Source organism: Castanea sativa, chromosome 3 (genome assembly GCF_040712315.1).
Source record: "Castanea sativa cultivar Marrone di Chiusa Pesio chromosome 3, ASM4071231v1".
NCBI lineage: Eukaryota > Viridiplantae > Streptophyta > Magnoliopsida > Fagales > Fagaceae > Castanea > Castanea sativa.
This window is the reverse complement of record NC_134015.1, coordinates 38,691,013-38,763,101: the sequence shown is the minus strand read 5'-3', so window position 1 is coordinate 38,763,101 and position 72,089 is coordinate 38,691,013. Positions and strand designations below refer to the sequence as shown.

The window sequence follows — 72,089 nt, the reverse complement described above, 5'->3', positions numbered from 1 at the left end:
ACCAAAACCAAACAGTTGGACTTGATAAACTTGATATTGATACTTGAAAGTCCACCTGGGAGGCATTCCAAATGTAGGAACATTTTATTAAGGGTTTGTTTGGTTTGGAGGATGGAAAAGTAGGAGGATAGAAAATAGAGAGAGGATGGGAAAATGGGAGGATATAAAAGATTTTAGGTTCCTTCATTTGTGTTTAGTTGGGAGGGAGGAAAAGTGGAGGGATGGAAAACTTTTTTATTTGGTTGAAAATAAATTTTGTATAAATTTACCATCATGTCTCTATTAAATAAAACAAAAAGTAACACATTATACTTAAAAAAAAATTGTATATAGATAGACTCTTCATTAAAGTTTTTTTTAAAAAAATAGCATAAGAAATTAACCGAGAACTTTTTTGTTTAAAAAAATAAATAAAAACAAAAACCAACCAAAATTAATGAGAAAATAAACATATGAGCACCAAAAAAAGAAAGAAAGCTACAAGTCCAGGAAAAAATCAAAGAAAAAAAAAAACCAACACATTAGTTAGTAACAGAGAAAGAAAAAATCAAAGGAAAAAAAGAAAAAAGAAAAAGAAAAAAAGGAAGCCAACACGTTAGTTAGTAACAGTGAAAGAAAAAATGAAAAGGAAAAAAAAATAGAAAGAAGAAGGAAGCCAACAAGTAACAGAGAAAGAAAAAATCAAAGGAAAAAAGAAAAGAAAAAAGAAGCCAACATGTTAGAGACTTGGAGACTTATGGAGAAAACTTTTTGGTGGGATTGGGGAGAAAATATTTGATCTCACCATTTATTTTCCTTCCTCCTCGTCAAACCAAACACACATCGAAAAAGTTTATCTTCCTATTTTCTTTTCAAAAATTTTCATCTACCCTATTTCACCTCCAAACAAGCACACTCTAAGTTAGAAGATTGCAATCCCACAATCTAGTAACATTTTATTAATTTAGAAGACTATGATCCCAACAATAAGGCATCCGGTATTGTAAGAGCACCAGCAGTGAATGGGCTAAACCCATTGTCTATGCCAAATTATAGAATAGCATAGCATTGAGGCCCAAAAGACAAGTCCATTGAATGTTGGGTTTTGTAAGAATTGCAAAAAAAAATACCATGGAGCTACAGTGCAATTCTAAACATAGAATTGCACTGTAGCTCAATGGTATACTTTATATTAATATTCTATTGTAAAATATCAGTCATTTCTCTCTTCGTGGTGTCTGATCTCTGTCTCTCTGTGGAATAGTGCTGAAATTTGAAAAAAATGAATGTTGGAAAGAAATAATAAAGAAAGATTAAAAAAATAATATTTTAATAGAATGGTAAAATAATAGAATATTTTGATGTTGGAGAATTGTAAAATGGTATGGTATAATTGATAAAGTAACTTTTTAAATGGTAAAATAGGATAGAATTGAAAAAAATGAATGGTGGTGCTCTAAGAAGCATGTGATATATATCCCGTACGTATAACCCTAATAACTAGCTATGCATGCATCATTTTATCAATGATTGTCTTTCTTGTTTTGATCATAATAATGATATTCATGGAAACTTAACAATTTTGATAGTGAAGTTAGAGCCTTTATTTGTGGAGTTGAGATATATCTTTTGCTTGTTAGCCTAAAAGTTTTCCAAGGAATTTTATGTTGTTATGTCACTATCAATGCATTTCCATCAAAGCTTTTAAAAATTTTAGCATCTCAAAAAATTATTTTATCAATTTTAATAAGTTATTTTATAAAACACCCAACATCAAAGGTTCAATTTTTTTACTATTTCGTTTAAAATAATATAAACTACTCATTAAAATAATAAAAAACAACTACACAAACCACTTTTTCCACTACAAGCATTAAAATAATAATTTTTTTTTAAGATTAGAACTACACTGAGCTTTCAAAGATGTTAAAATTAATGTTAAAATTTTGGTGCTTTTTACAAACTTGAAGTTAAAATTTAATATTTATAGCATTTAACATTCTTAGTAAGTCTATACTCGGTACAATAAATTGTTGCAAAAATCATCTTACCAGTTTTCGAGGTTTTGATAGGCAATAGGTATAAAATGATTTTTAAGCTTCTATAATTGTGCATATGCCCTCGGAATAAGAGTCAAATTTTGGGATTCACCCAAAAATTTTGATTTTTGTTCTTTGGAGTGAAAATAAACTTTTCACCATCGGGGAATTACGATTTTAGCCAATTTTTATAAAATCCAAGGCATATTTTCTTTATTTACATATCACATCTTAATTAAATGGAGATAAAAATAAATTTAAAAAGGACACTTATTTAAAAGGAGATTAATAAGGGTGTTGATGCATGAAATTTTTATAAGTAGAGCCTTACCGTAATTGCCTAATTGGGCAGAACTTGAAGACTTTTTTGCAAATAAAATTTTTAGGCCTCCACAACATGGCACATCATCTTTCCGTCGTGCGCGTGCCATCACCTACTTTGCTACCTTCTACTTTCATTTCTCTTCGTGCATCCCATGGTGCCGCCGCCTACTTTCCATTGCATACAAATATTTTTTCCTGATCAAAACATTAGAATTTTGATTCCATTCGGTAATACATTTGCTTGAGAGGGACGAAGTAATTGAGGAAACTAAAATCTTGGCAAAACTATGCAGCAAGTGTTCTATACAGAACAGAATCTGCCCTCAGCTTAAACAGTTTATGGTTTTAGTTTGAGTAAATATTGATTTCAGGTATGATTTTTCCCAGATCGGTCCAAGATAGTGTGAGACCTAAAGAAAAAATTTTAAAAGGGTTTTTTTATATCTAAATATCACTTAAATTATATTTATTTTATTTTTTATTTCAAATTTATTATTAATTCTTACTAATTAATAAGATTAATTCATCCAAAGTGAGCTAGTGATACTTAATATATAGGTTTTACAAACTGACAAGTTATCAATAAATAAAATTTATTCAAAACATTAATTTATTATATTGTTTGATTAGTTTGTAAGTTTTTTGTTATAAAATTTGTATTAGTTTTAGCATTTTTAGTTCACTTAATGGGGAATTGGTAATTGTGTTATATTTTTATTAATTTATAATTTTTTTTGTGTGTGAAGAAGATGCTAAAATACTACAAATTTTACTATAAAAAAATTACGATGTGACATTTCAATAAAAAATAAATGAAAATTGAATTATTTATTGTGATTGGACATATCAATTTATAAGACTTATTAGATAAAAAAAAAAAAGGTGCAAGTTACATACTCTTTTTTTAATTAAAAAAAATACTTACTGGCCCCATTTTAATTTGGGCCTTTCATGTTAGGAGTCCTTAGGCCATGGCCTAGGCCTAAGGCTAGCCCTAATTTTTCCTTGGCTATATCTAGGCCTGTACATGGTGTGGTGCGGCCAGTTATTGAAGGGGTTTTCGCACCACACCTATAGGATGCGATTTTCTTACATGTTGGACCGCACCTCACCTATGAAGAGTATGGCACCGGTCTACACAAGGTGCAATGCACCATATCGGTTTAGTGCGGTTAGTTCGGTTAATTTCTCTATTTTTTTTAGGAATCAAACATATCACAGTTAACAACCCAAACCCCATCATAATCATTCAAAATCCCAATTGTTCCGTAAAATGAAAAAGAAACAAAAGAAGACACACAAATACAAAAAAATTCACAATCTTGTGTCAAAAATATCTCATTTCAAATCACACAAAAAAAAACATTTTAAAAAAAAAAACTAAACTGAATCCATAAAAGATAAAACAAAACCATTGAAAAAAAAATACATAAACATACCTCAAAGAAAGCATTATAAAGAGGAGCATCAAAATTCAAAATCTTCAAAACTTCTTGAGAATAGAAAAAAGGAGAGAGGAAAGAGTGAAACTCTAAGAATTGTGGCATCAAATGGCAGAATATGGTGGAAGCAAACAGCAAGCAGTGGAGGCAAAGAAGTGAGGAGAGAGAAAGAGGCGAGGAGGAGACGTTTATGGGAGAGGGAGAGTGGGCAGCTGATGAGAGAATGAGTGAGGTTGATATCCAAATCTAGGTCTTAAAATTTAACGCTGTTGTTTTGATTTTTTTTTTTTTTTTAAGTTGATACGAAAATGACGTCATTTTGGAACTAATTTTAAACTTAATATCGGGTTCAAAACGGCGTCGTTTTGGTATTAGATTGTATAAAATAAAATTTTACAACCCTAACGTTCTTAACATAAACAACTCTAGACCTCAAGTTTCTCAAACGCCGCATCTTCTTCTTCCTTGCGTCTCTCAAACATCAAACCCACTCTCTTGAGTCTTGCCTTCTCTCCACTGAAACATATAATTTTATATATACAATATATCATACATGTGTTTAAATTATAGCATATATATATACCCTCGGTGCAGTGCGGTTTCTCGTCGGAGTGTAAAATAGCAGCCAATCACTGCACCGCCCGACGTCGGTATGCCTAACTCTCCTCTGACCACCGCGCTGGGCACCTACGGTGGAGCTTTGTAGCGGTCGGAACGGTTCGGTGTCGGCCGGTTGCATCGGTGCCGGTCGGATCCTGAACAGCCCTAGCTATATTTGGCCTTAGTCATGTTCTACAAAATATTCAATGGCTCATTATTATTACTCTTTTTCATTGAATTACGTGGCTGCAAATTCAATTTCTAGAGCATGCAATTGAGTATATTTTGATTGACATAAGCTTCAAGCAAGAACATGATTTATATTTTTTTTTGTTTTTGTTGTTTATATTGATTTAAAAAAAAAAAATCAAATCAACCACCCTTTACCCCTGAACATGTTTTACAATTGAGTTCTAAATTCTGTTTGATCTTTTGGGACGGAATTCAATTCATATTCTTTCATTTCCCGTCATCTTATTTGAATTGTCCAGTTATTTCAAGAATTCTTTAAATGATTACAATTCAATCTCAGGATTTTTTCAATCTAGTTTCCTTGATTGTGCATGAAAATGATTGCTTGTGTTCATGGTGGAATTTATAAGGTTATGCTAAGGTCGAATTGATTGTAATAAGCTTATTATTATTATTATTATTATTATTATTATTATTATTATTATTATTATTATTATTATTATTATTATTATTATTATTATTTTTAGGTGTTGTGAGTGCCCATGTTGTTAGGACATATGTGATTCATGTTAGGAACATATGTTATCATGTATTGGTTAATCCTTTGACAAAACGCACTTTACTTGTATTTGGGTAGATCTAGGATGTGCTTAATACTTCAAGGAACAAGATTTCAAGTTCAAGTATTAAAGCCATGTAAGTCTGTCCAAGAATCAAGTGATGAAGGCTGGTTTTTAAAACTCGATAACTAGTATCTATCGAGGTTTAAAAAAGCTGCTGAAGCACGAAACTCGACAGATAGGGTATCTATCAAGAATTATGAAAAACAGTCTGTTGGGATCCGCGCATCTATTGGTTAGTCACGTACTGGGAGCCGTGCATTAAAAGGAGAGATTGTCACTACAAAACAAGTCCAATTGGGTATTGGGGTAAGGGTTCAACTGTAGGTTGGTATATGGTACTGAGATTCTTTTACTTGTAACCGCTTGTTGTGATAATAGTGAATTCTCAGGAGTGGTGACCTTAAAATCACCCGGTAGGGTTTTTGCCTCGGAGGTTTTCCCATTCGTAAACAAATCACCGTGTCAACTTTATTTTTCGCTGCATTTTATTTTTAGTTGGTTATTTATTTGTGCTGCCATGTACATCGCATGTTAATTTGATTAATTAATAAACTTGAGTAATTAATCAATTAATTCATCACAAGGGGTCAATACATTTTTGGTCTATCAATTGGTATCACAACGGCCACACTCTGATTAGAGTTTAATATTTGCTGTACGATCCATTGACCCCTGTTGTCATGGCTACTGTTGGCAAGAAAAGATTTTTGTTTCAAATAAATCCTGTTTTTCTAATCTCTATTTAATTGAGTGTCTCAGAAAATGCAAGTCTAAAAGTTACTTGAAAGCTATCATGATGATGATTGAAAAAAATCCTGACATGACAAAGAAGAAACTAGACTACCTCAGAATGAATATGTGCAAAGGAGTTCATCTGAGAAAAGTGAAGGTTAAAGGCTTTGTCTGCAAATGGCAGATGAAAGAGAACACCATTCCTACAGATCTGTCATCAAAGCATGAGGTGTGCTTTATGATAAAATCTGCATTCAAGGTAATGGATACATGTTTATGGTACCTTGACAGTGGATGTTCACGACACATGACTAGAGACTGCTCTCTATTTAAAGTCTTAGAGTCTAAGAAAGGTGGTAATGTTACTTTCGATGATAGGAGCAAATCACAGATTAAAGAAAAGGGAACCATCTCTCTACCTAGACTGTCAGACATTGCAAATGTGTTATATGTAGAAACTCTGAGAGTGAACCTGTTGAGCATAAGTCAGATATGTGATCAAGACTTTATGGTGCTGTTTTTTAAAGGAAAGTGCCTTGTGCTAGACGAATCTGAGAAGAAACTCATAAGTGGTGTTCGCACACTAAACAATTGTTATGGTCTGGTCCCTAATGCTGATATTGTGTGCAATAGTATTCGTTTGCCAAATGAAGATCTATGGCACCGAATAATGGGACTTGCTAGTTACAAACATCTTTCAATTGTATCTAAGCATGAATCAGTGTTGGGGATACCAAAGCTCAATAGAGTGAAAAATGTTGTGTGTGGACCGTGCTAGCTGGGGAAACAGACGAAAACTAAACATCCAAGCACTCAGACATCCACTACGTCTAGACCAATGGAGCTACTACATCTAGATCTCATGGGTCCAACTCAAACCGAGTCTCTTGGTGGGAAGAGATACATCATGGTTATGGTAGATGACTTCACTAGGTACTCTTGGGTCATTCTTCTAAGATCCAAGTCAGATGCTCCTGAACACATTGAAGCCTTGTGCACAAAATTGCAAAATGAAAAGAGTTTAAAGATTGATCGAATTTGAAGTGATTATGGTAAAGAATTCGAAAACTCATACATAGAGTCCTTTTGCACTAGATCAGATATATCTCAAGAATTCTCTACTCCTATTACTCCTTAGCAGAATGGTGTGGTAGAAAAAAAGAACAAGGTTATTCAAGAGATGGCTAGAGCGATGTTGCACAACAAGGATGTGGCTAGAAACTTGTGGTGAGAAGCTGTCAACACTGCATGTCATACGGTTAATAGGGTGTATTTCAGACCCGGTACTAAAAAGACTCCCTATGAGCTATGGAAGGGAAGGAAGCTGAATGTTAAGTATTTCAGAATCTTTGGAATCACTTGTTTCATTCTCAAGGATAGAGAGAATATGGGAACATTTGACTCCCGAAGCAATGAAGGAATATTTTTAGGATACTCTCTACAAGCAAGGCTTATTGGGTATATAACAAGAGAACCAAGAAGGTGATGGAAACTGTAAATGTTGTTATCGATGAAGCTTCGGGGTCCGGTTCTGAGAATATCAGTGAGGAAATCCCTAAAGAAATTCTTCCCGAGCCCAAGGATATCCAAGAACCTGTTGATCAAGAGCCTGCATCTCCAAGTACTCGCAGTACTCCAAGTGTTGCAGAAGTTTCAATAAACATATCTTCCTCCCCTGATTCTGAATCTCATAAAGAGAAAGGACCTTCCTCCTGAATTTAGTTGAATCATCCTCTTGAAATTATTGTGGGAAATATGAATGAACTTACACTGAGGAAACGCGCAGTTGATAAATGTGTTGCTAACTTTGTGTCTTATTCTTGCTATTTGTCGCAGGTTGAACCTACCAAGGTTAAGGAAGCTCTTTAGGATGAAAGTTTGGTGGAGGCTATGCATGATGAACTGCTTCAGTTTCAAAGGAATGATGTCTGAACTCTAGTACCTAGACCGGAGGGTGAGCACATCATTGGCACATAGTGGATTTTCTGCAATAAGACTGATGAGGAAGGCAATTTGATCCATAACAAGGCTCATCTTGTGACTCAAGGATACTTACAAATGGAAGGAGTGGACTATGGTGAAACATTTATTCTAGTAGCCCGTATGGAGTCCATCAGGATTCTCCTAGCCCTAGCATGCCATTTGAAGTTCAAGTTTTACCAAATGGATGTCAAGACTGCTTTCTTAAATGAATTCCTAAAAGAAGATGTCTATGTGGTTCAACCAAAAGGATTCATTTATCCCTCCTTTCCGGATCATGTGTTGTACCTCAAGAAGGCACTCTATGGTTTAAAGCAAGCCCCTAGAGCTTGGTATGATCGGCTCACACAATACTTAGTGTCACATGGGTTCACTAGAGGAAAGGCTGATCAAACTTTCTTCATTAAAAGGGAAGACGGCGAGTTGATAGTTGCTCAAGTCTACGCTGATGATATCATCTTTGGGTCAACAAAGGATGAACTTGCTCATGGTTTCTCCAAACTCATGTAGGCTAAGTTCGAGATAAGTATGATTGGAGAGTTAAATCACTTCCTTGGATTGCAGATTCGTCAACAAAAGACAGGTATATTCATATCTCAATCTAAATATGCTAGAAATCTTGTGAAAAAGTTTGGTTTGGAATCTGCTAGTTCTATTAAAACCCTTATGAATCCAAATGTTAAACTCATAGTTGATGTCTTGGGAAAAAGAGTTGATCCGTCTCTCAATAGAAGCATGATAGATAGTTTTCTTTACCTTACTACTAGTAAACCTGACATTAGTTACAGTGTGGGAGTGTGTGCTAGATATCAAGCTAATCCTAAAGAGTCTCATATGACTGCTTTGAAAAGAATCATAAAGTATGTCAAAACCATTGCCGACTTTGGTGTGTGGTACAGCAAGGACACAAATGATGTCTTAGCCGGGTATTCAGATGTTGATTGGGCTAGGAATGCTGATGATAGAAAGAGTACTTCAGGGGTTTTTTTATGTGGGTAATAATCTTGTCTCTTGGATGAGCAAAAAGCAGAATTTCATCCCTTTATCCACTGTAGAGGCTGAATACATCGCTGCTGGTAGCTGTTGCACCCAACTTCTATGGATGCAAAAACTCCTCTTTGACTATGGTATTCGTCAAGAACACCTCACTATCTATTGTGACAATACCAGTGCCATCAATATCTCTAAGAATCTGGTTCAACATTCCCGAACTAAACACATAGAGATTCGACATCACTTCATTCGTGAGCTTGTTGAAGATAGTACCCTTACTCTTGAGTTCATTCACACTAATGATCAGAAGGCTAATTTGTTCACCAAACCTTTTGATAGCAAACGATTTGAATTCCTTTGTCAAAACATCGGTGTTATCTCCATGGAATGATCTTCTTTTCTCCTCCTCCTTCCTTATGCATTTGCATCTAGTTTTTTTATGTATTGTCTTGCTTAACATGGTTTCGTTTGTTTGTTTTATTTTATTTTCCTCTATAAAAATAATAATAAAAATTGAAAAATCAGAAAAATACAAAAACAGTGTGTGTTTGTGTACATTGGTACTTGTGTACCTTGAATGGCCAATGAAACAAAGTTTTCCAAACTTTGTATCTCTTGTAACTTAGACGGGCATCTCTATGTACAACTAAGTAAGTGAGTTTTGTGGCTCTTTTTTGTGATGAGTAAGATTAGGTTATCTATCGAGAATGATGAAAATCATATTTTCGATTTTGATTTCATGCCAATCCGTAAGTATGTGTTTGGGCTTTCTTTTCTCACAACCCTAAACATATATAAGGATTATTTTAAGAGCTGTCACAAAGAGCACAGTTGCAGAATTGTGAAGCAAATAGTTGTTCATGTAAATTGTGACTGGAAACCTAGTTTGCCCGAGTTCATCTTGAAGAAGCTGTTGTGTTTGTACACCACAGGGTTTTGTGACCAAGCAACTTCGTGATCTTCATCGTGTGATGAACTGAAGAACTTTGCAGCCAACATCCTTCTCAAATTGATGATCAATTAGCGTACTGGAATTTGAGCATCTGTTGGTTAGTCACGTACTGGGAGCTGTGCATTAAAAGGAGAGATTGTCACTACAGAACAAGTCCAATTGGGTATTGGGGTAAGGGTTCAACTGTAGGTTGGTATAAGGTATTGGGATTCCTTTACTTGTAACCGCTTGTTGTGATAATAGTGAATTCTCAAGAGTGGTGACCTTAAAATCACCTGGTGGGGTTTTTGCCTCGGAGGTTTTCCCCATTCGTAAACAAATCACCGTGTCAATTTTATTTTCCGCTGCATTTTATTTTTAGTTGGTGATTTGTTTATGCTATCACATACATCGCATGTTAATTTGATTAATTAATAAACTTGGGTAATTAATCAATTAATTCCTCACATGGGGTCAATACATTTTTGGCCTATCACATGTCTAAACTCCTTTGGAATTAGGCTCTTGATTCCTCTACTTTTAGGTAAGAGATATAAGATATGAGCTGTGAATGCCAGATTTTTTTTTTTCCTTTTTTAATATCCTTCGGGGGAATCCACTCGCCTCCACAAATGCCTGCTAGGGAGTTTTTTTTTTTATAATTTTATTTTAAATATAAGTTGCGACCAGATATTGGTTTTTCTAGTTGTGATTGCTCACCTATTGTCTAATTAGTTAGCTAATTAGTTAATGCTATCCTAAGGATTCCTAAACTATTAGGGCAAGATAAAGTCTCAAACCAAAAACCTTGAACTCGAAAGTTTAATTACATGTGGGGAAGTTGTTAGACATCCTACAACGTCTATCCAAAGGATAGAACCTCATTTAATTTAATCTAAAAAAATTCACATTTTGGAAAATAACTAAGATACTTGACATTTGTTTTTCTACAAAAGGGTTTATGGACATATAGATAACATGTGGTATTAATTACATATGAATATATGTACAAGCAACATGTGAGGATACTTATAGATATTTTAGGAATATTATTTATCATGTTACATAGCTAACATGTGAAATTTCTATGTTGCATAAATGATATATACATAGTTAACATGTGAATATTTAATCCAAACAAAAAAAAATTAACATGCAAATATTATCCTACTATGTATTATATAGCACGTTAGAGGGCAAAAGAGGCTACCTTTCTCCTTTAAAAGCAATTTGTTTTTTTAGAAGATCCTTTAAAAGCAATTTAAAACAATATTTTATTTTCAATTTCATTCTCACATAAAAAAACAACATTAACCAGATTGGTAGTTTTTGGGTTCCATGGGGAGGATTTGTCGGCTTAATTGGCTGCCAAGGGTTCGATTTATGTGAACTCTGGACACGTCTCACTCTCATAAAATCATTTTTGAAAAAGAGTTGTTTAAAGATCATATTTTTTTTTAATTTAAAAACCCTTGAGTTTTAGAGCAGGAGTCCTTATTATTAATATTTTTTCAAAGGGAGATATTCCTAGAATTCTTTGAAAAATTAATATTCTTTGATAAATTGAAAAGATGAGTATTTTATTTTTGAAAATCTCATGAGTTTTGAAAGGAGTATTTAGTAAAAGGGACTTTCTCATGAGTTTTGAGAAAATGGATTTTTGATGAAAGAAATCACAAAAAGGTGGAAAATAATTTTAAGAAAAAAAAAAAAAAAAGGTTTTGTATAGAGAGCTATTTAGAAACTGATGTAGAAATTCACCACTAATTGGGTAGCTCGTCTTAGAGATGTCAATGGAAAGTCTTCTCAAAGGAGTGGCAATGGAAGGTTCAGCGAGCCTACAAAAAAGAGGGGGCTAATCGGAGGGGGTACAGTGTAGGTGTAGCACCAGCCTAAAGGTCTCTAACGCTTAAGTTAGGACCCACAAAGAGCCAAGAGAATAACTTAGAGAATCAAAGTAGTCTAATCTAAGTGTTTCATACCTTGGCAAATGAGGTGTGTGGTGCTTGTATAGGAGTTTAAGATACCCGTTTTGGGTCATTAATTTCCACCCTCTTAATTGGGTGTGATTATTGCTTTGACCGTAACATTTTCTAACTTAATGGTCATAGTAGTTGTTGTGTTATGGTTATTTATTACGTCATTAAATGTCCCAATTAGCTATGCTTTTTATTTATTGCTAAACAAGTAATATTAGGGACACATAATTTGGCACAATTTTGTGGCACAACTCATCTTGTGGCGAATTATGATTTATAAATGTGTGATGATAGGTCATGTGGGAACATATCTTTACCAGTCACAATGTGTTACATGGCGAATTGTAGCATAAAGTTGTGCCAAATTATGTGTTCATAGTATTGCTCATTGCTAGACTGCTTGATAGTAGAAGGTCGTCTTCTTGTATGGAAGGCCTTCTAGGTAAGAATGTCTTCTTATATGGAAGACCTTCATGGTCATCTACCTCAATGGAAGGCTTTCCAAATTTTTCATGTACCAACCGTTTTACTTTGTTTCTTGAAAAGAGTGACTGTTATTAGCTCAATCATTGTGGTTTCTTTTGTAAGCATTAGATATCTTGTATAAACCTAATCCTTGTTAAATTGTGAAGGTTCTCTACATTTAGATTCATAATTTCTTCCTGTTTGTATTTTTGCTGGGGTGAGGGAATCACAAATTTAATAGAGAATTTGTACATATATGTGGGTACTTAAGTGCATAAATAAATGCACTAATGATTTGGAAAAATTCATTTTTCTATAGTTACAATCTAATTAGGAAAATTATATTGTAGTTTCTATATGCATGTCTTCCAACATTAACATACAAGCTTTTGTAACCTTTGAGCATTAAACATATTTTTGGAACAATTGAAGAAAAAATAAAACAAAGCAATTACTACGGATTTTGATTTTGAGGGTTGTTAGAAGGGGATGGAGGGATATATGGTATCCAAGTTTTTGGGTCTCCAAGATTAAATGTTGGTGGTGGAGGAGGAGAAACTGAAGGGAAATTAGGTATCCAAGTTCTTGGGTCCCTTATATTAAATGCAGGTGGAGGAGGTGGGGAAAAAAGAGAGGGAGTTTGAGGAAATGGAGGGAGTCTTGGGAATGGGAAGGGCAAAGATGGAAAAGGTGGTAGTGGAGGAAAGGGTAGCGATGAAAAAGGTGGTAGAGGAGGAAAGGGTAATGGAGGGAGTGGTGGCAATGGAGGGAACGGAAATTGAGGCAAAGGAGGCAGAGGGAATCCATATGGAGGGAAGTAAGGAAGAAAGCACTTTGAGGCATTCAAAGATCTTGAAAATTCCTGCTGATTTCCACATAGAGTAGCATTCTTCTCCAATGGCCTATAACTTAGTGCATTCAGGTTGTATATACAGAGATTGTCTTGCTTAGACTTGACTGTAATCACATTTGACGTTGCCTTCAAAACTGGCACGTTGCAGGCTGCAGATGAGCTCCTTATTAGGCTTACTTGGCACAATGTTGTTACTGCTAATCCTTCTACACAGTTAACCCCATCAACAGTAGGTATTTCCAGGTTATATACACCATGCTTATTTGTTGTTCTGTTGACTGAGAATGTGATCTGTTCTGTGGTTTTGGGTGAGTTCGCTTTGAATTTGCATTGTATTTGAACATCCGCACCTGATCAGTAAAACACCACGCTTAATAACTTGGAAGAAGTGGTTTTATTTTCGTTGGGACATTTTCATGAAAAATAGTATTTTTAATGGAAAAGTCAAAATTTTGACAGTGAATTTTTACTCATTGATTGAGTTTTAATTGAGAATTACAATTAACCATGTTAAATTAGTCTCTGGGATTAATTTCTATCATGTTTATAAGAACAACAATTTTCAAGACTGTTTTGTAGATTGAATGAAACTACAGACTAGATATGGATTAGGGGTTAATTACCTGGCAAGAAGTAGCTGTGTCTTGAGAAAGTGTTGCTGGAACAGATATCACAATAAACAACACCCACTACAGTAATCCGAGAGATGAGATTTGTTGGTTGAGCTATTAGAGAAAGTGGATGAATGAAGAGAGATGCAAGAACAAGGAGAATTATTGGATCCATGAGGGCAAGTGTTAGAGAAGTGAGGGAACCTTTTAGGAGGGCATCAATAGTTATAGCTAGCACTCCATGAATGGCATGTGAAGCATTATTATAAAGCTGAGGAACTATATTCTCTCTGCATATTATGAGCCCGTGAGTAGTTGGTGTTAGGACCAACTGTAATCATAGAGTTAAATTGCTTTGTCTATTCACTACAAACAAAGACATGTGAAGAGCCCCTTTGGCAGATTGCGCAAGGAGACACAGTGGAAATTGGTATAGCCCTATAGCAGATTGACAAGTAGTGGGGTTTTGATTTGGACGCTTTTGTGATTCCCATGTAGAAGAACAGAATTACGGAAAGTCCAAGGCTTGAAGGGCCATGATGCAGTGAAATATGGAAAGGTTTTGATGTTTTGTGGGAAAGCTTGCTAGGTTTCTGACTCATTTCTGTTCTATACTCTGTTTGTGGTAACGTGTTCAAAAATTTATCAAAACTAAATGATTCGCCAATGCAATTATTTACCATGCACCACAACCCTGACCACTATATTTGTTTGGTGCAAAAGGGAAACCTGATGAGTGATGAGTCAAAATCCAAGCCGTGCAACTTGCTTCGCTACCACATATATATTGGTGTCAAAGTTATCTTTCTACTTCCAAAACGCATACACTTTTGGCTCTTATAATTGGGAATGAAACATACATAACATAAGAGACTGCAATCATCAGGTTGTACAGTGAAATAGTGAATCTTGTAGTTTGATGATTGGCTTTACCAAGATAGATTTATTTTTGAGTGGAAGAGTCACGGGATATGTTACAAAATTCACTGTTCGGAAGCAAATTCTGATGGGGCTCAGAGTAATAAGTAATATATTATTAGATATTGTATTAGAGTAATATTCATCTGGTTATACAGTTAGATTGTTTAAGATATTCAACAAAAATAAATCTCTATGAGCACACGGCATGTGGCAAACCCAAGAATATTGCAATTGCCACCACTTGATGAGGGCTTCCTGATCTCGTGTTTATTGCTAATAATATATTTGTATCTTTCTAAATAAAGATTCGAAGTACTATATGTAGCTTCGTCAAAAGAAACACACATAAGCTGTGCAAGTCATCATTTCACAATTATACCGAGCAAACCAATCTCATTGGCTGCATTAACAAATGGCAGAAGTTCAATGTACCATTGGCCAGAAAGCTTCATTGCATACAGTGCCACATGACTGCGTTTTTAATGTCGCTGGACTCATTGGGCCTCAGACCCAGAAAAGGGAGTAAAAGTTTCCCTCATTGGGCCTTACTGTGTGGATCCCCTCTCTCTCTGTCTCTCATACGCTAGCCCAAGGAAACTGGACTCATCTCCTTGTCTCAAGTGTCGGATTAATTTTGATTACAAGCTTATTCAACTATTAGGTACTTAGATATTTCAAGAATCACCAAAAAATTAAATCTATAACAGCACAAGACACAAGGAAAACCCAAGCAGATTGCAAATGTAGCACTTGAGAACTTCCTAATCTTTTGTGTTTCCAGCATTTCTTGTACTGCTAAAATTAATTTCAATGTATATTCCGTTGGTCAAAGTTCATATTTGAGCAAGCGAGAGGAAATGGTTCAAGTGGTTTGCTAAGTGCAAAGCTCCACTTAGCAAACCACTTGAACCATTCCCTCTCGCTCGCTCAAAGCTCCACCACCACTCCTCTTTGGTGCGGTGGTCACTCTACAAGTATAACTGCTTGTGGGGTGTGGGGGGTAAGGGTCGGGGTTCAAGTTTTTAGGAGAGAGCTTCACATACATATACACTTGGATTAGGCTAGAATAGAAATTCTATCTTGTATTAAAAAAAAAAAAAAAAAGTGCAGAGCTCCAAGTACTACAATAAATCACGCCTATAGTAACAAAACCTGTTGTCGCTAAATTTCCTACTTTCGTCACCCAAGACTTGGCAACAAAACACCATTCGTTTGCCAAATGTCATGGGGACAAAAAAGTTTGATTATTTAAAAATAATAATTACGTGGGCAATGAAATAATTTTGTTGCCTAATATTTTTCTCACTAAATGTTGTCTTTGGCGACGTTGCCAAATTTATTTTTTATTTAACCATATCAAGAGACGAAATGTTTTGCCGCTGATTGTATTTTTTACTCATTTCAATATTAGATTAGACGACGAATTTGTTCATCACCAATTTTTGTTTATTTTCATACTTCAACCTATTGGCAACAAACAATTTTGTCACCAATTTCTTTTTTTTTTATTTTTTATTTTTATCATTTAGCCTATTAGGAAATGTAACATTTCATTACCATTAAAAAAAAATTGTTGTAACATATTGGTGACAAAACTTTTGTCGCTAATTGTTATCTAAATTTAATTATTTTCTAATATTATTTATTTAGATTCATTAAATTAACTTGCCATCATATTTTATTAACATGTTTATTTATATCACATTAATAATCAAACCATCTATAAAATCCAAAAGTAAATAAGAATCAATTATAATACTCAAACTTGTTGTGAAAATTGCACCCCAAAACTCAAATCAATAACAGTAAATAAGTGGAAATTAAATAATAAGTATGCACAATAAAACACAAGAATTTACTTGGTTCGACATATTGCCTACCTCTATGGCGACGATGACGGATAAATTTCTCTATAAAAATAAGGAGATACAATAGTATACAAGAACAATCTCGAGAAACTCAAAACCCAATTACATCATAGCTCTCTCTCTCACACAAAACAAGAAAATTGCTATTCTTTCTTCTTATGCGGCTGCCACTCTCTCATACACAAAAGAATAGAGAACAACTATTCTATATTATATGTTGCGGCAACTAGGTTTGGAATTGGGATTTGGGTTTCTTGAGAGTGTTTTTGAGCACTATTGTATCTCTTTATTTTTATAGTGAAATTTCTTCGTTGGTGTCATTGTGGAGGTAGGCAATTTTTCGAACCACGTAAATTCGTGTGTTCATTGTGTGTGCTTGTTATTTAATTTATACTTATTTACTATTCTTGATTTGAATCCTGTGTGCTATTTGCACAATAAGTGGTATCAGAGCTCATAGTGGTGTGGGGCAAGGGTGGCAAGGTTATTGAAGGAAAATCTGGTTTTGTATCTCATACAAAACACATAGCGGAAGCAACAAATAAAGATCTATTTCATTCATGATTGACAACATGCACTATATAAATTTCAGAATTTAAGAACAAGATAGCGTACCTTGGTGTGTAGAAATTCAAAACAAAGATTAGAAGTACTTGGGAACACTTTTAATCTTCACTCCAATTCCACTTTATGCCCAAGATGTGTGGTCTCTCAATCAATTTTTCAAGGGAGAATGATAGAGTGTCTCACTCTCACATACACACCATTTCACAATGATGTCTCTCTCTAACTGATTATCTAATTGGGCTGGCCTATTTGGCATTTCCAATTGGGCTTTAATGTGTGGCTTGGAGTGGGACCAAAAGGGACCAATAAGACACTAGCTCCAATGGGCCTTGGGCTTTTCTGTCAACTATTAACAAGTCCAAAGTTACCATTAATTATATTTAATACCACTATATAGATATAATTGCACTCTAGGCCTTATTAATAAATTATATCTCAAGACTTTATTGTACATGCAACTCCTTCATAAAATATTCGTAGTAATACAAAGTCATGAATGTAGACTGCCACTTTGTAAATTACATCTTATCCTTGAGTACCCGGTTTAATCCTTTAAAATTATTCATCATATATTTATGAAATCCAATTCCATAAATATACACTTTAGTAATTTTTTACCAAAGTGGTTAGGCCTAACTTTCTGAATAACTTATCCCATTAAACTTAATTCAAGGGAATATTTTATATCTCAGTTAAGAGACTATGAATTCCATCTTAAGAATATATGTTCCATCAACACTATATGTGGTTGCCCAACATACTGAGATTTTGACCATTACTTTAGATCTCACTCCTGATATATCAAAGCAACCTACACTTCATGATCAGGTCCATTATCCTCTTAGGATTAAGAGTTCATGTAAATAGAAGCCGTGAGATTTATTATTCATTTGACAGTCGTTAGGAGAATAATAAATCTCACAACGGTCCAGTTCAATATGTTTTAACTCTTAAAACATATCAACATATCAACTAAAAGTCTCCACTTCCATGATCAAGACAAATCATCTTAGTTAATACGTTATAGTCTTTGCAGATGAAATGCCCAATTTCATCACCGACTATGAACTATAAATTCTGAGTTTACAAAGAACTTGTGATTGATATCTTCTATGACTTTTCACATAAATCACATACTATGCATCTCATGTACTATATGATAATGTCCCATATTCATGTTACCATTATTTTAGATAATAATAAAACATCTTTATTAATCACAATATTAAGTCATACACAATGTCATACATAATATCATATATAGGATCATACAATAGGATTTAAGGGTACTAATCCTAACATTTATCAAGGTTCCTATTGTAACTGGAGTAGGAACGAGGTGTGTGTACTTGAAGCCTTTTCACAAATGGAGTAGGGAGGGTCCTTTTTGTAGTTGGAGCGGGGACAGTATATTGTACCAAGCAAGCCCTTAAAATCCACAAAAACGATCTTGGAAAATGCCCAACAAAGAAGTATTGTTGCCAATGGTATTAGACAACGGTGAGGTGAGAGGTTCCCATGAAGGATCAAAGACATGCGGGGTTGACATGTAGAGGCTCATGGATGATGCACTAGTGAAGAGAAAGGCCCATTTGGCAAAAGGGAGCAAGTAGGACTACTTCATGACCCATGGAAAGATCATGAAACTCACAAAAAGGTAGAAACTTACAAGTGAGGGGGAGATTATTGGGTATACACCTGTAAATGAAGTCCCACATTGAATAGTGATGCGAAAAATGAGTGGTTAACATGGTATAATTGAGCATATACTCATTGGACTTAGGCCTCTTTTGGGAGCTTTAAATCTTTCGGGTTAAAGTGTGTCTCTATATATTATATTTATCCACTCAAGTAAGTTGTTCACAACAACAAAAGAAGAAAGTTGTCATATAACAATTCAAAAAAAAAAAAAAATTCAAGTAGTGCAAAAAAGAATATCTTCAAGTCACTAATCTCATATTTGCAAAAATATAAAGAAAATTATGTTAAGATCATAGATCAAACGCTAATTATGTTAATAATAGAATAATCATTTTTAACCACTTGTAAAAACTAATAACATCATTGCATTTAAGTAACTACATCTCCTAAAAGCTAAGTTGTAACGACCAAAGATATATTTTTAACTATTAAGTAATGCACAATTATGTCTAAATCTTTAACCATGAGTCCTACTAGTGTGCCATAATTTCTTCTGTATTGTAGCTCCTAAAAGCTAAGTTGTAGAAAGCAAATATATATTTTCAAATATTATGTAATACATGATTGTATCCAACTCTCTAACCATGAGTTCTATTGTGTTGGTCTATGGACAATTTTATGTCTTTTCCCTTTGGGAACTCATTTCTAAGATTAAGGGTCTGTTTGGTTTGGAAGATAGAAAATAGAAAGGATGAAAAATTGGTAGGCTTGAAGAGAATTTAGTTCTCTCGTTTGTGTTTGGTTGGAAGAGTAGAAAAGTGGAGGGATTTTTTTTCGTTTGATTGAGAAGAGAAATGAGAGAATAGAAAATAGAGTTTGTATAATTTTACTCATATATCATTATTATAAATAATGCCCAGTTTGAACAATAAAAGGCAAACCACCAACCAAAAAAAAAATCACCCAAATTTATTTAAAAAGAAAATTTATGCCTAGTAAAACATAAGAAATTAAAAAAAAAAAAAAAACATTCACAAAAAAAATGGCAATATATGGTGAACATGTATCACGCTAAAAAATAACATTTTTTAGTTAAACCCAATTGAAAAAATAAAGAAGAAAAAAAAAATAAAAAAAAAGATGTTGCAGCACATTTATGCCCAGTTTAGCCAAAAAAGTAAAAAATGAAATGTGGACAATTTTGTCCAAAAATTTTTGCTCACTTTTCTATCTTACTTTCTCTCTAATTTGAGGAAATTGTGTTTTGGTGGGGTAAGAGAGAAAACTTATGGCCCCACCAAAATCTCTCCTCTTTTCCAATCCTCAACCAAACAAACACAAACACCATTTTCCCCTACTTTTCTCACATTCGTTTTCCATCCTTCCTATGATCACTTCAGCCAAACGAAGCCTAAGTGTTATTATACAAATTCAATTTGGATATTTACTAATTGAAATTAAGATGATAGAAGCCTAAAATGAAATACTAACCAAGAAGTCTTTTAGCACATAGACAAGCTCCCCACACTCCCAAAAGTAGGTGAGATTAAAACGTGTTAGCGATTACTCATCCCGAACCATAAATTTAACATAAACAAACTACATTAGAAGATATTTATTCAAGGCTCAAACAATCCATTACATTTCGACCCTACCGTACCTGAAATTGTTGGGTCTTATTTAACATATCATGGGTAAATATAATTAGGCGAGGCAATACCAGAAACAAAAAATGATTAGAAATGGTTTGGGTATTACCCAAATCCAATCCAAAACACACACACACGCACGTGCGCGCACACACACACACACACAAACACACACATTACGCACAATTGGCCATTCAGCCTCCTCATTCCCTGACCTAATCCTAAATGTCTTTGCCTATGCACCTCATTTTCCCAAATATGATCTATTCCCAAATCTTTTTGTATTTCTCTACCTTTGGCTTCTCCGTTCTATTTTCAAATCTTGCCTAGCTCTTTGGTGGTAAGTTTTTTTCATTTTTTTTCATGGGTTTCTAGCATAGTTCATGTACTTAAGTTGAATATGTAAGTGAGTTTTGTTTCAATCTTCTGATTTTATGTTGCTTAGCTTATATAGTTATGGATCACATGCCAATGCTTGATTTTTTTTTTCATGGTGTTTGGGAATTTTTTTCAGGGTTTTCTTTCGTAGTTCATGTACTCACTTTTTATATTCTTTTGGAAGTTGCAAATGGGTGCTTAGAATTAATTGGCTAAATTTGAGACTACTTTCAACTTTGAAATTAATTGGTTAGTTGTTGAGATTTAATAAAGTAAGTTGATATATGTGTTGTGTGCATAGTGCCACAATGATTTGTAGTACGGGTGGCAACTCATGTTCACATGTCGGGTTGAGTTGTGAGAATTATGTTATATAGATCACCACGAATAAACTATTATCAATTCCCATATATCTGAAATTATAATACAACCATAAATCAAGTAATAAACACTCAGTTACAACTTACAACCATTAATCTAGTAATAATAACAAAAGCAAATAATCCTTTCATTCCTTCAAAATCAAATTACTAGTCCAAAAGGTTCCTACCTCCATACTATCAAATTCAATAATATTTCAAAGTTTCATAATTAAAAAAAAAAAAAAAAACCAAAATTATTACATAGCATCCAAGTGAAATATCAAAAACTAAAAGACATCACGAATTAAGAGAATAAAAAACCAAAATGATTACATGACATATCAAAATATCCATGATGGCAAAATCTAAGTCCAACCATCCAAGCGCCATATCAAAAACTAAAAGACATCTCGTATTAAGAGATTGGATTAGAAGAGATTGAGGGTTCCATTGAAGAGGCGTCTTCCTTGTGCTCATCCTTATTGGTATTCATGTTCATCATATCTTGAGTGAGCTCTTTCAATTGTGATTGTACAAATTCTACATCAAAAAATTTAATGAAACATTAAAAACTTATCAAAGCATTATAAATAAGAAATTTAGAAACTGTGGGTAATCAAGCAGATGAAGCAATTGAATTAATTAAATAAATAGTAATCATTGGCAACGTATAGTAGAATGAATTATCAATACAAAGTAGAGCTAATAGTAATGAAATTCCCCATGCATAATGATGCCCTCAATTTCCTTCAACCAATGATAAGAAAATCCAAAGCCTATTTTGATACTAATAGATATAAGCCAATGATATATTTTTTTCTACTAATAAACAATCACATTCCCACATATCTTCCATCAATTTTACTATCATGTTACCTAGTTTTGTATAGTAAGAATTATTTTTTAAACTACTGAGATTATTTGGGTAAGGATACAAGTGGGCCTTAAAATTTAAAACCACATTTTTAATTTATTACTGGTTATGAACTTGGAGTGTTTAATATGCTTGCCAAATAATAACATCTATAAAATATAAAACTTAGAACTCATACAGCCAACATGTTAATAAAAAATATATTACCCATATTTGTCTATAACCAATCTCTACTACAAATCAAAGCCTCAACATCAGGTTTAAGTGCACTCCTAAATTGATCAATGACTCATCTCCCAAAGCTAAAGATGGATTTTGAAGCAAAAGTAGAACAAGAATGCTCAAAACATCACAAGTCATAGTAACAAGTTCTGGATACTGAAATTCATTTCCTTTTTAAAAAGAAATTATGTCTAGTTTTGCATTTCTATCTACTTTTAGTTCATTCAAGTAGAGCTCCAACTGTGTTTTTTTGTGGTTGCCTACCATATCCATTCCGTGAAAAGAATCAAATTCTTACATATAAAAACAACATAATAGTTGTTAATCTAGGTTGAATATAAATAGCATGATATAAAAAAAATAATGATATATAAAAAATAACATACTTGCATCATAAGATGTTGAACTTGAGTAGTTTGACCAAGCCTTCCAGAAGATGTTGAAGTTGCAAGAACATTACTCACATATTCCCTAAACATATAAAATAATTTTTCACGAACTTTCAAATATTAGAGTGAACTAGCATACCCATAAAGCTTCCCATAGCACCAATTTATGAAAAGAAAGTTATACCTAGGGTCCAAGACCACTACTATAGCTAACACAACACTAAATTATATTCAATACTTCTCAAATTTCACAAGCATTTGCTTTACTAATTTTTCTCATGTACTTATCCTCACTATCACTTTCTTTCTTCGAAGTAAAATAAACAATGAAAATTTGTGAAAAATATAAGTTGACTATTTGACATTTTATGCCAAAAGAAAAACCAATGTAGAATCATAAAAAACTGGCCAAAATTTTTTTTTTTAAATATTTTTTCTGCCTTTTCCCATTCATCACCAGTAGGGCAATAATTAAAATTATAGTTAGTTAACTCTAGGTGTTGAAAAGCATGTCGATAAGAGAGAGCACTTTGAAGCATTAGAAGGGTAGAATTCCATCTAGTAGGCACATCTTAACTTAAACCTTTCTTACCATCCAAATTTATTTGTTTAACAGATTCATAAAAACTTTTTTCCTCCCTTGTGAGCCTGAAACATACTAAATGCTTTCAATAATTTTTGAGACAATAACATCAATTTCTTTCAAACCATCTTGTACAACCAAATTGATAATATGAGCATAACAATGAAGACGAAAAAAAATTCACCATTACAAATAAGTGCTTTCTTATTTATCAACTGAGTTCTTAGCATGTCAACAAAAACATCATTGGAAGAAGCATTGTCCAATTTAACATGAAACTGAAGGAAAAATTCTGGTTTTGTATCTCATACAAAACCCACAGCGGAAGCGACTAACTAGGATCTATTTCATTCATGATTGATAACGTGCACAATGTAAATTTCAGAATTTAAGAACAAGATAGCGTACCTTGGTGTGGAGAAATTCAAAACAAAGATTAGAAGCACTTGGGAACACTTTTAATCTTCACTCCAATTCCACTTTACGCCCAAGATGTGTGGTCTCTCAATCAGTTTTTCAAAGGGAGAATGAAAGTGTGTCTCACATTCTCTCACACACCGTTTCTTTTTCTTTTCTAATCTCTTCTAATAAAAATTCTGTATGTTTCTCCCTTTATAACTAACTGATTATCTAATTGGGCTGGCCTATTGGGCCTTTCCAATTGGGCTTTAATGTGTGGCTTGGAGTGAAACCAAAAGGGACTAATAAGACACTAGCTCCAATGGGCCTTGGGCTTTTCCGTCAACTCTTGACAAGTCCAAAGTTACCATTAATTATATTTAATACCACTATATAAATATAATTGCACTCTAGGCCTTATTAATAAATTATATCCCATGACTTTATTATACACGTAATCCCTTCATAAAATATTCGTAGTAACACAAAGTCATAAACGTAGACTGCCACTTTGTAAATTACTACATCTTATCCTTGAGTACCCGGTTTAATTCTTTAAAGTTATTCATTATATATTTATGAAATCCAATTTCATAAATATATATACTTTAGTAATTCCTTACTAAAGTGGTTAGACCTAACTCTCTGAATAACTGAAACCATTAAACTTATTTCAAGGGAATATCTTATATCTCTATCAAGAGACTATGAATTCCATATTGAGAATATATGTTCCATCAACACTAAATGTGGCTGCCCAACATACTGAGGCAACATACTGAGGTTTTGACCGTCACTTCAGGTCTCACTCCTGATATATCAAAGCAACCTACACTTCATGATCAGGTCCATTATTTTCTCAGGATTAAGAGTTCATGCAAATAGAAGTCGTGAGATTTATTATTCATTTGACAGTCGTTAGGAGAATAATAAATCTCACAACGGTCCAGTTCAATATGTTTTAACTCTTAAAACATATCAACATATCAACTAGAAGTTTCCACTTCCATGATCAAGACAAATCATCTTAGTTGACACGTTATAGTCTTCGCAGATGAAATGCCCAATTTCATCACCGACTACGAACTACAAATTCTGAGTTTACAAAAAACTTGTGATTTACATCTTCTGTGACTTTTCACATAAATCACATACAATGCATCTCATGGACTATATGATAATGTCCCATATTCATGTTACCATTATTTTAGATAATAATAAAATAATTTTATCAATCACAATATTAAGTCATACATCATGTCATACATAATGTCATACATAACATCATACAATAGGATTTAAGGACACTAATCCTAACAGAAACATCCTATTCTCAATGCCCCACATAGATAGCAATTTATAGACCTTTTCAAGCAAATATACACCATTATGTGGTGATGGCATATAGCAAAAGTTCAACACCCATTTTTGTAAGGCCTAATTAGCATCAATAAAATGCGCTGTAACACACATATAGCCATTAGTTGCTATAAAAGTCTACAAATCAAATATCAAACAAACTCTACCAAAAGTTGATGTCATTCATTCCTAGTAGTATTTCTAGAGATATTTGGGACATCAACACACAAGTAAGAAAATATTGCTTGTATACCAACATACTCAACAAACCGAAAAGGTAATTCATGCATTATAATTGCAGCACATAACAACTCCCTAAATTTTGTAACTAAATTTTGTAGGATCAAATTTAGGTGAACTTACAGACATTGCATTTTGGCCAAGTATAAGCGGGCGAACATCCCTTGTGTCTTTTCTAGGACATACCTCCAAATGATGATTCAAATTTCCAATACCATATGCTCTAGCAACAATATATTCCCTTCGACACTTCTTTCATTTACAAGTAGGCTTTTCTCCACCTTTTGTAGGAAGCATATGAAAGAAACACCAAACACTTGAAGTCCTCCTTTTGTTGTCTTTATTCTTTGTCTTTCTATTAGACTTAGACTTACCCTTCTTTGGCAAAGGAAGTTCACCCAGTTCATCTTCTACTTCATACTTAGTGTCAATAAGCTTTATCTCATCACTTTCCATCTAGACCAATTTGAAGAGAAATTATTGATCAGAAAAATTAGTAATTCTAAGATGACAAAAACAAATAAACTTGTAAAGAAATCATAAAGTACAATAAATAGTTTTAAGATCAACAAAAAAAAAAATCTACTATTAGTACTAAATAGTCAACATTATAGTGATTAGCACCAAAAACAAATCGTTCTTCAATTATTTTATTTTAGAATGACAAAAAAAAATCATAAAGAAAGACCCAATTAATTTAAAAAAAAAAAACAAATCTACTATTAATACTAAACAATTAACATGATAGTGATTAACACAATAAACAAACAAATATTCAATTATTTTATTTCTAGATGACAATAACAAATAAACTTGAAAAGAAATCATAGAGCAAGACCCAATTATTTTAAAATAAAAATAAAATAAACAAAAATATATATTGTTAGTACTAAACAATCAACAAGATAATGATTAACACAATAAACAAAATGAACAATTATTTTATTTTTCAGTGGTAAGAAAACAATAAATAAATAAACACAATAAATTTAATTGCTTGGATTTTGTTACTTTCTTCTACTCTTCTTTGCTACTGCTAAAACTACTAAATGATTGCATTGGTTACGTTTATGGTTAACACTACAACAAACATGGACTATAGTGATGAAATCTAGTGAGGAAAACTAATTTCGTCTCTAAATGATAACATTTAGTGAGGTAAAACAAATCGTCACTGAATTCAATAAAATATTTAGATATGGTGAAAAAATCAATATTTCGTCACTAAAGATATTCTTATTGGCGACGAAATAGGTTTTTTGTCATTATAGCTCATAAAAAGGGCGTGAGATGTACTGCCTGTCTATGGTAATGGAATGCTTTGTCTCCAAAAGTGAGATCTAATATAACGAAAGGTTTGCGTGACCAAAAACATACCCAAGGTGATAAAATATATTATACATGGATTAGAAAATAATCAGTTTTCCATATATCAAAAGCTGCAATTTACAATATGTTCTAAAAACATGAAAGCAGTTTCAAGGACTCAAAACAGTTCAAATACTCAAACATAATTCATATTCTTAATAATCTTTTATTACTGTGGTCACACTATGTCCCCTGTAATTGGGCATCAAATTCAAATGTATTAGGGTCATATTTTGTTGTAATTTGCTAATTCTTTGACAAAATTAACTTTACTTGTAATTGGGTAGATCTAAGATAGGTTTAGTACTTCAAGAAACATGTTGTTCAAGTCAAGTATTAAAGACATGAAGATTGGTCCAAGAAACAAGTAAAGAAAAACTGTTCATTAAGTCTCGACAGATAGCTTGACAGATGCCTGCTATCGAGACTTAATGTCAAGCTTGATAGCAACTCGATCTATCGAGAATTACGATTTCAAAATTTCCAGATCTGAAATTCAGCCTAGTCTTGTATATTTGTTTGAGTTTTCTTTTCTTATAACCCTAGACATATATAAGACTTATTTTAAAGACCACCACAAAAAAAAAAAAAAAAAAAAAAAAAAAGAAAAAAAAAGAGACATATATTCTCTGTGTGAAGCTACTGCATTTGTACGCCATAGGGTTTTGTAACTGAGTGCTTTTAGATCTTCATTATTGATGAAGTGAAAAACTTTGCAACCAACAACATCTGTTCAAATGCTGGAGTTAGTCACGTACTTGGGATCTGTGTAAAGAGTTAGTCACAAATTGGAGGTTTGTGCACAAGGGAAAGAAGGCTACTACAAGATCAAGTCCAATTGGGTATTGGAGCAAATGTTCAACTGTAGGTTGGTATTTCAGGATAGGCCAAGGGTAGTTGGTAAGATTTCTTATACTTGTAATCGCTTGATTATTGATTAGTGGATTCTTGGGAGTGGTAACCTTAAAATCATCTGGTGAGGTGTTTTTGCCTTGCAAGGTTTTCCCCATTTGTCAACGAATCACCGTGTCAAATTTATTATCAGCTGCATTTAATATTTTTGGTGATTTATTAATGCCTCCACAATTTACATGCAATTGAACCTAATTAATTAACTTGGGTAATTGAATTAATTAACCGAGGTCAAGCTATCTTAATCTAACAAGATGATACTAGTTACATGCTAATATATATCCTCCATTAGCTGGGTCCAGAAACACGATAGGCTCTTGATGCCTCAGATAGAACTAATTTTGGTACCAATGAATAACTTCCATTGGCCGGGTATCAGAATCTAAACTTAGTCAAATTTTCTAAAATCAGATTTATCAAATCATAGGACTAAAAAATTTATATCTCATTCAAATACATATATAAAATCAGATATTCAATTATCAAATATATTTATGACAACTCTTTATTTTAAACAAATGTAGCTAAAATAGTTGAAATAAAATTGTAACATTTGTAAATCAATATTTAGTAGCTAAATTACAGTGATATAAGCAAAATAAAACCAATTTGGAGAAAGGTTACTTACCTCCAAATGACATACCAAAAGGACACCAAAATTAGGAGTTCAACCTATTACAATCCAATACACAAATTAATTCATAGACTTAGACAAAACTACTTATAACAATTTAAGCCTATTTTTCCTAAACTTAATTTATTCCTCTCTAGAAACCTCAATTCAAGGAATACTCAAAATATATTCATAGAGTAACTGATTTCACTAAACAACCTAGAGTTCAACTAGTCCAAACCCTTATCCCTTCATTGTAGTAATTTTTATCCATTTATCCCAAGCTCTTTATTATCAATTAATTTACTTGAATCATTCCCAACCCTATACATGCTTGAACCCATAGGCTTCCCAATCCAACAAATTGGTCCAAAAATAACACAATATATCAAACCCTGTAAAAATATACATGTTATACTCCAAATTTGTCCCCTCAAACACATAAATAAAATTTGGTGTGTACAGTATTAATTAAGAAAGGCTTAGAATGGAAAAAGGCTAGGGTGATTACCTAAACTTGGGCAAGCCAAGACAGTTTATGCAACCTTTCTCAATTCTAAATAAGAAGCTAGAGCAAAGGGTCGGTAGGGGGGCAAGGCCTAGAGTTGAAACTCCTTAAAAAGCTAGTTTCTTGAGTTGTTGGAGACCCAATTTCGAGTTTGAGTTACCAAAGCAATCAAATGACAAAGAATTGTTGTGTTGAGAATGTAGTTGTGGCGGCATGGTCCAATTTTCTCTTTGGGTGTTTAGACTTTAGAGGTGTACCATAACAAAACACACACACACACACACACACACACACACACACACACACACACACACACACACACACACACACAGAGAGAGAGAGAGAGAGAGAACAAAGTAATGGCAAAACTAAAAGAAGGGAAGGGAGTTACGGCTATTTAGGGAAAAGGGGAATAGTGATTAGGGCTTGTTCCAAATCCAATTACCAAAATATCCCACCTTTTAAAGTCTTTGTTTTCTTTTTCTTTTTTCGATTATTACAATATTATTAACATAATTAATATTTTTTTTCTTAACAGTATTGATGTATTTTTCTTTATATTTACCCAAGTGTAAGATTGCTGGCAAGAAGACATTTTTTTGTGAGGCTACTTGAACTCATTTTTGTTTTTGTAATGTATGGAAGACAATTCATCAATATATATTGTTGTAATTGTTTTGTGAACAACTTACTTCAATTAGTTTAATTGCAATACGGTTTTTTATTTACTTTGTAGATTGTATAGATGATTTGTTTATGAATATGATTGGAAAAGATTGTATGAATGATTTATTTATGATTGCAAATGAACAGGTTAATGTGTAATGTAATGGAAATTTAATGGAAAGAATAGGATAATGTGATTGGTAACGAAATGTTTTGTCACTAACAGGTTGAAACTCTAAATATACACAAAAATTGGTGACGAAATAATTCGTCAGTGAATCCATTGAAAATTGAAAATTAAAAAAAAAATACAATTAATGACGAAATACTTCATCACCGAATTCATTGAAATTGGAAATTTTAAAAAACAAAAATACAATTAGTGATGAAATATTTTGCCACCAAATATGGTAAAAAAAATAGAAATAAAAAATAGTTAGTGATGAATTTATTTCATCTTTGAACATAATGTTTAGCGAGGAAAATATTAGGTGATGAAAAACTTTCGTCACCAATAATTCTTTTATAAAAAAAATTAAACAATTTAATGACGCAAATTTTCCATCACTAGGACTTTCTGTGATTGAGATCATGCAATGAATGATGTTTCAACACCATATGTCTTAGGTGACGAAATAAAGATATTTCATGATAAAAAATGTTTGTCACCATAGGTCTTGTTTGTTGTTGTGGTTATTGTTATTAGAGTTATTGTAAAATATATTTATCTTTTGAATAAATGTATAGGATCTATTAGTTTATCACACAATGACATTAGATACTAGAAAGAGTGAGTCTATCTATGCTTCATCATCTTAGCCACGTTGTTTTGATCAAATTGGATTGCCCTATGTATTTAGGAAAATTTTTATTGTACACGCTTGATCAGTTACTCACTTTGTTTTTTTTTTTTTTTTGAACTAAAATAATTCATGATTTTCAACTTGGAAAGTTACAATTTATGTGCAAAAGTGGTGAGTGTGTGTACTATGTGTGTAAACGATTGTGTAGACAATTTTACATCCATAATTTAACCTCGAAAGATAACAAAATGACCATTTTATGTACCCAAAAAATTATGGTTGCATTTTAGTCACTAACTCATGCATCACAGATCATGAAAATGATCTTGAGATTTCAACGATCATAGCAATATGTTCAATTTCTAAATCAACGGTCGGATCAAAAGATATCCCAAAATCAAGTTTTTAACAATCTACATGCATTCATTTGGGTGAAACATCTCACACATGATTAATTGAAATTCATTTTGATTAGTTAATAATTAAATTAATTAAATGAATTTTTGTGATTAGTGGAATATTTTTATTAAAATGGGATTTGTTGTATGGGATTAAAACAAATAAGCTAATAAAATTTAAAGATTGTAGATAATTAGATTTTTGGGATAATTATCTTCAGAATAATTATTTTTAAAATCCGAATTATCACTTTAGGATGAAGTTTATCATGAAAGTAACTCTAAAATTTGACCAAATACAATTTTTAGACTTGGAAAACACTTTAGAAACATGTTAATCAAGTAGCAGTTTTCAGATTCATGTTTCAAGGCCCTTTTGGCATAGTAAACATCGAAATTCAGACTAGGCTATCTTTGGCAGAGTTGTAGGGAATCGAGTTTTCCTTTATCTATCAAAATTGCAGCTTAATTGGAGTGTTGAGTAAAGAGATATGGTCAAAATACTGAAATGTGTTTAGATCTAAAATTTCAGCTTAACTCTTATCCAAATATTTTTTTATTTCGTATTTTTCCCTACATTTTTTTTGCTTATTTGTTAAGCTGATCTGACTTATTTTTTAAGCAATTACCACCTTTATAAATAGAGGAAACCACCCAAGATTCAACACCTGTTTTCCCCTTAACGTTAAAGAACCTCTTGAAGTTTTTCGTCTAGATTTTCTTTTCTGTTAATCGACAATTCTTTAGATCTCAGAGAGATCCTTTCTCACTGATTTCTAAATCAATTTCCCTTTGTAGGATTTATTCATGTAGGTATAGTTTAGTATTGTTTAAAGTTTTGTATAACATGTGTTTTTTTTCCTACATATCCCATTCTTTGCATAGTCATGTCTAAGGCTTATTCATTGCATGCTTTCTTTTCTAAAATCTTAATACACATGATAGGCCCAGGACACCAAAAGTGCCCTAGAACATGAATCTAGAAAATGCTACTTGATTAGCACGTTTTTGAAGTGTTTTCCAAATCTAAAACTGTATTTGGGTGAATTTTAGAGTTATTTTCATGATAAAATTTATCCTAGAGTGATAATTAGGATTTTTTAAAAAATTATCTTGAAGATAATTATCACAAAAATCTAATTATCTACAATCATTAAATCTTATCAGCTTATTTTTTTTTAATCCCACGCAACAAATCTCATTTTAATAAAAATATTCCACAAATCACAAATATTCATTTAATTATTTTTAATCATTAATCAATCAAAATTAATTTCAATTAATCACGTGTGAGTGGTTCCACCCAAATGAATGCATGCGGATCATTAAAACATGATATTGAGATATCTTTTAATTCGACTGTCCGATTTAGAAACCGAACATATTATTGTGATCATTAAAATCTTAAGATCATTTTTGAAAGCTCAATAGTAAAACTACTAGAGCTGATTAAGACCCCCAATTTTAAAATTATAGTTTAATTGCTTTTAATTTACTCAACAAGATGCGAGATAAGAGTAATCATGCTTAATTAACCGGGACTACTGCCTAGTGCATGAGCATACATAATTAGCAATTAAGTATAAATCACAAGGAATATGGGAAGAGAGATACAAACATAAAATAACACCGCAATATATTATCAAAGAGGAAAACCAAAGTGCTAGGCATGAAAACCTCTCCGCAGCCTTGCAAACCGAATCAATCCATTAATGAATAAGTTGGAGTACATAGTCCATTATTGTGTGTGTGTCAAGTAACAAGAAAACCACCTTGGGTAGCTTGCTAACTACATATTCAGGTACCAAGCCAACTCTACAATCAATCTTACAGGTCTTTTCCCTTTGGGACCTCCCATTGTGAGCTATTCCTTCACTTTCACATAGAATTTAGTTGTAGTGTTTGTCCAAACCAAGTTGAGTGGATTGTATCAACTACAGAAACTATGGGAATCATTAATAAACTTTGTCAAGCTTTGCAAAGTTAGTCTTAAGACATTTTAAATGCTATGCATTTAGTTTTATTTGCTAAGAAACTTATCCAAAATTTTAGATATGAGAAACGGGATGAATTGCTTGCTATTGTGATATCATTTTGTGAGGAATGTGACATTGAACCCTAATATGAATGCTCATTATTATATTGTGAGATTTGGTCTAGCTCGTCATCAACAAGAGGACTTTAGAAATGAGCATCATTATAAGGTGGATATTTTTAATGCAGGAATAGATTATCAATTGTAGGAATTAAATGATTGATTTAGCGAGCATACATTGGAGTTACTTATGCTTAGCTCAACTCTAGACCCTCAAGAGGCATATGAATCTTTTCGTGTCAGTGATATTTGTTCATTGGTAATTAAGTTTTATCCAAAAGACTTCACAGATGATGAAAGGAAAGATTTGAAAATAGAACTTGATCTTTATAAGAATAATGTAGTTCAACATTCAAGGTTCAAGAATTAGGATAATGTTTTTGAATTGTGCCAGTGCATGGTGAGAATTGGAAAATCATAATACTACTTGCTTGTTTATAGAGTTTTCAGACTTGTGCTTACTCTTCTATTTTTACTATAACTACATAGCGAGCAATTTTAGCTATGAATGTCATCAAAACTAACCTTTGCAACAAAATGGAAGATGAGTTCCTGACAGACACTATGATGTTATTCACTAAAAAATTTGAAAGTGACATTGCTGCAACTATTAGTGCAGATTCAATCATAGATAATTTCGAAGATTTTGTGTCTTTGTCTTTGTTGAATGTTTGTTAATATTAAATAAATGCTTATTTGGAGTTTCATAACGATTTTTTTTTTTGTTTACACTTCTGCCCCCTAACTCCATGTCTTAACTTTGTCCTTACAGATATATAGAATAATTCAAAGTATAATTCAAAGTAAAAATAAGTCTAATTGAAAGTAAAGCGGTAGAACCAGCTAAGCAGTTGTAATTCAAAGTATTGAAAGTAGAAGTGTTTATTGAATGTACATCAAAACACTTACAGTAGTAGTAGTAGCAACAAGATTACAATGATCAACAGGGATCAGGTGTATAAACAGTACAAGGCTTGAAAGCTAGTCCTGGTTCTAGTTACAAGCTTTGTGTATCAGTGAGATATCTTGATCTAAGGAAGTCCTAGAGAGAGTTCTAAGGGAAATCCTAGAAAAGATTCTGAGTTTAACAATAAGGGACAACCCCCCTTAAATAAGTAAATAAAGCAGTGAATAGTACAGAGTGAATAGTGACTTTTTTACTATTCATGTCAGTACCCGTGAGGGGCATCATGAGCGCATTATCTAGAAGGAATCAAGTCGGCTTTTGAGACTGAAAGTAGTTTGGCTGGTAGCATCAAAAGCAGTCAATATTGTCATCATTGTCATCATCGAAGCAGTAGTGAATACTTTTACTCTTGAGTAAATATTGTAACATTAGAAGCCATTGTGTAGGCCAGACAAATATGGGAATCAATTAGGCTCCTAGGTCAGGAGTATTTTCATCATATTCTTCATTATGCCCAAACCAATCTTTTGGATAAGGTTGGGGGTAAGGGTAATAAAGGCTTTCAGCAACAGACCCTTCTTCTTCAGAATCTCTGTTCTTAGCCTCCTCTTCTTCAATCTTCTTCTTGAGAAGGGCATACAAATCATCTTTACTTAAATTGTCAATATCTGAGGCTTGTGAAGTAAAGGGAGCCTTGGATGTAGACTGGTCACCAAAGATTAAATGCTTGGGAGGTGGTCTTCAGTAAACATTATCCAATATTTGTGAAACATAACCAAATTTGTCCCACCACTTAATATACCAATGTCTAGTAAGTATATCGCCTTCTTTCTCATATTGCCATTTTAGAATCTAGGGGACTCTGAAACGTGTAACAAAGTGAAGAAGGGCAGGAAATTTGGCATTATGAGCATTTACCTTAAAGTTTTGTTTCCAAAAATTGAAACAGTCAACAAGAGGTTTAGGGAAGATATCAATATCAGGACCAAATTGAATTCACCATCGGATGAACCAAAGAGGTAGATCAGCATTATTGTCCAACTCCTTATCAAAGTTAATAAACCATGAATGAGTCATTGTTTCATTCTGGTGAAGCATGAATTTGAACCAGGCATCAATATAATCATGGTATGAATAAGGGACAGAATGCTTTTGGAGTGGTTTAGTAGAGGTAGGGGAATGTCCCCAACTGGCTTCGGTAGCAATATTTTTTAGGTAAACACTGTGGTAAATAATTTTGGTATTATCATCTAAATTGAAAATGGTTTTAATAACAATAGCATCTTCTTGGTGTAAAATGTCAGAATAAAATTCTAACTTTTTGCCACCATACTCAGGAATCCAGTGACATAGAGGGGGAAAATAGCTTTTTGCAATCTGAAGAGGATTTTTTATTGCTGCTCGGTTTGGTTCAACAAAAAAAACAAGTTTTGGGAATACTGTTTTTAACATATTGGGAAGCATTGTGTTTCCTTGGGTAAATAGACAGGCTGGTTAACAGGAGTCAAAGCATAAGGGTCATAAGCAGAAACCAAAACAAAGGAATAATTTGGTTTAGGAATAGTTCCTAATGTGGTGAAACGGTTAACAATTTCAGGGGAAACAAGCTCTTTTTTAACAATTTGGTTAGGTGTGGCTTCGGGACCTTTATCTTTGGATCTCCTACTTGCCATTGTGGCACTGCAGAAATTCATAGGTAAGAAAATCAGGAATAGAATTTTGAGAACCTTTAATATATTCAATGTCAAAATCAAAAACGCTTAAAATAGCTTGCCATCTAGCAAAAATATGTTTGGAAGCAATATTTTCAACATCTTTTTCAATGACATATTTAGCACTTTTACAGTCGATTCGTAATAAAAATTTTTGGTTTAATAAATCACTTTGAAATTTTGAAATGCATAGTACTATGGATAAAATTTCTTTCTTTATAGTACTATAGTTTAGTTGTGCAGTACTCCAGACTCTAGAGTGGAAACGAACAATTTGCTCAGAAGAATCATATGAAACTTTTTGTTTTAGAATACCTCCATAACCAATGTCAAAGGCATCAGTTTCAATGATTTTGAAAGCATTAACAGTTGGGATACCAAGACAGGGCAAGGTTTTAACATGAGATTTGATCTGTTTAATAAGAGAAGTATGAATATCATTCCAAGGAGGAGGATTACTCTGTAACCGATCAAAAAGTGGTTTACATTGTTTCCTTAGGTTTTTATAAAAATCAGCAACATAGTTTAGGGATCCAAGAAATCTTTGAAGTTGAGTTTTTATCAATAATTTCATCAGGAAATTTATTAGCAAATTGAATAGCCCTATCAATAGGATGGATCTGTCCTTTGAAAATATCATAACCAAGAAATATGACTTTGGCTTGAAATAGTTTGATTTTCTTAGCAGAGACAACAAGACCATTTCTTTTGATAATGTCAAGAAATGAGTATAAATGTTTCCAGTGTTCAATAATGGATTTGGAGAAGATCAAGACATCATCAATGTAAACAATAGTAAAATGGCTGAAATCATTAAAGATATCATTCATAATGTTTTGGAATTTGCTAGGAGCATTTTTGAGACCGAAAGGCATACCATTCCACTCATAATGACCAAAAGGTGTGGTAAAAGCAGTTTTATACCTATCCTTCTCACTAATCTGAACTTGCCAAAATCCAGACTTCATATCAAATTTGGAGAATATAATAGCATCACTCAGCCTATGAACAAGATCATTCTTATTGGGAATAGGGTACCTAATCCATTCTAAGACTTTGTCCAAGGGTTTGTAGTTAATGACAAGGCGAGGGGTTCCTCTCTCAAGCTCAGCATTTTTCTGAACATAGAAAGCAGCACAAGACCAAGGAGACTTGCTGTTCCTAATAAGTTTTTTCTTGAGCAAATCATTGATCTCATTTTTACAAAATTCAACAGTTTCAGCATTCATTTGAATAGGGCGAGCTTTAGTAGGAATATTCTTTTCACAAAAATCTTTAGCATAAGGTAAGTCAACAATATGATTTTTTCTGTGCCAAAAAGCATTAGGAATATCAGAACAAACATCACTCATTAGTATTTTCTGAAAATTAACAATCTTAGATTGAAGTAATTTATCAGCAAGCTGTTCAACAATTTTTTTGTGCTTGACTTCTTGTTGAAGGAAGTTAAGGTGTTTGACTTTAGCATGGATTAAATTAAAAGTATCACGAGCTTCATGCTTTGGACAAAATTTGAATTTTACTTTTTGTCCAAAAGGATCAGTAGTAATTCCATCATCTTTAGTAAGAAAATGGTATAAAGAGTTAATAAAAGGCAAACCAAGAATCACCTTATCAGTCATATTTTCAACAAGCACAGAAGGAATTTTAAAGCAAACATTATCATGGCAAAAACTAATCTCTCAGTTGATTTTTCAAAATATTTAGATGGAATCAGTCCTTCTTGGATACAAATAACATCAGCACCAGAATCAATCATAGCAACAACATCAAAAGTATAATTATGAGCAACAATAATTTTGACCTTAGTCTACCATTTAGGCAACATATGTTTAACAAGAGACAAATGATTATCAATCAAATTAATCAGGACACGATCAGAATCATTACCAGAAGGAGAAGCTTGTTGATCGGATTCATCTCCGCCTTTTTGCTCACCATCATCAGATTGTTGTTTATCCATATTTTTATCAATTTTTTGAATTAACAATTCTTGTCTGAGATGATCATTATCATGTTTAATAGTTTTAACATCATTTTTTAGTTGGATTATTTCTTGTTTAACAGTTTTTATTTCATGTTGAAGATCGTTAACAGTTATCTCTTTTGATTTATTTTTATTAAATCTTTTCAAAGTTTCTTCAAAACTTATCGTAGAACTAGGTCTTTTAACCTTATCTTCTTTTGTTAAGTTTTTCAAAAACTTGTTAAGATAATCTTTCCGTAAATTAGGGTCTTCAATTTTACTTATCATTGTTAACAGTAAATTATCATTCTCTTTACTTTTGGTTAACATTTTAATAGATTTAATTATATTACAACAAGAATCTCTACAGCCAAGTTTAATATTAGGGGATTTAGAAACATCACTTCGAGAGTGATAAACAAAATCAGATGAGGAGAAAAAATTATCTTCAAAGGAATCAGTTGAAGCAGTAAATTCAAGAATTTGAAACAATTCATTTTGATCATTATTATTAATGTTTAACATGTTCAACTTATTTTTCAATTTACCAGGTTGTTGGTTACAGTCTTTATTGAAATGGCCAAATTTGCCACAATTAAAGCATTTACCTTTACCTGATCTTTGTTTATCATGTTTTTGAAAAGCAGATTTGTTTTTAGCATAAAAATCATTGGGTTTAACATAGTGGGTTCTGTATCTTTTATGCTTTTTATGGGAATAACTTTTGTAAACTTTATCATGTTTACTTTTTCCTTTTTGCCTGGAAGGGGCAATAGGAGGTAAACCATATTGTTCACATAAATTACTCATTTCATATTTAGCTTTCTTTTTATCTTTTAGCTGTTGTTTTAACCATTTTTCATCATTGCACATATTAATTCCAAGTTTTTTAATAGTGCTGAAAATATCACCATAAGTTAAATTATCAAAATCAATAGAATCATTTTTACCAATTAATTCATTTTTTACCTTATGAGCAAAGATAGGAGGTAGACCATCAATATACATCTCTTTCCAATAAGGCTTCGTAGAGTATTTTCTGAGCATGACTCTGAAAGTAAACACATCTTGGTACCATCTGTAATCAGACATAGTAGGACATCTCAAATTATTCAAATAATCAGAAATTCGAGACGAAATATTAGATGGAGTACCAACAAAATGTTTAAGAATGGTGTAAACCAAAGTATTGACACCATCAGGAACACCACAATTAATATTTTCATAAAAAATAGGCATACCATTAGTATCTCTTTTAATAGCATGTTTAATAGACTCTCTGGATTCTTCTGTGAGATGTGAATCCCACCAACCTCGAAGAGAACCAGTAAAACCAGATGTAAGCAAATCAATAATATCAGGACGATCAAGATTGTCATGATTGCTTATATATGCAATGCCAACCATAGACATGTGAGCCATTTTGTTAATAATCTCTTGTTCAGACAAACCATCAATATTCCATTCGTAAAGCTTATCAGCAAAAACAGAAAATTGAGTTTGAGAAGATCTTTCTTCAAACTGCAAATCAGGAGGAGTAGGTTTAGGATACCAATTTTTTGTAAAAGACGTGGGATTGGGTTTTCCAACAAATCTTTTAATTTCAAGTAAACTTAAATCGTCATCAAAAGCATTTTTTAAAGAATCAGAAGATAATGAGTTAGAATTTGTGTCGCCATCAAAAACAATTTCTTTCTCATTTCTTGAAATAGCACAAGCGGCGCTTCTAAAAGTAGAAGTTTGCTCGGTTTTAACTTTTAAATTATCAAGCATTTTTTCAATCTTTTCAACAGTTGATCCTTGGGAGTTAACCAAATCAAAAGTCTTACTCTGAGAAATTTTAAAATCAATAGTTTTTCTTTAACTGGGTAAATCAATCAAAGGCTTCTCAAGTTTTGTAACAGCAATTTTTTCAACAATTTTTTCTTCAATACGGTCAAGCTGTTGACCAATAATATGCAAAGATTCATTAGCAAAATTGTTTTGTTCAATAATGGCAAAAACAAGAGTTTTATCATCGGCAATTTTGAAAGGGGAGGCTTTCACCTCAATGCTTTCTTTATTATTTTTGCAAGTAATCAAAACAGTTTCCAGGGGTGGATGACTGGATTTAACAACAGTTTTATCATGTTTAACAAAAGCAGATTTTTTTATTACGTTCAAGTAATTGGTATGAACCTCATTTCTTGAAACATAATAATTCTCAAGATAATCAAAAAACAAAATATGTTGTTTTAACAAATCCATTTTTTCTCTCCAGTTCCTTTTGATTCTGTCCTTTTTAGACTGAGCAAAAGTACTTTGGTAATACTTTCTTTTGTCACGGTTTGCTTTAGAAAAGAATTCATTACTTAAAGCAACCATATAAATTTGAAAAGCAGGAGTTTCAAAATCCATATCCACCAAATTTATTACACGTAGATGTTTGAAAGGGGGAGGAGTTTCAATAGGTGGAAAATCAGATCTGAAAGGAGCATCAGATTTTGCATCTTCTTCTTCTTCTTGATCATTTTCAGGTTTAGTTGAAATCTTAGGGATATTCCATTTTCTGAAATCAGGGTACTCACTTTCTCCAACAGTGAGGTCTTCTTCATTCACAATAGCAAGAGGACAACCAGTCCTAGAGCTAACAGAGGAGTCGGATCTCCACATTATATCAATATCTAACTTAGTTATAACACTCGGTTATCATGTTTTTCTCGCAACCGTTGCATTTCGTAACACATACTGTTCATCAACCCTATTCGTCTCACGCCCTCACGCTCTCTTGGCTTCACGGGCCTTACTGTTTAGATCTGAGACTTTTTACAATGGCGGTGGCGCCAACGACGGCAAGATCGACACAACAACAAAGTATCACAAGGTGAGGCAGACACGGACAGAATATGAAAGACATAAGAACACTATTGGCCAAGGAAAGAATGACTCTGATACCATAAAGGGGGAAGGACGACAGCGCAGAAGGCGGAAGCACAACAGATTACAGATATATAGAATAATTCAAAGTAAAATAAGTCAAAGTATGTGATAATTGAAAGTAAGGCGGTAGAACTAGCCAAGCAGTTGTATATCAAAAGGATTTTACTGATTATATTTACTCTCATTTTCCCATAAATTATTTTATCATTGAACTATTGACTACAGCCAATTATCTTAATATCTTCTCCCTTACTTGGCAGGAAAAAGTAAGATTTAATACTACCACTACTAAGTAGAATATTATGACTTCTTCGGCAGAGAAGAAGAACAAGGGGAAAACACCTATCCAGGACTTTCCTCAAGATGAAAGGCTCCCAGCAAGACCACCTTTTGTAATGCATGAAGGTGCATCTTCTGGAGTAAAATCCAGTAATGCAACATCTCTTTAGGAATTTGTCCCAACAGAGGTGACATATTCCAGTGGCGATATCATATTAACCTTACAAGAAGTATTGAACAGAGAATTACAATTCCATAATGGAGTCTATAGTGAATTACCAGATTCCATTAAATTCATTCTTGACAACCTTCATGCCTCCCATTCTTCAAACTACCATAAACTATTCACCAAAACCATAAGAGCGCTTGAAATTCACGTTGTTAACCTTACTACCCAAATTGACGACCCCACTACTGAAAATGAGGTCTTTACCGATCAACTTTTTAATTGCCTTGTTAACCATCAAAACCATCATGATAAATCAAATTTGATTAGTCAACTCTTTGGCAAAGAGGAAATCCATTCAACGCTTGAAACTCTTTGGTACTGATTTTGCTAGATTGAGTTTAAAAAGCCAATCTTTGCTAAAAAGTGTTGTTGCCAACTTGCCTCCTGAAGTACAATCTTGTATTTCGGAATCCAAGGTTATGACCAAAGATCTTAATCTTTGCCTTGAATATTTCAAAATCCTTGTTTCAATTGCCCTTACCATTGTTGAACCTGATGGCCCCAATAAAGGCTATATAAAAAAGAAATGGGAAAAATACTTTGGGAGCAGTCTCAGAGTACATGAAAAAACCCATCCTTTCCCTGATCTTTTAATTAACTATGAAGATGGTACTGATATTGATCCTTTCCAGCTTTCTCAAATGTTCAAATTTGGATTTGTCAGACTCATCAAATTGACAAGTTATGATCAAATTAACCAATTTCCTGATATTATCCAAAAAGCTGTTGCAGATGTTGCAGTAACTCCTCATGTTTCCATCCGATGTTGGAGTACCTTGCCCAAATGGGAAAAGAATAATTGGATGAATGTTCAACCTTCCAAGCATCTTGTTCTTATTAATGGATATACTCATCAAGGTCAATGGTACGAAGGAAATGCTCATGTCTCACATAAGCATCCCTATGCTCTTGCCGAGTGTTGGAGAAGCTACTTCAATAATCGAATTCTTGATGTCTCCGAAGAATTATGGAAAGACTACCATTTCTTTGGTTGTACAGATAGAATTTCTGTTTTTGTTAATATACCTTATGTTTCGGCGGTCCAACACTTACAATGGGTAGAACATGATGACCCAAGAATATTTCTCACAAGAGATCCTGTTTACGAACCATTAATGTATTGTGGATTTTGCAACAAATATTCAACTTATCATGAACATGAATGCAATAATGATCCACCATGGGATCCTTGTCCTAAATGGGAACCTGATGAAGGATAATCTACCTAATTCACTTCTGGCTTGCACAAAGGCTACTGAGGTTACAATATTCACTCAAGGAGTAAAAGTATATATTGCTGCTTCCATGATTCCTTTGTTGACCACTTTTGGCACTACTAGCCAAACTACTTTCGGTCTCAAAAGCCGACTTGATTCCTTCCAGATAATGCGCTCATGATGCCCCTCACGGGTCCTGTCACGACCCAAACCTGTACTTCAGAATTTAGAGCATGACCGGCATGTTAATATCAAGTTTACCTCAATACTAACACGAACCAACCTAAATAGAAGGTGCTTATCAAGAATTGTTTCCTGTATACCTGCTTATTTTCTTGCATAAAAGCCATAATATACAAAAATGTGAAAACCTTGAAAATTCATTTCATTTGAACTTTGCAAGATTGCCACTTGGCTGAAACTTCAGGTATTCGTGCAAATATTACATAGCTAAACATTTAGCAAAAACTCTTATTTACAAACCCAACCCCAAAGACATACAACTGGGGTTCAAACCAAACTAAAGTTCAGAATTACATCTGTGCTCAAATGATCAAGTACATATTGATTCCTTTTATACAACAAAAGAGCTAAACTACTATACAACAAAAAAAACTATACAATCTAAACAAAAGAGAATCACAGAATCTTGCCACCTCTAATACTCTCGCTGCTTCCAGGAAGAACCTGTGCACTGAAATATAATAGGGTGAGCTGCGAAGCCCAATAAGGTTTTTAAGCTCCATGGGCCTTTGATAAGAATGCATGTAAATCAAATACTTTATGGATATGCCAGTTTTGATAAAATAGCCTTCATACTATTCATATTGTTCTTAAATTAACTTATGAATTTCAAATGAAAATACTTCATTTTCCTTTCATATGATAATAAAAGAACATGATAAGGAACTTAAACATAATTCAACATACTTTTCTTATCATCATACTTTTCTTATCATCATACTTTTCTTATAACTTCTAAATAGTTTAATAGCTCTTTTATAATACATATTAGTTAGTCCAATTGTAAGTCTGTCATAACTTTGGAAGGCTTCCAGCACTTTGTGCCAGGCATCCAGCATTCCCCACAATGCTAGGTAATTCCGGAATCATATCATAATACATACTTTCAACCATGGGGGGTAGGTTGACATCCTCCACAAGTTGGCAGTTACCAACAAGGGCGAGTATAGCAGAGCCAGTCCCACTTTTAATGGCCAAATAGAATCTCTATGGAAATACCAGTACTATAACCCCTACTGGCTGAGTTCAGATTATGACAATGGAATAACTAAAAACTATACTTTTCAGATACTATACTTTTACATAACTATTTAATAATAGTAGCATATCAAATTCTTTCTTTAAACATTATGTTCGTGATATGAGTAATAGCATCAATATGCTAAAATTATCATATATATAAGATTCAATAAGTCACGAACATAAATATTTACTTGAATCATGCTAATATGTAATATCTCTAATTAAAAGGTTTTAATGCATTGTAGTTTTCTAAATAGTCCTTATACTTATCAAATGCACATGTCACAAATCCCTTACTTGAAAATAGAAGACGCGAGAGATTTGTACCAGAGGAGCTCAAGTGTCCGTGTTCTCGTTCTCCTCACCTAAATGAAAGACCAAAACTTATTACTAACAACTCTTCCTAAAATATAAACTTATACCTCAACACAACCTACCTCTCAACTTAGTAAAATCTTAATTCCTATCACATAGAGTTTCCCCTAAAACAAGGTACAATCACCAAACTCATAACATACCAAAACACAGAGAAACCAAGCCATAAAAATTCATATATGATCTAAACATACCAAAAGATAAGCATATTAAATTATAGCTCAAAAAATTTACCCTAACTTCAAAATTAAATCTACAAAGTCATAGTTATCCTACACTGTTTACTAATCATTTCAGTAGCAAATTCCCCATTTGTAAAATCCGAATGGTATGACAAAACACATCCAATTGTCATGAAATTTTACAGAGCTACTCCCCTGTATGTCTAATATATACTTTATAAATTTCAAAGTCAAATCATAAAACCATAATTTATTAAAAATTTTACAAGGAAACGTGCTCAAATCTGTCCTGACAGAAATTTATGCAACTTAGAAATTAAACCATTATTTTTTTATTAATCCAAATTCAGTGAGACCACTTCCATAACAACCATATGTGTCTTAGAATTCATAAAAACTACTCCTAGCATCCTAATTCACAGCAAATGATTTAATACAGAATTGTCTTGTAGTGAACATCAAATCTGTCACAGTGACAGCTTCAGTGCATGTTGATACAAAATTCATCAACTAAATGCAAATGGTCTTCAATTCATTTGGGTATTTTAATACCAATAAAATAAACATTAAAATAACTTATTAAGCATCCAATAGACCATAACACCATCAAACTTTCAACTTACAAAAACAGAATCACAAGTTCAGCCCCTAAAATCAGATTTGAGAACAAAGAAGGGAAAACAATTAAACTATCAAAATACTCTAAAATAAAATAAGGTTTTAATTACTTACCTACAAATTTGAAGCTGAAAATTTAGTTTTAGGCTCTTAATTCCTTCTTTAGAGTGAGATTTATTGTTTTGGTGAGAGGGAGAGAGAGAGGTCTTGCCATGTGAAAGCAAAGAGAGAAAGAAAAGAAAGAGCAAAAGAAATGAAGCAAGAAGCTTCTGGTACAGCGAAAGAAAAGATGAGGAATTGACTTTGAGGGGGTGTATGTGTATAGCAAAGGAGAAAAAGATCAAGACCCACTTTTTTCCACTTTTTGGCATTTATACTTTTCACCCCATATAAACTTATATTTCAAGATAGGCCCAGTGACAATATAACTTTGCATATATGTATGTATGTGTGTGTGTGTGTGTGTGTATATATATATATATATATCCTTATCTTTATAAAATTTCTTTTCTACAACATTAAAAGAGCATATGTCTTCTATAATATCACAATAGCAAAGTTTTAATGCACTAAAAATAATTAAGGTAATAACAAACATATAAACTCATAAATTTAATTATGCAATTAGGTTGGGGGTGTTACAGGTCCTGGCATGAATAGTAAAAAAGTCACTATTCACTCTGCACTATTTACTGCTTTATTTACTTATTTAAGGGGGGTTGTCCCTTATTGTTAAACTCAGAATCTTTTCTAGGATTTCCCTTAGAACTCTCTCTAAGACTTCCTTAGACCAAGATATCTCACTAATACACAAAGCTTGTAACTAGAATCAGGACTAGCTTTCAAGTCTTGTACTGTTTATACACCTGATCCCTGTTGATCATTGTAATCTTGTTGCTACTACTACTACTGTAAGTGTTTTGATGTACATTCAATAACCACTTCTGCTTTCAATACTTTGAATTATTTTGTTATACAACTGCTTGGCAGGTTCTACCACCTTACTTTCAATTATCACATACTTTGACTTATTTTACTTTGAATTATACTTTGAATTATTCTATATATCTGTAATCTGTTGTGCTTCCGCCTTCTGCGCTGTCGTCCTTCCCCCTATATATATATATATATATATATATATACACAATAGAATTTCAACTAATGACATTCCCTTCAATGATTTTTACTTTTTATCATTAGACCAAGACATTAAGTGGTTTTCAGTGTTGGCGGAATTTGAACTCCATTTCTGTTATTTAATGATAAGAGATTTTACCATTTGAGTTAACTAAAATCACACAAATGGCCAAAGTTGGAATGTGCCATTAGCTAGCATTATTGGATTTGTAATGTTCGCTCAATGGGCCTCAGCCCCAGTAAAGGGAGTAAAGTATCTCTCAAGGCTCAATCCAGAAAGAAATCCATGGGGTCATCCATGCTGTATGGATATAACGTAGTCCACCCTCTCTCTCATGGGTCAGCCCAAGGAAATTAAGTAGATCCATCTTCTTATCCACGAAGATGTAAGTGTATCTCATTTATTTTTATTACAACTTTTTTAGACAATTAAGTACTTGGAAATTTCAAGATTTTTTTTTTCTTTTGAGAAAAAAGAAATCAAATTTTTTTCAAACAAATTGGCCATATCAGCCTGAACAAAATGAAGAGATTGAGATGGAACATCTTCCATCCAAACAGTACAATTTGGGAAATTAATAGCTAACCTCGCCAAACTCATCTCTCTTTGTATGAGAGTGTGACAATTTAGAAAAAGAAGGGAAAAGGGTACTAGCTTCCATGAGAAATAAGCCATATGCAGCTACTCTAAAATCCTCCTGGACAAGTGCTATTACAATGATATCCAAATCACCTTTAGGGCTGGCCCAAGATTGTTTAAGACCTAAGGCGAGTATTTTATTGGGGCATTTATACATATAAATATCACTTAAATAATGTTTGTTTATTTTTATTTAATTTCAAATCCATTATTAATTCTATCTTATTAATATGACTAATTCACACAAAGTGAGCTAATGATAATTACTATATAGGTTTTACAAATTGGCATATCACCAATAAAAGAAAAGTTATTCAAACATTTATTATATTATACTATTTAAGTAACACTGATCATACTCCTATCAGATCAGTTTGTTAATTTTTTTTTTCCTAAAATTTGTATTAGCTTTAGCATTTTTCATACACTTAATGGTGACTATGTTGTATTTTTATTAATTCATTTTTTTTTTTTTTTTGTGGAGGAAATGCTAAACTTATTACAAATTTTACTACAAAAAGCTTACAAACTGATGTGGTAATGAGATAGCACTTTAACAAAAGAATAAATGAGTATTGAATTACTTCATTGGTGACATATTAATTTGTAGGACCTATATAATAAAACTTGTAATATACTAGCATGACTTTAATATTTTAGGCCTTCTTAAGACTGGGGTAAAACATACACTTAACTCACTTTTTATTTAATAAAAAAAAAAAAACTTACCTACCCATATTTGGGGGCCTTTTTATGTCAAGGGGCCTTAGGCCATGACTTAAATGGCCTAAGCCTAGGGCTGGCCCGATCACCTTCTAGGATTGCCTGGTGTATGCCAATCTCCACCCCAAACTATATTGCTCTGCTCACTGCCATGGCTTCGATTTCAAGAATTGATAGCAATGCAACATGAAAATTTTTAGGTAACTATAAAGGAATTGGAGTTTACTGAATCAGTACTTTTATCTTACACAAAATCTTTTGTAGGCTTTCTCAGGTAATTAAGATTAACTAACTAGATGTGCTATTTATTACACAAACTTACACACAATCGTACACACGAGCCACTTTTGAACAAAAATCAAAATTTAAGTCACAATTTTAGTTCAAAAGGTGTGTGTGTGTGTGTGTGTACGGTTGTGTGTAAGTATCTGTGTAAGAGACATTAGCCTTAACTAAATTCAAACTTGAAAATTTGTGAAAGTTCCTTATGACTTAAAAGTCTCATTCATTTTAGTGTAAATGTTCTTGGTGAATGCTTTCCTCATTTTTAAAAGCTTAATCAAATTGAAATTATTTTCTTTTGACTAGGAAAAATACGATTAAAATTTACAACCTCAAGAGAATAGCGACCTCTAAAATGATATTAAAAAAAAAATCTTAAAACCTTTAGGGTAATTGACCAAATTACCCAAAAATCTAGATAATGCCATTGAAATATTCAAAGTGACAACAATTTATTTTAAAAAAATCTCAGACAAACCCCTAAAACTTACCAAAATACGATTAATTCTCTAAAATGGCATAATTGCCCCCTTAAAGACCCTCAAAACCACCAAATTGACAAAATCCCGCACACCCCCCTCCCTCCCCTGCCACCACCGCTGCCGTTGTTGCTGCCACCGCCACCACCACTGCCACCGCTGCTGCCATACACTCCTCTCAGCCCAAAACCATCTAAACAACAAAAGTATCTCTTATTGAAACTTCAAACATGACCATGATATGTCTCAACACTTCTGAGAGTTTCTTTTTGAAGTTTTAAGTATTTGTAATTATATATGTGAATTTATAAATTTAGCTGATACTTTTGTTATTATTAATTTTTTTTGCATACACTTTTTTTAATGTGCTCATTTGTGTAATTTTCAATAATTTTATTTGGGTTATCTAAATTTTTAGGTTGATTTTGGTTGTTTTGTATTAATGTTTCGATGTTTTATATTGAATTCTTCATTTAATATCTATAGGAACTATTGAAAAACATTGTGATTTTTTGTATAATGCAAATTCAAAAATCAACCAAACACTAGAATAGAAACATTTTTCCTTGAAATGTTTTCATTCCAACAACAAACACTTCACACCAACATTTTTCATAAATGAATTGTCTAGATATTCAAAACCTTTTTTAGTAATACTAAAGATACAACATTCAATTTTCACATGTATCAATATCATTGACTACTTTTTGATGTGTATCAATCATAAGTAATGATGATATGAAAAAATATTATGTTTGTACCCAACGACCAGAAAAAGATATGTTTGGCCAAGTCTTTGTTATCTATATTGAAGGATGAAAAAACTCAAATGTCAGTTCTGCAAAATAGCCAATGTACTTAATCAGTAGAATTGATTTATATTGCCAGATTTTCAATTGATATAGAAATAATGCAGGGATGGATTGTTGTTCTTTTCAAATTTTTTTATAAAAGCCTAATGGTCAAAGCGCAATTTGTCATTGTTACTTTCAACTTTCAAGCATTTGTATGGTCCAAGTCCTAAAATGCTCAGTCAGATGTGTCTGTGACTTTATCTACTTCAGAATTGGATAAAATACTAAATATAGTAAAATTTTTTTTTTTAGTGTTGTGACTTAGTTATACAATTACGTATAAATAAACTATAGTAAAACTTAGTTGTTCTTGAGAGATGGCATTGTTTTTACTATCATTATCATCCAATTATAAGGAATGTAACCAAGTTTTGGACGAGTATTAATCTGTCTGCGAAAAAGGAAAGAAAGAAAAATGGAGATCAGTGCAAACCACTGTTCCCACAAAATCAAACCTGGCAAACAAACTATTGGGGCTGAAGGTCAGGTCACCGCCCGTGTCATCAATCATCATAGCTCCATAAAAGTGGCCCTATAAAGTAAATGTCGCAATGAATCAAACACTTAATTATTATACCAAAGACGTAGAATCAAATACTTGAAGAGAAACATGCGTACGGCTACCACTAAATTTTGCCGGAAAGGACCCCTCCTTAACATTCCCAAGAATCATGACGACGAGTTTCCCGGCGCAAATTACACACACGCACTCTCACTCTCTCTCTCTTTAGAGTTTGTTTTGCTTTGATTACGATAAATGGTTGTAAAAAACAAGTTAAGCCAAGCTTAATTTTCACCTTCCATTAATCTCTATACAAAGGAGAGATTCATTTCAAATACATTACTCCATTTCACCTTCCATTACACAAAGTTAGAAGCCTCAAGACGTCAACTCTTATATAAAAAGTTTAGAGAAGGAAAATTAAAAATTAACACCACTAATGTATTTAACATTGGATATGCTTAAAATTAAAACAAGGTACTCCTCTTCTTTCCATTTTGTATGTAGTGAAATTCCACATTCGAGGCATGCACAGCATTGCATTGCATTGCATCTTTGTGTTGTGAAACTCACATCACAGCCACAGAGCTCCAGCTTCCTTGAGAAGTGGTACCAGGGATCCATTAATGTGGGAGGCCATGACTCGGTCCATAGCACCAATTAGCTTCCCTCCAATGAAAACCACAGGCACACTGGGTGAGTTTCCAAGCAACCTCATCAATGCCCTCTCAATCTCTTTCCCTCTTGGGTCTTGGTCCAGCTCGTACACTGTTGGGTTCACACCCATCCCACAGAAAAGCCTCTTCACTGCGTGGCACATGCAACAGCTACTGATGCTGAATATCACCACTGCACTCTCAGAAGCCAGCCTCACCACTCGCTCTAATGGGTCACCCATGCTCCTCACTGGCATGTAGTAACCCCATGACTCAGCCTGATGATAATGCATTGTCTAATTTGCCTTAGAAAACAAACAAAGAAAGCAAAGACAAAGGAAGTGAATTGGTGAAGAAAGAAAGCAAAAACAAAGGAAGTGATTTGGTGAAGAATGAGTATTGCTATTTGATATTGTCCACTGTCCAAGTATGTATGATGGCGAGGGGGTTTTATATATAGGGAATGTGTGAAGAGAGAGGGAGAGAGAGAGGAAGAGAGGGTAAAACATGTAAATAAGAGGAGTTTGTCCGTTGCTGTCGCAGCGCGTGCGTAGAAGATCTCGTGGTATTTGCTTTAAAAGGATTGTTGTCTGTACTGAGAGGTGTAGACGAGGACAATATACATACTCTAAACAGTAAAAGCTATAAAGTGAGGAAGCAAAGGTATTAGGTGTCAGTTATAGAAGGCGGCTATGGAGGGTATTTGTCTACGCTAGACTGTAGACAAACCGTAGAAAATATATTTGGGAGCATATATAATAATAATAATAATAATAATAAGTATATTAATAAAGCTAAATTATGAATTACACCATTTTTTTTTTTTTATCAAAATTCAATTTAGAACTTTAGACCCTGTTTGGTAATGATGTTTAATCAATAAAAATTATTGTTTAAACACCACAACACATATTTCCTAACACTTTTCACTCACATATATTTTCAAAAAACTTAATAAATATTACTAGAAATTTCTTACCAAACAGGCCCTAACTTCACATTATTCAAATAAGTCTTTTAACTATTAAGTTTATTCAATTTCAATCTTCTCTTAGTTTTTGTTATAAAACCTCTATAAGGGACCCTATAAATAACAACATTTTGTTCTAACAATTCCATACTTTAGAGGGTCCCTAAATTGAATAAAATTAAACATATACCTAAATTGAATAAAATTAAACATATACCTAAATTGAATAAAATTAAAAGTTGAAGGACTTAATTGAACCAAAATGAAATGAAATTAGTTAATTGAATTTTTATACAAATTATAGTATACAATTTATAATTGACTATTTTTTATATATACAAGATAAAAATTCTACTCTAGCCTAATTTAAATGTGTGAAGCTCCCTCCTAGAAACTTGAACCCCGATCTTTGCCCCCCACATCCTACAAGCACTTACACTTGTAGAGTGACCATCGCACCAAGGGTGTGTGATGGTATAATTGACTTTTGTTAACGAATGCTTTAAGGGTACAGACTAAGGTGTAATTAATGCACTATTCAGTAATATTTTTTAAAACAGTTTCAATTAGGGGTTTGCACTACTCAGTTGGTACGATTATTTGGAAAATTTGCTATTTATCGCACCGTAGGGATCGTTTTTCCCTTCTCCACCTCCTCTCAAATTTCCAAAGGTCAGTTCTCTTGCCTCCATCATTGTGGTTTTAGGGCATCATAGGCTTTGTTTAGTCAATTTTCCAAACCCGCATACCCATATATAGAAACTCACACATTCACAACCATTCATCGAAACCTACACATTCATAACCAAAGATCAAATTCCCACAAAGAGAAAATCAAAAATTCAAAACAACGAAGGAAGATAGTAAGAGCTAGCTAGTACCTTAACAATTTGATCTACGCCCCCTGTTACCCACAAGGAAAAATAGTTTATTCAAGGAGCTTGGAGATAGTAACTAGATTTTGATGAGAAAGAGATGGTGTAGCTGCAGCTAAGTTAGGGTTTGTGAGAAAGAGAGTTTTCTATGAGAGGGGGGTTGTCGTATCGTTTGAGAGAGAGAGAGAGAGAGAGAGTTTTCTTGACATGTTTAACCAAGACATCGTATCCAGTTTCTATATTTGAGAACTAATGACCCCAAAGGCTGAGGCCGAAGTCGAAGCTGAAGCCCGTCCCAAATCAAGTAGAGAAATTCTTTTACAATTCGGCTAATATGGCCAAGCGCAAGCCCGACCTAGTCCAAAAAATAAAACCCATATAACAATAGCAAACCAACCCATAATTCCAAAACCCTAGCCTCCATAGTCCACAGCCTCTCTCATATTTCATTCTTATCTCTCTCGTCGCTCAGCTCTAAATTACAGAACTCACTCTCTCAACTCACTCTCTCTCTACATGTTTGTTAATATATATAGAGGTGTGGTTTGTTTAGCATTGAAATACACTACTAGCTCCAATGAGCATACCGCATTGGCATCTAAATTATCCACCTTCTTTGACTGCCTACTTTGGTTCAGTCAGTCAGCCTATAGAGCAATGCAGCTCAATTGGTTCCAGTGCAATTTGGTGCTTACACACACCTAGTTTTAATTCTATTGGGAGTTGATGATAAACCCCACTTTTGCACCCTCTGTTATGGACATAATTTTATGTAATTGGCATATCTTTTGATAAAATGTACTTTACTTGTATTTGGGTAAATCTAAGTATGTCCAAGATGATCATTACAAGTGGTTACATTGAAGACATGAAGATTACTCAATATCTGCTTAAGAAAAGTGCAATTTGCAGGTCTCGATACTTCCTCGATAAAAGTTTGATTTGTCGAGATTCATTAAAGCTCGACACATGTCTTGATTTATCGAGCTTACGGGATTCAGACTATAGTCAGCAACGTTTTTATTCTAAAAGGCTATTTGTTTATGGGTTTGTATAATCCTTATAGGATTAGGAAAACCCAAGGTTTGTGAGTTTGTATAATTCTTATTGGACTAGGAAAGCCCAAAGTTTGTATAAACCTAATTGGAATAGGAGATCCCATTAAGCTCCTATTTAAAGGAATGGAAAAAAGAAAAACCTAACCCAAGAGAACTTCATAAGATTTTCTTTTTGAAACCTTAGTCTCCTCCTACAAAAGAAAGAGTTCTTACTGCATTTCCTATACGCCTTTGGGTTCTGTAACAAAGCAAAGTCTATTACAATAACATTGAAGATTTTATTGGTGTTTTTATGTGAAGCTACTGCAAATCAACTACAACAATCAAAGGGTTGCTGTGGAGTTAGTCACGTACTTGGATCCATGTATCAATTGGTTAGTCACATACTAGGAGCCGTGCATTGAAAGGAGAGATTGATACTACATTGCAAGTCTAATTGGATACTGAAGTAAGGGTTCAACTATAGGTTGGTATTAGGTACTAAAATTTCTTTTACTTGTAACCACTTGTTTTAATAATAATAGATTCTCGGGACCTTAAATTTACCCGGTGAGGTTTTGCCTCGGTAATTTTCCCCATTTGTAAACAAATCACCTTATCAAATTTATTTTCCGCTGCATTTAACATTAGTTGGTAATTTGTTTGTACTACTACACTTATTGCATGTAATTGAATATAATTAATTAACTTAGCTAATTAATTGATTAATTTATCAAATGAGTCTGTTTAAAATTTTTTTTACTAAAGGGGTCAATACATTCTTCGCCTATCACTCTCCAATACCAACTTGCTACATCATAATATTACAAAGTATTGAATTGAGGCTACCACACACAACCAACTCTCATGAATCCACAAAATTAATCAAAAAACTCAAACCCGTCATTCTTATGAAGAACGCCTGAGCCAGGAAGCCACCAGAGACACCATTGTGTCGAATATGTTGCTGGAGTATGGATAAAGGCATTGGATCTGCCTTTTACATCAGTTTTGTTTCTCATGTTTTTCACCTGATTTGTTAAGGGTTTCGTTGTTAGTCTATACTTTTAGTCTACCCTACAACAGCCACATCAAGTGGACGTATAAAAGTGAAATATTTTGGTATGGGTTTTGTTGTTAATATCTTGATTTGCATTTTCCTTTTAAGTTTTGAGTTTTTCTAGGTTACCTTTCGTGCTACTAGCATTATTATTTTTCTTCTTGAGTATTTTTGTAACCTTCATTTATTTATTTTTTCTCTTCAGTCGTTAAATTTTTGGAGAAAACCATTAGTTTTGGAGTATTTGAGTTTCTAACTACCACTACTACTACTAGGAGTTTTTATTTCTCAAAGTTGGGGGTGGGAGTGCAATTGGAAACACAGGTGGCTTCTTAGTGAGGCGTCTTTAGCATTAGTTGTGGAGGCTGAGTTTTTGGGTATTGATTTTATGAAATTGGGAATTAAAAGAGAATGATTGTCTGTGGCATGTTACTTGTGAAATGTTGATGTGGCATATATACTATGATTGAAGGGTGTAATCCATGAGTTTTGCAATATATATTTATCAAATTCAGACTCATTTTAAAAATTAAAGTCAAACTATCCATAAATATTCACACAAAAAAAAAAAAAAAAAAAACACACACACACACACAGCCCCAATGAATTTATTCCTAACAACCAATGAATTATTAACATGTATTTTATTTTTCAAAAAAAGTGTATTTCAACTTATACTTGAGTATTTATTATTTTTTAACTTGTATTCTCAAGACACATGTTTAGAAAATTTTTATAAAAAAAGAAAAAATCAGCTAATTTTATGACAATATTTTATTATTCATGAAAGTAGTATAACAACTCCCTTAAATTTGTTTATTAACAAGATCCTTATAGTTTTACCTATTGACAATAGCACATGTTTTTTTTTTTAACCAAAAAATAAATAATAAGAATACATGCTTTTGAGAATTGAAGTCTCAGGGGTTGAGACATGGAGACAGGCTTTTTACAGGAGAAGTTTTTAATAGACGGCTGTGTCCGTCCTTGATGTCGGACCCAACGACCAAACACCATAGCTTCTGACGTGACCATTACGCGCATGTTCTCTGTCTCTGCCTCTTTGCATTTGGATTCTCAACGGGCGGGGCATGCATGAAATGATCAATGGGGATTGGGGAAATTGATCAATGTGCCCCTTCTCTCCTTGGGTTTGTCACTTTGACCTTCACCCATCCCACGAAAAAGTGTTATAAAGCGTGATGTTTTTGTGGAAAAGAACATTGATGGGTTTTGAATTGCTTTAAGTTTGATTATCCTTTATTTGCACACACACATTCCTTGTTGTTAACTTAGGATTCTGTAGTTTCACACAAAAGTTGCAATTTGCTTTAATCATGTTGAAATAAGCATATAATTATTATTTTTAAGGGTTTATTTGAGATTTACTTATTTTGATAAAATTAAAAAGAAAATTGCTAAAAGTATTATAGATAAAGGTAAAAATTAGCTGAAATAGTGAGACTCATGAATAGTATTAAAAAGTGCAGTGAGATTCATAAATAATAATAAAAATTAACTGAATAGTAAAATAAGTTATCAAAAATAATTTTTGCTAGTTTATTTAGCTAAATCTAAAATCTTTTTATTGAAAGTATAAAAAAAAAGTTAAAAAAAACCCTTGAAAATTTTACAAAATATTACTAATGTCCCATGTTTGTAGTTAATGTGTCTTGTTTATGTTGAGATGTGGTTGAGGTTGTGGTAGGCTAGTACTCGCAGGCCGTGTGGTGTTTGAAATAAGACTACTATAGTACAATATTCCCTGTTAAAATTATGCATGACGTCAAATATATAAACACTGACCTTGCCAGTATGACGTCATGTCAGTATATATTGCTGTCATTTTATGAAAATGGGAGTGGCTTGTGTCCAGTGGCAGTTGCCACTAGACATAAGCTGCACCCCGTGAAAATTATTGCATCCAAAGGTCAAGGCCTCAAGGCCAAGGGATTTTTCAATTTGAAGATGAAGATGTAGGCAATTATGAAGAAACTATAATGGTGTTCACCTTATATAGCATTTTCCAATCTACTTCTGCAAAATTATGCGGCACGAAATTTAGCATAGACAATAAGGTTTCACTTTCAACAAATTTTTAAACTTTGTCGCATTTGAAAAACAATAGGTATTCAGAATTCACCAATCGGATAGGATCATAAACTTATAAAAATAAATACAACGCGGTTTGTTCCTCATCTTTTATGACCAATAAGACCTATACAATCACTACTCATGACCATGCATTTAGGATTATTTTTAATTTAAGAAAAATTTTCTTGTGTAAATATAAAATATTTGAAAGTGGAAGTGATCATAAAACTTTGAATTTATAGGATTTTCTTATTTGTTCTAAAGTTTATCTAAATAAGAAATCTTTTAACAAAATATTATTATAGAAAAATGAGTCTTGTTAACAAGTACAATTGTAGTCAGGGGTGGAGCCATGTACATAAGTGGTCCCACCCCCCCTCAGAAAATTTCCTCGTTATATATATATGTATATTTTTTTTTTTTTCAAAATTTAACTTACAAAAATAAGAGTTGACCCCCTCCAAATATTTGAATTAGTCCAATGGTGCTTTTAAAAAAAATAATTGGTTTAATAGTTATAAAAATATAATTTTATTTTTTATTGTAAAATATGTTCTTATATTTACTAAATATTTAATAAAGTTTGGCACAAAATATGTTTGAATCTATATTTTTCAACTCGTTATGTGGCGATTAACAAGTTATTGACTTCCTGCTCAAAAAAAAAAATTATTGACTTATTATAAAGATCTTGTCACTAAACATATAATTACTTACTTAAAGATGGGAGTACTGTTTTTTTCTCGTAAATGGAATAGTAATTTATGGGTTTCAATTAGTTAATTCTTTTATGGCTGAGTTTAGATTTGAAAATCTCATCTATACAAAAAATTTTAAATAAAAGTTTGTAAAAAAATCATTCAAAATAAACTCCCACATAACATAGGCAACAAAATATAATCTATAAAGCAAAACACCACGGCCTATGCCATAAAAATAAATCTAAGCAAACAAATATTTTCATAATATATTTTTTTATTTTCACAATCATTAAGATGAAATATTGTAAATAATAAATATAAATTAGTGTCAGCGGTGAGTAAATGTTAGAATCAATAATTTATCCTCTGACCTATGAAAAAAATTGTGAAAAATGTTTAGGTTTGCAGTTGTTCTAGCTTTATTTTTGCTTTTAAAAAAAAAAGGCTTTATTTTTGGAAAAATAATGGTGTCGAAGTGTCAATTACAAGGTTTTACCATCTTGGAGTTAATTGAAAATTTTACAAAAGATTTATAATGTCCCATGTTTGTAGTTAATGTGTTTTCTTTATGTTGACATATGGTTGAGGTTGAGGTAGGCTATTAGCCTTGTGGTATCTGAATTGAAATAAAAATAGTACAACATTCCTTTGTTACCTGGTATGGGTAGCGTATACCCATACCCGACCCAATTAATTTATACATGACATCAAATGTCTTTTACAAATTTTTTTTACATTTTTAATTTTTTAACTTTAACTTTATACTTCTTTTTAATATTTTTTATTTAATGGTTAAGATTGAAAGTTGTTTTTTTGCAACTTTCAATCTCTACCCTTTATTGCTATTGCATCAGAAGCAATATCTTAAATATTGCACTTGAGCTCAATCCATAAACACTGACCTTACAAATATGATATCATGTCAGTATATATTGCTGCCATTTTATGAAAATTATTGCATTTAAACCTCAAGGCCTCAAGGGATTTTTCAATTTGAAGATGTAGGCAATTATGAAGAAACTATCATAGTGTGCACCTTAGCATTTCCCAATCTACGTCTGAAAAAGTATACGGCACTCAATTTAGCATAGCCTATAAGGTTTCAACAAATATAAAACTTTGTCGCATTTGAAAAACAATAGGTATTCACCAATCGGATATTGGATCAGAAACTCATAAATTGACAAAATAGTTATCGGTAGGGTTAGGGTTCTCTCTGTCCCTGCCGTAGCAAATAGTTCCCTTCTCGGCTTGAGAAGGAAGATATGTCCCCTATAGTAATGTAGGTTGCTATTAGGGCTTGGTGTTTGGTTCTCGTAGTGGCTTAGGAGTGTGTTTAGTTACCACAGTATGGAGGAGATTACGCAAAGTTGGAAGAGGTTGTCTTTGACCGAAGAGGAAGGCAAAAATCTAGATTTAACAAAGAATAAGAGAGCAGGTAGGTTTGTTTTGGCGGCCAAATTTTTCACGAGGCGCACGGTAAACATTGAAGCGGTGGCTCAAACTTTCCGTCCACTATGGCATACTCGCAGAGAGTTTGACGTCAGTGATGCAGGGAATAACATAGTTCTGTTTGATTTTAAGTTGGAGGCGGATGTGGAGAAGGTGCTTCTAGGGGAACCATGGTCCTTCAATAGGCACTTGGTTGTTTTGGAATGGTATGATGGTTCTACTCCGGTTCAGACTTTGAAGTTCGATACCGTCATGTTCTGGATTTAGCTTCATAATTTGCCTCATTCACTGCAGAATGTTGAGACAGAACAGAGCCTGGGTGAAAGTATTGGTGTTGTCATTAACCCTAGAGATCCTAGTGAGATGCGAGGGTGTAACTTCATGAGGGTTCGAGTGGCTATGGATATTTCGAAACCTTTGTGCAGAGGGCGTCGTGTTACTTGGGATCAAGATTCTGATGGGTGGATTGCGTTTAAATACGAGCAACTTCTGAATCTGTGTTATTGGTGTGGTTTGATGACTCACGATGATAAGGATTGTTTAGTAGGAATACAGAGTACCATTACACGGTCTTCAGAGGTTCAACAATTTGGGGCGTGGCTTAGAGCAACTCAGTTTAATCTAGCCAAGAAAACATCTGTGATAGTACCAAGGTATGAGGTAGTGTAGTAACAGACAATGGAGAAGGAGAAGGGTTCATTGGGTGATGGCCTTGATTCATGTTATGTGCAGTCGGGTTCAGATGGGGAGGACGTGATGGAGTTTGAGGTGACTGGGCAGCGCCGGCGGTTGCTTCAGTCAATACTTTCGCCAATCAAACTCATCCTGAATTTGAGGAGCTAATTCAAGAGATTGACAAGTCTATTCATGAGGTTCATGAGGTTGTAAATTCGGACCCTATTGTTAATCCGCCTAAAATGGCAATGGAAGAAGTTTGGTTCCTTTTGACACTTCGGTAAATGAGGCTTTACAGGACTTGGGTCTAGTTGTTCAAAGGCTGAATTTTTTTGATCAAGAACCTATTGTAAAGGACATTAATTTTAGAGTGGGTTCGGCTGGTAGTGTGGAAGCTGAGGGGAGGGGAAGAAGAAAAGGCAGGCCTAAAGGTGTTGCAAACAATGGGAAGAGGTCTAAGGTGGTTAGGGGGTCAGCCACTACTAGTAAGGCCATAACAGCTAGTTGTCAGAGTAATGGGGAGTTTGCGGTGGGCCTGAAACGCAAAAAAGATAAGGTGGATGGGGGGGAGCATAAGAAGAAGTCTAAATCAAAGCATGGGTCTGAGGCTGTTGACTCTTATGTGGATGCATCCTTAGTATCGGCGGAGGTTGTTGGGCAACCCCACCGAGTCCAATGAGTCTTTTAAGTTAGAACTGCCGGAGGCTTAGGAACCCCTGGACAGTTAAAGCTTTGGAGAAATTGGTTTTCCAAGAAGAGCCCACAATCGTTTTCCTTATGGAAATGAAGTCGGATTTAGAGTGGATGGTTATGGTCAGAGATAGATGTAAATTTTAGCATGGATTGATGGTTTCGAGTAGAGGCAAGTGTGGGGGTTTGGCAATGTATTGGAAGGAGGGGGTTAGATTGGATGTTTAGGCTTATTCTCCCAACCATATCGATGCTCTTATAGACGGTGGGAGTGATGTTGGATGGTGGCACTTGACAAGGTTTTATGGTGATCCGGATACAGCAAAGAGGCCAGAATCATGGGAAAAACTTAAACACCTATGGGGTACCTCTTCCTTACCTTGGTTGGTGATTGGAGATTTTATTGAAATCATGGGTATGTCGGAAAAGGAGGGGGATAGTGATAGACATAGGCCGCAGATGGATAAATTCATTGAGACAATTAATTAGTGTAGTTTGGGGGAATTTGGTTTTGTGGGGCCTAGGTTTACATGGTTGTATCAAAAATTTGATGGAACACAGATTAGGGAGAGATTAGATAGAGCTCTTGTGACTTCGGATTGGCTGAATCGCTTTCCTTCAGCCAAGCTTTTTCATGTATCTTCCTTTGCTTCAAATCATTCCCCATTGTCTCTCCGATTAGTGCCTAAGCTGAGAACTAGAAGGGTTGGTAAATTGTTTCGCTTTGACTCTATGTGGCTTAAAGAGGCAAGATGTATGGAGATTGTCCAAGAAGCGTGGGGTGAAGGTTTAAGGGTGGCTTCTTCGGATGTGTTGGGCAAATGTCTTGAGGTTTGTCGTACCAAATTGGATAGGTGGAATAAAACTAAATTTGGTCATGGGGGGGGGGGGGAGAATTATTGCCGATTTGCAAAAGCATCTTGAATGGTTAGAACTTTAGCCTTCTTCTCCAACAACCATACAGGATTTGAGAAGCACTCGGATTGATCTGTATATTTGGTTGGAGAAGGAAGGTGCCATGTGGTTGCAGCACTCTAGAATAAATTGGATGCAGTCCGGAGATAGGAATACAAGGGTTTTTCCACGCAAAGGCCTCGGCTTGCCATAGTAAAAATCTTATTTCTGGCTTGTTGGATTCTAGGGAGGTTTGGCAGGAGGAGGAATCCAAGGTGGAAGAAATTGTGGTGGACTATTATCAAGCTTTGTTCACTTCTAGCAACCCTTCGGACTTTGTTAAGCTTCTCCAAGCAGTGAACCCGAGGGTGACTTTAGCCATGAACAATGACTTGACAAAAGATTTCATGGCAAATGAAGTTAGACAGGCTTTGAAACAAATGTACCCGCTTAAAGTGCCAAGCCCGGATGGGATGCCACCATTATTTTTTCAGCACTTTTGGCCTACCATAGGTGATGTGGTGACAAAAACTGTCCTTGACTTCCTTAATGCAGGTATCTCTCCTCCAAATTTTCATGACACCCATATTGTGCTTATTCCTAAACGTAAAGAGCCCATGAGAATTACTAATTACAGGCCTATAAGTTTATGTAATGTGGTATATAAAATTGCATCAAAAAGTATTGTTAACAAGTTGAAGAATATCTTACCGCAGATTATTAGTGACACTTAGAGTGCGTTTGTGCATGGGAGGCTTATCGCTGATAATATTCATGTTACTTTTGAAACTATGCACCACATCAGTCAAAAGAAGGTGGGGAAAATAGGAGAAATGACTCAAAAGTTAGATATGAGTAAGGCCTATGATAGAGTGGAGTGGATATGCCTGGAGAAAATTATGGAGAAATTGGGTTTTGCAGATAAATGGAGGGAGCTTGTAATGAAGTGTGTTACTTTAGTTACTTACTTTGTGAGAATTAATGGAAAGCCTAGGGGTCACATTGTACCTAGTGGAGGACTCTGGCAAGGGGATCCTTTATCGCCTTATTTATTTCTTTTCTGTGCTGAAGGTCTCTCTGTCTTGATAAAATCTGCAGTTGCCAGTGGTGATATGGGGGGTATTGCAGTGTGTAGAGGTGGTCCTAAATTATCTCAATGATAGTCTAATTTTTTGGAAGGCTTCCATTGAGGAGTGTTCGGTTTTACAACAAATTTTACAAGTTTATGAGAAAGCTTCAGGGCAACAGTTGAATCGTGTGAAGACTTCCTTGTTTTTTAGCAGTAATACTCCGGGTGACATTAGGGAGGAGATAAAAAATAGGTTTGGAGCTCAAGTGATCAGACAACATGAGAAGTATTTGGGCTTACCTTCTTTGGTTGGGCGACGTCAGCATAATACTTTTAGTGAGATAAAAGAAAAATTGGGTAAGAAGTTGGCAGGTTGGAAGGAAAAGATGTTGTCCAAGGTTGGCAATGAAGTTCTAATCAAGGCAGTGGCGCAGGCTATTCCCATTTACACCATGAGCTATTTTAAAATTCCAGATTCACTGTGTGATGAACTTACAACAATGATTAAGAATTTTTGGTGGAGGCAGAAGTGGGATGAAAAGAAGATGGCTTGGTTGAGTTAGGATAAATTATGTAAATCTAAGGAGGAAGGTGGTATGGGGTTTAAGCAATTACGAGAATTTAATTTAGCCCTTTTGGCGAAATAGGGATGGCGGCTTCAAATGAAACAAGACTCCTTGATGTATCAGGTCCTAAAGGCTAAGTATTTTCCCAATTGTGATTTTATTGATGCTACTATTGATCATAATACATCTTTTACTTGGCAGAGTATAATGGCGGCACAGGGGCTGGTGAGGTGTGGATTGAGGTGGAGAAATGGGAATGGGGAGAAAGTCCATGTTTGGTGTGATAAGTGGTTGCCTTCCCCTATCACATATCAAGTGTCTTCACTGAAGCTTTTTTGAGTGCTGATACTCGGGTGTGTGAGTTAATAAATAAGGAGGAGGCCACGTGGAAGACTGATGTGCTGAATGTTTTATTTTTGCCTTATGAAGCTGATTTAATTAGTAGGATTCCTATTAGTTCTCGGATGCTAGCTGATAGGCAAATTTGGGCTCTTACCTCCAACGGTTTGTTTAGTGTCCGTAGTGCCTATTATGGTGCTCTACAGCTATACAAGGCTGAGACTTGTGGTACATGTTTAGATGACAGCCTTAATCGGAGATTTTGGAAGTATATTTGGCAGCTATCTGTTCCGTATAAGGTTAGACATTTTGTGTGGAGGGCTTGTCGTGATATTTTGCCTACAAAAAGGAACCTGATGCAGAGGAACATATTGCAGGATAGTTGGTGCAAGGGCTGTAATCAGGAGGACGAGACTGCAAGCCATTTGTTTTGGATGTGTCCGAGAGCTCGTGAATTGTGGCAGAATTCTAAATGGGTTTTCTAGGTGGAGATTGAGCATTGTAGTTCATTTGTAGAGCTTTTGTGGTGCTTGCTAATGGTTGATCGACCCAGGTTTGAGCTTGCTGTTAAGGTGGGGACTTGCGCGTGGGCGCTGTGGCACAATAGGAATGAAGTTAGACTTGGGGGTGTAAGGAAATCTGGTCACATGCTATTACAGTGGGCCTTGAAATATTTGGAAGTATATTATGCAGTTTCAGAACTCTCTCTCGCATCCTCGGTCCCAACTGCACATGGACAAACATGATCTCCTCCACTAGATCCTTCATACAAGGTTAATGTTGATGGCGCCACATTTTCAGAACTTGGAGCTGTTACTATCGGGGTGATGGTCCCGGATGCGTATGGGTAGGTTGTAGCAGCTTTAAGCAGCAAACTCATGGCTCTTTTGGGGGCAATTGAGACGAAAGCGAAGACATTAGAGGTTGGGATGCAGTTTGCTAGGGACGTTGGGATTCAAGATTTCATTCTGGAGAGTGATTCTTTGTTGCTTATTCATTCATTAATGGGCCTGTCTTCCCCTCCATCTTCAATGGCCTCGATGGTGCAAGGGTTGTTGGAGTTTAGTGGGGAGTTTTGTAAGGTGGCCTTTTCTCATGTACGTCGCTAAGGCAATAGACCAGCTCATCTCTTAGCTAAAGATGCCAAGGGCATTGTTGATTTTTCTACTTGGTTGGATGAGAACCCTTGTTTCTTAGAACAAACTTTTCTCCATGATGTACTTTCTCCTGCTAATTCTTAATAAAGTTGTTGGTTTCACATCAAAAAAAAAAAAAAAAAGAAACTCATAAATACAACCCGGTTTGTTCCTCACCTATTATTATTTAACAAAAATGAGTTGTTATCTTTGTCCCGCAAAAACATATAAGCCCATAATTAAGATTTTTTGGGCAACCCTTCCCCTATGTATACAAGTACTGGGCTGAATAAAACTCACAACAATCAAGACCCAATCCAGTTGCCCGAACAAAAGTAAAATAAATAGGACATAATAATCAATCAATTAATTCAATAAAATTAAATTCTATCCATTAAATTTGAACATGTATGCAACAAGTGGAATCAGATTTAAGCCAATTTTGTCCATCTAATTAACTAGGAAGCACCAACACTGTTGGGAGGGTGCCGCACCGGTGTCTAACGCGGCATGACCTGGGGTGCGGCCCCTAACGCTGCTGCCTGCGCGTCGGTGCCGCGTTTGAGTTTAATTTTTTTTTTTTTGGATTCACGCTGACTCAGCTTCGATTCTTGCCGAACTGGGCCGATTCAGCCAGAATCGGGTCATATTAGCCGAATCGAATCATTTAAACCGGCAGCCAAAACTAACCGAAATGGCTGAAAAATGCTGAAATCGGCCTTGAATCGTGCCAGAACAGCCGAAATTGGCTTTGAATAAGGCCTAAACATCCTAAATTCGTCCTTCCTCAATTTTATTCTGAATATTGGTTGCTTCTTTTGTGTTTTCTTTTTTGTTTTGTGTTTCTTGCCTTCTTCTTTCTTTGTTTTGTGAATCAAGGCCATGGTAATGTGTTTTTAAAGAATATTTTATTAGTAAAAATATATAGAAAATATAAACAAAAATATTTTAATAACTTTTTAATTGTTGCACCCGCACTCTATTTTTTCAAAAATTGCCAAATTTCACACCCGCATCCTCACCCGAGTCTTGAAAAAGCACCCGTACTTCTTAGCTAATTAATTCTCTGTGCCCCCACATTAATAAACCATAGTAAAAACTAAAAACTAAATAAGAGAATTTACTTTCTAAAAAAAAAGAAAAGGGAATTTATACTCTAGTTATAATTTTTCTAGTTAATTAATTCTCTCTGCCCATGGTAAAAAACTAAATAAGGGAATTTATAATTTGGTTGTAATTTGTCCAGTTAATTAATTCTCTGTTCCCAGCATTAATAATCCATGGGAAAATCTAAAAACTAAAAAAGAGAAGAAAAATGTTAAAAAATGCCTTAAAGACATTGGTTTAAGAACTATTTTTAAAAATATTTTATGAAAATATGATAAAACAATTAATTTTGTTGACAATTTTTTATATTTTTCATCAAAGTAATGTCAAAACTTTTCTATTAATATTTATTATTAATTGTTCAAAGAGCACCAATTAACGTGACCAAAATTTATAATATTATTTAATTCTTGGAGCCCAGCATTAATAAAAAATAAAAAAAAAAAAATATAAAAAAAAAACTAAGCAGAGGAACTTGTACCTTGGTTATTTGTCCACCTAAAAGAGTGACAAAGTGGCAGTTACTGTAGTAAAAAAAGGGCAAGGCGTGGCCTGCAGCACTGTCTGAGTTGGGCGGCGAGAATGGTAGCGCCGAATATCGGCGAAATATGGGGATTTGATTCTAATTGGACCGGCATGCAAGATCGGGTAGGTACGACCATACACACCAACTTTCTAGCTGTCAAAGTCTGTTTTGGGATTGGGATGAAAACATGAGGGGGCCTTTTTGAGTTTTGTCTTTCTTTTAACGGTGTTTGAGAATGGAACCAAATCTTCTTCTATGTACATTCGCAAGATCCGGACCCAATGCTCGGTCACTGTCCTAGAGACACAAGCTTGTTCAGCTCAACTGCTTGTGTTTTAACCTTTAAGCATACAACTACATCCTCGTGTTAGACAATGTCCCCTCCTCCTCCTCCTTCTTCTTTTCTTTTGTTTTTGTTTGATATATATATATATATATATATATAGAGAGAGAGAGAGAGAGAGAGAGAGAGAGAGAGAGAGTGTGTGTGTGTGTGTGTGTGGTGTCTCGGTTTTTGATAAAACTATTCCATTTTTTAATAATGCAGTAATGAAACATTCCCAAAATTCTATGAACCAATAATTTGTTGTGAATGGAATTTGGAATGTCTGGGTATGCATTACATTTGTTAAGTCCATTAAACCATAACGCGAGTGTCTCTAAACAAATGTATCATATTTTTGTTGATCTTATAAAAATATAACATATTTATTTTGGTTTATTTTTGGAGAAAAAAAATAATTTTTTTTTTAATGATTCGTTAGGTTAGTGATAAAAGGATTTTCCAAAAAAAAAAAACGTTAGTTATAATAGGAGGTGGAATTAAACTTTGAATGCCTTAAAAATGCTAAAGAATGTCAATCAATTAAGTTATAAGGCTCTTAGCAAATAATAATAATAATAATATTGTAGTATACTTAATGTAATCCCTAAAATATTCTCCATTTTTATTTTGGATAAGTTTAAATTTTAGCTTATTTAATTTCTAGGGCAAAAAAAAAAAAACCAACGTTTATTTTTCCATTAAATTTAAGTGGCATTATTTCCTCTTCTTTATAAGAAGAACTAAGATTCAAATAAGCTTCCCTACTTACTGTAATAATTAAATTATCTATAAAAAAAAACAATTACCATATTTCCAATCTGTTTAAATTTTCAAACCTTCTTTTTCTTTAAATACAACTATACTTCCAAACATATTTTACGAAGAAAATAAACCAATGATGGAAATAAATTATCTCAATTCTCAAACACACCATGATATCCTTTTACTTTAAAGACATAAAATACAAGCATGTTATATTGTCTCTTTATATTTCAAAGGGGTAATTCTACCGTAACCCCTTTTTTTTTTTTTGGTATGATACCCACTGGTAAGTAACCTGCTATACTAGGTTACCAAAACATTATATTTGACGGTTTCATCCTCACATTATGCAGTTCCAACATCACATTTTCAACATCACATGTGACAGTTCTTTTGTCACATTTGGTGGTTCCCTTATTTTTTCTCATATTTGACGGTTCTATTCTCACATTGTGCAATTCTAACATCACATTTGACAGTACTTTCATCACATTTGATAGTTCTTCCTTTTTTTTCTCTCACATTTGACTATTTCATCATCACATTGTGTAGTTTCAATATCACATGTGACAGTTCTTTTGTCACATTTAGTGGTTCCTTTATTTATTTTTTCTCATATTTGACGATTCCATTATCACATTATGTAGTTCCAATATCATATTTAACAGTACTTTTGTCACATTTGGTAGTTCCTTTTTTTTTTCCTCACATTTGACGGTTTCATCCTCATATTATGCAATACTTACATTATATGTGACTGCACTCTTGTCACATTCGGTGGTTCTTTTATTTTTTTCTCACATTTGACAATTTCATCCTCACATTGTGCAATTTTGACATCACATGTGACTATTCTTTTGTCACATTAGGTGGTTTCCTTTTTTTTTTCTCACATTTGATGGTTCCATTGTCACATTAGGCAATATCAACATCACATCTGACAGTAATTTTGTTGCATTCAATGGTATTCTATTTTTTTCTCATATTTGACAGTTTCATTATTACATTGGACAATTCAACATCACTTCTAACCATACTTTTGCCACACTCAGTTGTACCCTTATTTTTTTTTCTCACATTTAACAGTTTCATTGTCACTTTGAGTAGTACTAATATCACATGTGACCTTACTTATATCACATTCAATGGTTCTCTTCTTTTTTACTTACACTTGACAATTCCATCATCACATTAAGCAGAACCAACATTACATATGGGCATAGCCAACCCAACCCAACTCTACTGAATTACCTAATACTCAACGAATATATATATATAACAAAAATATTCCTAAAACCTCCAAAATTTCTGAAATACCCTTAAATTTACTAAAATTACCAAAACACATCCTAACACTTAAAAATGACCAAAATAACCCCGAAACTCTAAAAAATTACTGGGATATCCTTAAAACCTAAAAAATGACCGAAATAACCCTAAAACCTAAAAAAAAAAAAAGATTGAAATACCCTCTAAACCTTAAAAATAATCGAAAATACCCTTAGATACTAAAAAAATGACCTAAATGACCATGAAACCTAAAAAGTGACAATAATGCCCATAGAACCTAAAAAATGACTGTAATGCACCTTAAATCTAAAAACTGAAATACCCATAGAACCTTAAAATTACCAAAATGACGCTGAAGCCTTAAATTTTTTTAAAATACCCTTAAAACCTATAAAATGACCAAAATAACTCATGAAACTTGAAAATGACCAAAATACCTCTAAAACCCTCAACAATTACCAAAATACCCTTAGAATCTAAAAAATGATCAAAATACCCTTAGAATATAAACAATGACCGAATTACCTTAAAACCTAAAAAAAAATGACCAAAATTACCCTAAAACATAAAAAATGATTGAAATAACCAAAAAACATAATAAAAAAAAAAGACAAAAAATGACTGAAATGACCCGCAACCTAAAAAATTACTTAAATATGCTTAGAAACTAAAAAAATGATTGTATTGCCCCCAAAACTTAGAAATTTACCGAAATAAATTCACATGTGACCGTACTTTTGTCACATTTGATGGTACCCTAATTTTCTATAATTTGTTTATCACATTTGACAGTTTTATCGTCACATTGGGTGGCACCAACATCACATATGATTTTATTTTTGTCGATTCATAATAATCTTCGTAATAATTAAAATGTTAACAATGAATTTTCCCAAATAGTTATAAACTTGAAAATTAACAAAAATACCTTGGAAATTAAGGATTTCAAAAATAGTCCTAAAAATATATAAAATTACTAAAATACTCCAATGCCTCAAATATTTCCAAAATACCTTCATTAACCTATAAAATTACTAAAATACATTTTTAAACTTTCAATTAAAAAAAAAAAAACACTGAAAATGAACGTTGTAGCGCTCAAAATACATAGCATGACTAAAATACTAAATATTTTGAAAATTACATAATAGCATTCAAACCACTCAATTTGGCCATGTTAGAGTGATATCTTGGATTTTTTTTTTTTAGTGATTGTAAAGATATTTTGGTCATGTTAGAGGTTTTCAAGACAACTTGGTGATTTTTGACATCTCATGGGTATTTTAATCAAACACATCTCAATTTTTTTAGTACCTTTATGGTGTTAAATTTTCTCAATGAATATAAAAGGTGACCCGAAGCAATCATTATTTGTTAGGAAACATTTGGTCCTCTAAATGATTCCAAAGAAGCTATATTTTTAGACCATACAATGTTGTAACTGTGAACTCTAAAGAAGAAAAAAAATTGAAACCTAAAACAATTTAGGCCTAAGTGTGTTTTCTGGAAGAATTTGAAATTGAAACATAAAATAAATTTAGGTCTCAGAGCGTGTTCTTGAAGAACTTGATATCCCAAATATGAAAAGAAAGAGAGTGTAAAATTGAGAAGCAAATAAATTATGCATTCTAATAAAAATAGCTAATGATATGCTTGTTAGGAAATAACAAAATGAAGCAACCAAGCAAAAGAAAAAATACACCAAACCAGCAATAAGCTATAACTACATTTCAAAATAATTTTAGATTTCAAAGTTTGCCAAAATGCAATGTTATCAATATTTAACAACTACATTCAATATTTCTGCAACTATCATCAACTATTCCATCCTTACATTGTAGCTCCATTTTCCCAACAACTAATACTTTATAACAACTAAAAGTAATTTTCTCTTTCACAAGTTGTATATGCTTAACAACCAAGTCCGCAAATATCTTGTTGATGGATGGCGTCTACCTTGTCCTTGAACGCTTCAACTTTGCTTGATGAATGACTGCATTGTCTATATACAAGTGTAGAAAATGTATTAGAAATCAATAAATGGTCAAGATTGAAACAATAAAAATACATGGCTAATATTTGGGTCGGTGTCATACCCCATACCCGTTATCTTTGATTCATCCATCTAGCTATCTTAGATTACATTCCATTCTTTCAATACTTTGTTGTAGCTTTTTTCATGAAAAGAAACTTAGAGAATTCACTATTTATCTAACTATTTGGTATTTTATGTTATAATCATATCACACTCAAGTGGAATAACATCTAGTGAATGCTGATGTATGATAACATTTAGTGGTAAGGTACTAATATTAGTAGTGATGCCTCATGATGGTCTGCGTCCACAATCAACACTTGTAGAATGTATTTTGAAAGCTTTAGGCCTTTTTTTCTCCAGATTAATTGATAGGACATCTCTTTTAAACTTTACAAAGTCTAGGCCATTAGACCTTACAAATGAAACAAACAAACTATCAGCCTCTAAATCACAAAGGCCAACCTAAAAGCAAAATAAACCCTTGCACAATAATTGGGGAGACCCGACACAAACTCAAAGCAGAAACTATTGACAAAAAAAACAATAGATCATTAACCCCGCAAGCTAGCTAAGAATCAACAAGCACCATAGAGGGATAAATTCCCCAATTATAGGTTTATAGCATATTCGAATATATAAAATAGAGAGAGTAGTAATGTGCAATCAAAAATAATTATTTGAAATAGAAAGTAGTAAATGAAAGTAGATCGACATTGTTCCACATGATCCAGTGCATAAGATGTACTTCTAATTTTTTTTTTTTGTGTGGATAATTCAGATTATATTGAAGAGCAAACAAATTACAAACAAAACAACCAGCCCAACATAGCCACTTTAGTAAACACAGTCCTTCAAAGACCACCTAACTAAGATTGCTAACTATAAAATTTATAAGACAAACAATACAACTCCAAAATATTAAATCCAAACTACAAACACAAATAGCATAGCTGATAAGGCCTAATTCTATTTTGAATATTCCAAGATTTAATCATCTTTAAGCATAACATCTATTCTAATCTAACTCCTCAAGCAAAACAACATCCAAAAAACTAACAAACAATTTGGGAAAACAAAACATATTTTACAGCTTGCATGAGTTAGGGTTTTGTCTTGTCGTTTTGATACTTACCTTCAACTATGTTAAAGTGATTTTGATTTTTTTGAGAAGCCTTCACCACTCAGTAAATCTACGGGATGCCAAAAGAAATTCATCTATCACACCATTGAGTTAAGCCACAGGATGCCAAAAGAGATTCACCCATCACACACAACACAAGAGAGAGAGCAAGAATTAGAGAAGAGCAGAGGAAGAATGGAAGGAGAGCGAGAGCTTGAGAGATGCAGAGACACTTTTTTTTTTCTTTTTCTGTATATTTACTTTTATATAGCACATGCTTGATCGGTAATAGGTTCTCATTAAAATTAAATAAACGACTAGGATTAAAACAAATGAAATCAACGGTTGAAAATTTTAAGTGGTACTGTAGAATGACCCATTTAAAAGATAGTAATTTCATATAAATATACACCTTTTCTATTTGGGTGAAGGGTTGGGGCCATATGGTACCTGGTCTTGTAAAATCTCCCAAACCTAATATATTTTGTATAAATATTAGGGGTAATTGCACATAACCCATCTATGGTTTGGGTGAAAATCACTTTACCTACCCGTGGTTTGAAAAGTGTCACTTAACCCACCTGTGGTATGTTTCTGTTAATCTCTGTAACCCACCTCAAGCCCAGCCATTAAAAAAACAACTCTTAACCCCAAAACACAGCATAACGTGAATCAAAACACCCAAAACTCAGAAACTTTTCACGAGAGAGGCCTGTGTTGAGATTAACGTGTTCTTCGTGATTTGGAGTGTCTGGAAGGGGAGAAAACACAAGTTTCGTAACATCAAAGCTAGGGAAGGTATGTGTGACTGCTGTTGATCTACATTTGGGTTCTTGATGACATTTTTTTATCGCGACCCACCCACGTAATTAGATTTTTGTAAAATTTTCTAAAAATTGGTGTATGTTAAATGTGCACTTTGCTATCTATATGTAGAATCACTTAGGATGTAGCTAATGTACTTCTATGGTTGTTTATATAATGCGTATACCTGAAAGAATCAAGTTTATTTGTCAATGATTACCCTTGTTTGTAAACTATGGGTAGTGTGGTCCCTATGAATTTGTTGGGAATCTAGTTTTGCATGTGCTTTATGTGGTTCTTTGTCCGTGTGTTGTCTCTCAACAACAAAAACAATTTTATATGAAAACAAAGCAGCACTATGTTTGGCTTGTTGTTGTTTTCTGCATGTCAGTGTGTAAACAAACTAATTATTTTAATTGCAGATGATTGACTTCACATTTGACATTGAAATTCATGTTGGGAGATGTTTTATGGAGGACCCAACCCTTGAATATGTGAGTGGGTCTATACATATACTGACAGAGATTGACTCTGACAGGTTGAGTTTCTTTGAAATTCGAGATTTATGCCATTTAGTTGGTGCTCTTAAAGAACACAGTAGATATATGTATTTACTTCCTAAAGGTGGTCTAGAGGATGATTTAAGGGCCATAGAAACAGATGCAAATGTGGTGAACATAACTACCCTTCATAGGGCACAGTCAGTTAACAAAATCATAATTTATACTGACTAGATGTGGAGCCATTGACAGTTGAGCATCCTGATGGAAGGGGAGTGGCAGATGATGGTGTAGGTGGTGATGGAGGGATGGATGAAATAGGTGTGGAGAGTGATTATGATGAAGGTGTATTGGAGGAAGAAGAAGATGATGAGAATGATGTAGAAGAAGTTGTTGAGAATGTTGAGGATGTTAAGGTTGAAGAACAAAATGTTGAAGGAGATGATCATGATGATTGGCTATATGAAGGCCTAAAGGGGGATGACTTTGGTGATGACATATTGGCTGCTCCAAACTCAGCTCCACAAGGTTCTACTCCAAAATCAAGTGATACTCCCA

The 72,089-nt window shown here is 33.6% G+C and overlaps 2 protein-coding genes and 1 long non-coding RNA gene across 3 annotated transcripts; all 3 read right to left on the bottom strand.

Moving 5' to 3' along the window:
- Nucleotides 1–12,587: 12,587 nt before the first annotated feature.
- On the bottom strand, nucleotides 12,588–14,029 carry LOC142627599 (uncharacterized). Its single transcript, XM_075801475.1, has 2 exons — nucleotides 13,756–14,029; nucleotides 12,588–13,482 (listed from the first exon to the last, which is right to left on the bottom strand). Exons 1-2 carry the CDS (start codon nucleotides 13,916–13,918, stop codon nucleotides 12,734–12,736), a joined length of 912 nt encoding a protein of 303 aa, XP_075657590.1. The 5' UTR covers nucleotides 13,919–14,029; the 3' UTR covers nucleotides 12,588–12,733.
- A 28,112-nt stretch (nucleotides 14,030–42,141) lies between these two features.
- Nucleotides 42,142–44,519, bottom strand: LOC142629490 (uncharacterized). Its single transcript, XR_012843066.1, has 3 exons — nucleotides 44,343–44,519; nucleotides 43,351–43,418; nucleotides 42,142–42,481 (listed from the first exon to the last, which is right to left on the bottom strand). It is a non-coding gene; the product is annotated as an uncharacterized LOC142629490 (long non-coding RNA).
- Nucleotides 44,520–49,218: 4,699 nt separating this feature from the next.
- On the bottom strand, nucleotides 49,219–49,920 carry LOC142629694 (glutaredoxin-C1-like). Its single transcript, XM_075803735.1, has one exon. It carries the CDS (start codon nucleotides 49,792–49,794, stop codon nucleotides 49,420–49,422), a length of 375 nt encoding a protein of 124 aa, XP_075659850.1. The 5' UTR covers nucleotides 49,795–49,920; the 3' UTR covers nucleotides 49,219–49,419.
- Between the last annotated feature and the right edge of the window lie 22,169 nt (nucleotides 49,921–72,089).

What these genes read in the sequence shown, in the direction of transcription:
- LOC142627599 (XM_075801475.1), bottom strand. Translation starts at nt 13,918, where the DNA reads ATGGATCCAATAATTCTCCTTGTTCTTGCATCTCTCTTCATTCATCCA. An exon ending in ACACAGCTACTTCTTGCCAG is followed by an intron (nt 13,483 to 13,755) that starts GTAATTAACCCC and finishes TTTACTGATCAG; the next exon opens with GTGCGGATGTTCAAATACAA.
- LOC142629694 (XM_075803735.1), bottom strand. Translation starts at nt 49,794, where the DNA reads ATGCATTATCATCAGGCTGAGTCATGGGGTTACTACATGCCAGTGAGG.